General features: G+C 41.6%; 6 protein-coding genes and 1 long non-coding RNA gene across 13 annotated transcripts; 4 read left to right on the top strand and 3 right to left on the bottom strand.

Annotated features, from left to right (window-relative positions):
• Positions 1-6400: 6400 nt before the first annotated feature.
• On the bottom strand, positions 6401-9537 carry LOC115672910 (uncharacterized). Of its 3 annotated transcripts, none has more exons than XM_030594909.2 (8): positions 9440-9537; positions 9220-9320; positions 8557-8636; positions 8208-8349; positions 7979-8128; positions 7333-7534; positions 6778-6882; positions 6401-6683 (listed from the first exon to the last, which is right to left on the bottom strand). In XM_030594909.2, the coding sequence occupies exons 1-7, from the start codon at positions 9498-9500 to the stop codon at positions 6779-6781; spliced, it is 840 nt and encodes a 279-aa protein (XP_030450769.1). In that variant the 5' UTR covers positions 9501-9537; the 3' UTR covers positions 6401-6683; position 6778. The 3 variants fall into 3 exon arrangements, with proteins under 3 accessions (XP_030450769.1, XP_056159846.1, XP_056159849.1); XM_056303871.1 differs by having other exon boundaries at positions 6401-6672; XM_056303874.1 differs by lacking the exon at positions 6778-6882 and having other exon boundaries at positions 6401-6672.
• Positions 8565-8826, top strand: LOC130135246 (uncharacterized). The gene is made up of 2 exons (XR_008814706.1): positions 8565-8709; positions 8762-8826. It is a non-coding gene; the product is annotated as an uncharacterized LOC130135246 (long non-coding RNA).
• Positions 9538-19709: 10172 nt separating the features above from the next.
• Positions 19710-23950, top strand: LOC115665891 (uncharacterized). 5 transcript variants are annotated; one of them, XM_056308606.1, is made up of 7 exons: positions 19710-19946; positions 20155-20252; positions 20938-21218; positions 21384-21488; positions 21867-22576; positions 22957-23525; positions 23634-23950. In XM_056308606.1, the coding sequence occupies exons 4-7, from the start codon at positions 21479-21481 to the stop codon at positions 23740-23742; spliced, it is 1398 nt and encodes a 465-aa protein (XP_056164581.1). In that variant the 5' UTR covers positions 19710-19946; positions 20155-20252; positions 20938-21218; positions 21384-21478; the 3' UTR covers positions 23743-23950. The 5 variants fall into 5 exon arrangements, with proteins under 5 accessions (XP_056164581.1, XP_056164580.1, XP_030443597.1 ...); XM_056308605.1 differs by having other exon boundaries at positions 19710-20045; XM_030587737.2 differs by lacking the exon at positions 20938-21218.
• Positions 23951-25498: 1548 nt separating this feature from the next.
• LOC115666052 (uncharacterized) lies at positions 25499-28724 on the top strand. The gene is made up of 6 exons (XM_030587871.2): positions 25499-25919; positions 26008-26123; positions 26359-26456; positions 26881-27086; positions 28272-28321; positions 28432-28724. Exons 1-6 carry the CDS (start codon positions 25538-25540, stop codon positions 28468-28470), a joined length of 891 nt encoding a protein of 296 aa, XP_030443731.1. The 5' UTR covers positions 25499-25537; the 3' UTR covers positions 28471-28724.
• Positions 28725-42360: 13636 nt separating this feature from the next.
• Positions 42361-45587, top strand: LOC115665573 (phosphatidylinositol 4-kinase gamma 7-like). The gene is made up of 2 exons (XM_056308604.1): positions 42361-42475; positions 42964-45587. The coding sequence occupies exon 2, from the start codon at positions 43263-43265 to the stop codon at positions 45285-45287; it is 2025 nt and encodes a 674-aa protein (XP_056164579.1). The 5' UTR covers positions 42361-42475; positions 42964-43262; the 3' UTR covers positions 45288-45587.
• Positions 45588-53279: 7692 nt separating this feature from the next.
• On the bottom strand, positions 53280-55146 carry LOC115665734 (UDP-glycosyltransferase 89A2). The gene has a single exon (XM_056308784.1). It carries the CDS (start codon positions 54952-54954, stop codon positions 53530-53532), a length of 1425 nt encoding a protein of 474 aa, XP_056164759.1. The 5' UTR covers positions 54955-55146; the 3' UTR covers positions 53280-53529.
• Positions 55147-59732: 4586 nt separating this feature from the next.
• LOC115674446 (protein CROWDED NUCLEI 2-like) lies at positions 59733-60808 on the bottom strand. Its single transcript, XM_030596867.2, has 3 exons — positions 60460-60808; positions 60073-60343; positions 59733-59967 (listed from the first exon to the last, which is right to left on the bottom strand). The coding sequence occupies exons 1-3, from the start codon at positions 60717-60719 to the stop codon at positions 59875-59877; spliced, it is 624 nt and encodes a 207-aa protein (XP_030452727.2). The 5' UTR covers positions 60720-60808; the 3' UTR covers positions 59733-59874.
• Positions 60809-62228: the final 1420 nt, after the last annotated feature.

The following is a 62228-nucleotide window of genomic DNA, read 5'->3' as shown; positions in this document are numbered from 1 at the left end:
GGAGGTCACTGAAACGAGTAAACCCTTGGCATTATTTTGCTTTAAAATAAATAAACGAACGTGAATTATAATGAGAATAACAAGAAACCAACCATGTTTGGAACCTTGGCTGGGGACAGATTCTTCAACAGGATACTTCTACAGTTTTAAGTACGAAACAATCGTAATCTTTTGAGTTAATACCACGAAAAATCCCGAAGATTATGAAGTGGTGAACCTGTGCTTGCTAATGAAGTGGTAAAGGTAAAGGAACAACTAATACTCGCGTTAATTGGAGTAGTGCGACTTAGAGTTACATAGTCAGTTATAAGACTGGTGGTGATGTCTGTTGTAATTGTGGCAAGAAGGGGCATCTTAAAAAGGATTGCCTAGAACTGAAGAATGAGAAGGGTAAGAGAAATATAGTTGAGTCTACATATGATATTGCAGTTATAGCTGATAGTAATTCGTTTAGTACTGATTATGTTTTTTTTTATCACTAAAGATTTGTCATTTGACGGATGGGTTATGGATTCTGATTGTTCGTTTCATGCTGCACCAAACATGAACTTGTATATTCCTTATCAGTGCAGCGATGTGATAAAAGTGTAGTTGGGGAACAATGCTGGGTGAAATATTGTAGGTATTGGTGAGGTTGGAATGATAATACATGATAGTATCATGAGGGCATTGAATGGTGTGAGGCATATTCCAGAATTAAAGAAGAACCTAATTTCCTTAAGTATCCTCGATTCAAACAGATGATTCCAACATCTCTGTGTCGAAATGAAAGGAATCTATTGTGTGGTTATGTTTTAAGGAACTAAATGTATATAGGTGATGTGGTTTAGGCAACAGCCGAAAGTGCAATTCAGTAAAACTATCGGAGAAAACACATAGATTACATAATTAATTCACTTGGGTATTTAGCGACAATTAGAAAGCCGAATGCAACTGCTGCTTGATTCTTCATGTGTGAAAATCTGTGTTCATTACATTTGGATTCGTTGCATATTCTAGCTATGACTGTTTGATCTGGATTGTTTGTTCCTGAAGCTTGTCCTTGGCTTGTACAACTATCAGATGTTGCTCATATAGCTCATGATGGATACTACGTAAGTGCTTATAGTGGGTATTGGTCTTCCCACATTTAAAATTTTTTTTTTTTGTGAATGGCTAATAAATTTACTCATGACAAATTCCTTCTCAATTTCCCTCTCAATCAGCACAAGTTTTGAGAGTTCGCATCGACAGCACTTTTGCTCCATGACAGTATGATTCTTCTGAACTTGTGATCGCACGTTAGAGTTGTATATAGGTGTCTCTCGATCAATTGAAGACAAAAGTGGTTGTTAAACATTAATACGAAACATTTTCTGCGGAAGACTGTATTTCGCAATGAGTCATCATGACCTTAATTTCCGAGCCATGTGATACTTTTAAAGGTAAATCTGTTTCCTTAAATCTTGTATTAGGCAATTGGCAAAGAGTCGAAAGATCCAACGCCTTTCGCGTACTTCTCGTGGCTATTTTACATTGAGACCGAGATCATCTTACTCTCTCCATATTGCTATATAAGCACAACATATTGAGATAATGATTTTGGCATGTGCTGAGATATTTTGTTCTTTGTTTTATGTCAGAACGAATTGATTTGAAAATAATTCTCGATTATAATGACTAGAGTTGAATATCCAAACTTCTTGGACATTCAGTCGTTTAAAGATCGTTTATTTTAATTCGTCCCTCAAATTTTTCAAGACACGGACCATGGATTGGAGATTGGAATTTGGTGCGGAGAGACTTTGCGGTTGGCAGCACGCCGGGTTCGGTCGCGACGACGGGTTTGCCAACCTCGGACTCTCGAGTCCCGGGCGGGTGATGCGGAGCAGTTATGGTTCGAGCGTACATTTGACGGCGGGTATAAGGTTGTCATGGCAACGTCCGAAGGAGGTCACTGAAACGAGTAAACCCTTGGCATTATTTTGCTTTAAAATAAATAAACGAACGTGAATTATAATGAGAAAAACAAGAAAACAACCACGTTTGGAACCTTGGCTCGGGACAGATTCTTCAACAGGATACTTCTACAGCTTTAAGTACGAAAACATAGTCATTTTTTGGGTAAATACAACGAAACTCTCAAAATCTGTACACTCGTGATAAATTCACTTTCTGTTAGTTTCCGTTAAATTTTACCATTAAATTTTTTAGTTGGATGATGCGTAGCAATTGACGGATATATTAGTTTTGTGGTTTTACCCTCCTCCGTCTATTACACATTTTTGTGATTTTTTGTGATATTAATCTAATTAAATAGAGGGTAAATTTATCACAAATGTATCAGTTTTGGGTTTTTTGTGGTCAAAAAATTAGTTTAGGATAAATTTGTGACAAGTGTACCGGTTTTAGGTTTTTTATGGTAAAAAAATTAGTTTTTGGTAAATTTGTCATAGGTATACCAGTCTGAGGTTTTTCTTGATATTAACCCTAATCTTTTTTAGTGCTCAATTCAAAATGAGCAATCTTTTCTCCGCGCTCTTGCTGAGTCCGACTCCCCAATGACTAGACCGTTTAAAAAATTGCACCTTTTGCCCAAGGCAACGATCGGCTTTGCGAGACCAGGTTCAGGACGGAACCTTGGAATCGAATTGGTTCAATAGCTGATTTTCGAAACGACATTCGACCTTTGTGGATGATCATAGACATGGACAGAGTTTTTCTTTGCGGTGCCATCCAAGCCCGTGCAAACTTTTCTCTTGATTGTGACGAACAAAGAAAACGACGCCCAAATCTTCGGATTTCTCATACAAAAACAAAAATAAAACAGAGGGAAAAAAAAAAATGCCCCCGATTATTTTTAGCATCGACAGGGACGGCTCTCTGCTCCAAAAGTCGGGAACCGATCCTAACAGGGTAGGTTCCAGATTTCAAGTGGTAGATTCCGGATTCTAGGTTCGGAACCTACCCACCCTAGAACCGATCGCCCTTGTTCAATACTTATTTTATTTAGAAATTGTATTGCTTTTGAAATACCAAACGAATTCATTCAGCGGGAGCTAATACATGCCCACTGGGACTCTTGCACGGGCCCTTCTATTGGTAGAATGATACCAAGTCAATTAATTACCTTGTTGTTATAGACTTTTAACAGTTGAGTAGCGCAAGCTTAATTGCTAAACGTAGTTCTACGCACTGCTCTAAGTCCGTCTCGAACGTCAATACCTGAATGACGGGAGAATTATCGAAAAAGTCATAAATTTATTGCGATTATGCCAATTCAATAGTAAATCTTTTATTTGTGCAATTAAATCATAAACCTTCGGACGTTTTGCCAAATTGAGCCCATTAGACCAATTTTGGCAGAAAATCGCTGACGCGGATGCCCATGTCGTGACCGTAGAATAATAAAAAAATTCAAAAAATATCTTTAAAATGGTTCATTTCAGCGCCGGCCGTCCTACCCCCGGCCGTGTCACGTAGGACGCGCTCAGAGTCCAAATCAGCGATTTTCGTCCAAATTTGGCTAAATGTACTCGATTGGCAAAATATGAAAAATGTTTAGGACTGAATTGGAATAATTAGAAAGTCCACGACTGAATTGGCACGAGCCTAATAGCTTTAGCGTTTTTTTCTTGGCCGATTTTCCCCGCCGAATGATTAATGTAGCAGCGCAGTGATGGGCGCTCTCCCCTGTTCTCAGCTACGACCGCCAAACCCTACGTCGGCGGAGGTGCGTAGCTGGTGGGACAAAGGACAGAAACTGGCGCCGACGTCTCTTCACGACGGCGAAAGGCCAAGATTTTCCAACTCAGAACACGCACGTGCTTCCACCGCTAAAAACTACTCCATCTTTCCAGGCTGGCGTGGCGGCCACCACCACCAGCCCATCTCTTGGAACCGAAGCCATCGACTTTTCGTCGGCCATACGTCCAATGAAATCTCACCGGCTTATCTAAATCTTACTCGCGATCTCTGGACTTCCTACGGGGAGTTTGGATTTGCGCGCGCTCTCTCTCTCTCTCTCCTCGCCTCGGTCGCTGTCCCCGTGCCTTCTCCATTGCCTCCGTCAGTAGAGGTGTCAAAATGGGTCTTAAACCCATATATGACCCATTTTAAAATGGTCACTTTAATTTTAAAGAGCCAACCTTAAATGGGTTTTAAATTTTAAAGATTAAAGATAAATGGGTCTAAATGGGTTGAGTTTGGAACCCATGTCCAACCCACCTGCTAGACCCATCCACACACTCTCTCCCTCTTTACAAAAATGTTTTAAAAAAATCGAAATTTAATTATTTTTATTTTTTCTCTTTTTCTTTTATTTTTTCTTTTCTCTTCTTTCTTTTTCTTTTTTTTTTATTCCGGCCGGTGGTCGGCCACGGCGACTGGCCACCGGGGCGGGACGACCTCGCCACAGGTCGACGAGGCTCGAGCCTCGCCGATCTGGCGAGCCTCGAGCTCGCCCGATTCCGGCGACCTCGAGGCTCGCCCGATCCCGGCGAGGCTCCAGCCTCGTCGACCTGTGGCGAGGCTGGAGCCTCGCTAGATCGGCGAGAACGAGCTTTGCCGGCCTCCGGCGAGCTCGTCCTCGCCTGTGGTCGGTCGCCGGCCACGGCGGCCGACGATCGGCCAAAAATAAAGGAAAAAGAAAAAAATTAAAAATTCGATTTAAAAAATAAAAATATATTAATTTTTTTATTTTCTTGGATAATGACTTTATGGAAAATATTTTTTAGAAATGTTGCATTTTTCGTAAAAAAAAACATAACCTCAATTTTTAAAAAAAATTATAAAATTTTTTCATTAGCTTTGTATTGCATAAAATATTTTAGTAGTATAATTTAAAAAAAATCATAAGAAACAAGTATTCCTAGATTAGGTTAAATATAAAAGTGTTTTAGTAATATGGGTCGGGTATGGGTCAAGATATTTACACTATGAATAAATGGATCATAAACGGGTTAATGGGTCAATTTGGGTCGGACCATTTATGACCAGACCCAAACCCGACCCGACCCACCCGTTTAACAGGTCTTGAGCCATCGACCGCTGGGGACCGGGACGGAGGGGGGGCTCGCGCGAGATGTCAAATGGGTAGGGTTATGAATAGTAGAGTGAAGTACCGGACATTAGGACGGCCGCACCGGTCACGGAAACGTGAATGTTGCGGGGGGGACGATGTGACGAGCAGCGCATCTATTGCGTCGGGTGACCACCAAGAACATGATGGCCAAATCGAAACGGTACAAATGCATATGCCAGCTTCCCAATAGATTGCCTAACAACCCATTCTTCGTACCTTCATCGTCCTTAACTAAAATAATACACGCAACTTGATTTCACCTAACTGCCGTCTAATTAAAAAGCACATCATTGGCATTTTCCTTGTTCTTGATCATCCGTGCCTAAAGCCACCGCATCTAGTCGTTAACCAGAAGCGTTAGGTTCCGAATCATGCATTCGTGAGATTCTCTCTCCGAGGAGAAATTGTCCCGTCCTAAGGATTAGTTTACGCGACAAACACGACATGTATGATCAAATTCCTAAGTAGCGGCAGATCGGTTTCTGCGAATAGCGAGGGATAACGGGCACGTAATGACCGACAACGCGGGTCAAGAGCGATGTCACGTACGGGGAGGTGTGGTGGGCAATAACGACTAGACTTCTTACCAAAACGAACGTCTCATCCTCTGCCTTTTGCAACCAAATTTCCGTACGTTAAAAGGAAACAGCTCACTATGTTTGTGTACGATTGGGAAGGATAGATCGATCGATGGTGTCCATTAAGCGCCGTCCGGAAACGTATACGGTGTCCTACGGCCCATATTGCAAGCTGTTCTTTTTCCTCTCTTTGTTTTGGACAGATGTACAGAGATGGGCCCCGCATCAATCGGTTTTGGCCCACAAGCTAGCTAGGAGGTTGATGGTGACAGCTTAACTAGAATTGAATCCCACGTGCGTGCACCTTTGATGCTTCAAAAGAAAAGAAAAGAAAGCAAAATCCTGAGCCTGAAATGAAGGGAACAAACATTCGGAGTGTTCACGAGCTAGTGCAGCAGATGCTCGCATAGTTGTTCATTAGTAATGATCTGCCAGTGGTCTCGTTTCGTCGCGGATGGCATCGAACACCTCGTTTAGCTAGAGCCGTGCCCGCGGCTTTCGTGTCTTCGGATCGAGTGCAGTGGGAGCGAAAGAGAAATCAGACAGTTGATGGCAAGAACAATCGTGATGGCCCAAAGTGAATCATAAACGCTCTCTCCCAAGGACTGGTTCGGCTCTATATTGAGAGAGCCGAGTGGGGCTTTCTGCACTGGGCTGATACTCGAAAGCTCAGATGAAGCTGGGCCTTTTTGCAATAAATCGACCTAACGTACGTTCTTTGATGATACAAACTACAAAGGTGAGAGAAAACCAACAAAAGTTTCGAAAGGAGGGGGGCAAGAGTCCTTTTATGTTGTCAAGAAAGCTCGTGCAACTTTAAAATCAAACCATCCCATGTCAAAATCTCCTTTGACCCATAACCTCAGTTACAGTATACAGTTCACCATTTGCCACGAGTAAAAACAGGATCCAGACAGGAGGCTTTTGACGGGATACATGGCAGAGCTCCTTTCACTTGAGTTGTTGTTGCAGAAGCTTCCTGTTTTTCGGGCACCGAGACCTTTGCCTAGAAGCAACTCGAAACGTCTCGGCCTCAGAACCGCCTGCAAGACACAAGTATTTCTTGTTATTTTTCCGATAAAACACTGAAAAAAAAATGACCATGATGTAAGGACTTGGGAGGTGAAGAGAGTGTACTTTATAGATCAATTCCCTCGCCAAGCCCCATCAAAGAGTAACTTGGGTCATCAGATCCGAGCAGCGGGATATATTCTGATCCTCTCACGTGGACACTAAAGCAAGCTAAAACGAGGAAGAACCTGTCAGAGCTTGGGGGGAATTCAATTCTGATGCATGAAGAGGAAGTGTGTTCCCAAGCAACCGAGCACAAATAAGATCTTACATTCACTTTGATATTTTGAAGTACATAACGGCTAGTCCCTTTCAGTCTCAGCACAACTCTAACGAGGTTAGAATTAGAAAAGAAAAGGAAGTACCTTTTAAATGCAGAAGGAAATTCACAAAACTCAAACTAGCAAAGGTTCAAGTATAAATCATTTGAAAAGAGCTACTTGCTTAGAACTTTCCATAACTGAACTAAAGTTCATGACTAACTCAGTGAATTGACGATTTAATGCCTCAGACTCAGCTAAGCGATCTCTACGTGTAATGCCATCAAACAAGAAGACCTGAAATGATCATCGAGCAATAGTAGATACACAGATATTAGCCATGAAAGTGGCAGCATAGTACCATTCTCAATTTTTATCACACTTTGAAGCATTGTCTCCATCTTCGTCTTCATATCAAGAGGTTCGTCCATGTGTGGCACTAAAAGGGTCAGCTCACGGTGTATTTCACGCACAAATGTACATATCTCTTTAGCATATTCAAGTTCACCATCTGAAATTCGACCAATAGCCAACCTCATAAGCTCTCCTGTCAAATCTGCAAGCTTCATATGAACAAATACCAGCTTTAAGTTTCTGATAAGACATAGCAGCTCAAGTAAGTTAGCTTGCATGCATTTCAAGTGTTTGCTGGTACATGCACGACCTTTGCTTATTCAAGCACACATTCGAGTCCGGTAGATGACCAGAATCAACTAACTCGATGTTTTAAATAGACCGAACTAGTTCAAAAGATCAATTGACAGAGCAAAAAAAAGGTATTTCAATGCTTCATCCTGATTGGTTTTCGTATGCCAATGCTGTGACGCTATTACATGTTTTCGTATGCTCTCCGACTAAACACCTTATGGTGGAGTGCACCTACATACATATTTTGCATGCACTTCGCCATCCATCTCAAACTTCAATAACATAAAGGGCGAAGAATGACGTGCTCTAGTGGGTAAAGTAGTCAGGAGTGCCCATACTATGAAATTTTAGGTCATTACCCCGAGAATGTAATCGAGGATATTAATCTGCAAAGGTTCATGAGATGGGTTGCTCAGCGATGATAAAGAAGCATTCATCTCCTCGAGATTTAAAAGGGTCCCAGATTTACAAAATCTACAGAGAGTAGCAGCCTCAACATACTCCTGTATCTGCAAATCAAAGGGTCAAATTAGGCAATTGCAGTAATCTATTTAGGCCTTTGAAGCAGACAGAGAAACTATCACAAACCCCTGGAGAGTATGCCCGTCGTAGTTTCCAAAAGTCACTGCCTCGCAATTCTTTTACAAGTCTAGCAATGTACTGATCCATAACAGCTGCTAAATCCTTGTGTGCCTTCTCCAAGACTTCCTCTCTGTTGTTTTTACTGATTCTACGATAAGCACGACATGGAACATGGTTCATTCCAAGAAGACTGGGAAGGTAAATTTTAAAAATTGATCATGCAAAACTAGTTTGGCGATGCCTCCTACTTGCAATTTTATCAGTTACAGCAAGAATCAAAGAATTAGATCATTTGACCCTTTTGAAAGCGCATGGCACCAAAGAGATAAAAAAAAATATACCAATAAATGTATACCTGTGCACCTGAAAAATAACCTTCTTGCTGTTCATGGTTATGTCTCGACTCGCTTTTACTACCCTTTCGCGTTTCTCATTCTACAGATGCAAATCGGGGTCGTGTCAGACAAACGTTTGAACAGAAATGAGAGAACCCAATAGTTAGGGAAAGGTCATGTGCCAACAAAAGGCCAAGGTATATGTAAGCATGACTCCGAGAAAAGGCCGCGATCACAGAGCCAAATGACTTCCATATATACGCGATTCGAAGGAGCACGTATCATGCCCATTGCCCAAATCATACAGCTTTATCTAATTTTTAACCTCAGAGAAGATAAGCAATCAGGATGCTCGTAGTTAAGCTATCAGCAAAAGGGTGGTCAAATAATCAAATACCCTAAACCTCTACGCTTCAGCGCAGCTTAGTTCTTATGCAAAAAGTGAATGCTTAGTGCCAGCCAACTCATTTCTCACCGCACTGCGCACCAACGAAAACAACCCTTTAATGCAAAACACTACGCACAGCTTCAAACACCAGCCCCCTTGGGTGAAAAGGGGCGATCCTAGAAGCTCACTACACAGGATCTCTCGCCTTCCAATTTCTCCACACACCCACTGCCATCTATGCCCACATCTCGATAACAACAAACCCATGAAAAGAAAGAGAGGGAGAGAACATTACGAGATTGTTGAGGTAATCGGCGTAGGCGGAGAAGTCGTCCTTGAGAGAAGGTTGAGACGTCATCGTCCTGGCCTTCTTAGCTGAGCTCTGGAAATCTGCCCCTACACGCGGCACAGAGAGAGAGATAGATAGAGAGAGAGTAAATTTCTAGGGTTGTGCAGGAAAGGGTGAGAGTCGCCAAGAAAGGAAGCAGGAAGAAGAAGAAGAAGAAGAAGAAGACATTGACGGAGGCGCTGGGGCTTGGAGGCCATCACAAGTATCCTCTGGATCGCAGCAGACATCTGCCCCCTTCTTGCCCCCACACGTCAGTTAATTTTCACTTTATTTCATTTTTCAGTGAACTTTCTTGCGAAAAAATAGATAATTTACATACAAAAAAATCCTAAAATTAACCGCTTATACCGCTATAAATAATTATTTAATAAAAAAAATTCATTATTAACAATCATTTGTATTTCGATATTTTAATAGACGATAAAAAATACTTTTCGTTTGTTCATTTTTTTTAGCAATAAAATGATTATTTTTAAGAAAATATTTTTTAAATTATTCATTTTTCATGAAATAAATATAGTCCAATAATCAATATGATCAATTTCTGAATTTTTTTTTCTCAATTCAATTTAATTTCGGAACTTCTTTCATCAATTCACGTTACATATATATTTTTCTAACATGGACCGTCACGTCAGCATTTATTAAACCGAGATTATGAGTAAAACTCGCTGAATTGTGCGCTAATTTTCTTAGTTGGATATTATCGTGCTTTGGAAAACACGAAAAAGTCTCTCTCGGCGACGAGTATTTTCAAGATCTGGGCCAGCCCATTCCGGGTCACCAAAAATTTATGGGCCGATAAACGGGCCAATGGGCTTAGCAAGGCCCATACCCAAAATGAAGCGAAGAATCTGGGAAGTGCCTCTTTTTCTTTCTTTCTTTTGTTTTTTTGTCCCGTTAATTTATTTTCGGCCAGGTTTTTTTCCTCTGTCAGTTGGAATTGCCTCTTCTTCTTTTCTTTTTTTTTGCAAGTGCCTCTTCGCAATATATATTTTTTAAATATTTTTAATGATAAAAAGGACCCAACAAGATATTAGGTGCTTATGTCGGTGGTGAGATGCGAATTAGGTGGAAAAAATGCTAGATCAAATAGCTGCAAACGAAATGAAAAAGGAACGATCGCTATACCTAATCGGTTCATAATTCCAGTCGCTCGAACAAGTGAATTGATCAGGCGTATTGATGTTCTTTTTTAATCTTTTTATGGATTATCACGACGTCCCGATAGATGAGTCACGTCTTTTTGTTTTGACCGATCTATCACTAAAAGTCTCGAGAGGTTATATATAGTCTTCAAAACGAACGAAGTAATACAATATTCTCCAGGATTTTTTTTTTTCAATTTTTTCTGTCCACTCGTGCGTGCGTGCTTGACAAGATTGAAAGTTGGAGTTGACGTAGATGATTGAAGCCCTTGACCTGGAGATTCAACTGCTAAATTTCACGTCCTCCGTAAATTATCTACATTATCTTTCACCGCATCGCGCTAGTCAAAAGAAACGTCACGAAGAACGTGGACATTTTGCACGGAAATCCCCTGGAACCATCAACGAAGATGTCCATGGCTTTCTATAGAACAAACAAAAGAAAGAAAATTCTAATAAACAAAAAATTAAAAAATCTCAGTAACGGGTCGTTCCGAAAGATTTCTTAGCAAATGCCTAGAAAAATGGCGCGACGACTACGGATGTCGATATCTTCGGACCCGATCAATTGTTTGGCCGGCACGGGACCGCGAGAATTTTTCCTGATTTTTTGTTTTTTTTTTTCCGCGAGAGTTAAATTAATTGAAGCGACGAGGAGAGGAACCTTCTTCGTTTTGCCCAATTGATTAACGAGGGAGTTTCTAATTTCCTCCATTTTTATTTTGCTCAATTCTGTTTTTTGGCTATTTATATCCAATGCGGTGTGTGCAAGGGATTCAAAAGGAGGTTTCTTTTTCCAAGAAATTTCTCTGTTCTTATCTTTAAATGGACGGACACTTCTGCTGCGTTTTTCTCTGTACGAGGACACCAATTTTTAACGTTAGGAATGTAAGCACGGCGTAGCATCTGTCATCAAAAGCGGGACCCATCGCTGTAATAACTCGAGAGCGACGCTGCCGGCACCTTGCACGTTAAGGTTTTTTTGCCCAATCGCGTATGTTAGAAATGCGAGAAAATGACACGAATGATCCCGATCTATAAACTTGTAATTTATTCGGTGCGATCCCTGAATTTTAATTCGATGTGTAATATAGTCATTCGATTTTTTATTTATTCAATAAAATCCATGAACTTTTTATATATGTTCATTTTAGTCCCGAAATTTTCGGTGTTCTCCCTGGTATTAAATTAATTGAACGACTACATTGAACATTTTCACGCAAGGATTACGTCGAGCATGTACCAAGAGTCTAATGATCATATTAAATAAATTAAAAGTTCAGAAACCATATTTGAACAAATTAAAAATCCAGCGACCACATTGCACATCGGGCCAAAGTTCATGGACCGTTTGTGTCGTTATCTCCAGAAATATAGTCTATGTCATTTGACATGCTCCAACGCACACTTGTTCTCCATTTGCTTGATAACTTAAAATTTTAGATTGGACTTTTCGAAAAAAATGAGTAATTATTGATTTCGTATGAAGTGTCGGTAAGTTATCAATAAATTTTTTCCTATTAAAAAGATTTGAAAATTCGGAAAATTGGTGATCTTTTTTTTTTCTATGCAAAAAATAAGTCGATAATCTTTTCAAACCGTCGGTAAAATTTCAAACAAGCTGTCAAGACAAGACTGGGGAATCGTCAGCTTCTTTCACCATCACTTTTTCGACACAAACCAACTTTTCAGAAATGTACAGGAGTTGTCCATAAAGCAGAATATTCTATCGCCGAGTCTTCCAAGTACAAAATAAAAATAAAAATGGGGTGAATATTCCAAGTCCAAACGCCTAAAAATATTCAAAATCCTCTTCAAGCAATGCGATTTTTCTTTCTTTAAAAGCTCCATTTATTTTGCTAAAAATAAATAATTTATAATGCATTTACCTAAGAGCGATTTTTTGTATTGCTTGAAATGATTAGTCAATGAAAAAAATTTCTCATTATCGACGATAATTTATATCTAAAAATTTTCATAGACGGTAAAAATATCTTTCGTTCGTCCAAACGATACAAATGACGGTTTTTAAAAAATATATCTTTTGAAATTATTTATTTTTTACTAAGCAAATCAACCACCTTATATTCCAAGCCACTTCCCGGGCTCTTCTAAATTCAATTCTAATCGGTGCGCGAAAAGTATAAAATAGAAGTAAATCACTGTGGACGGCAACTTAAAAAATGCAAAGTCGTGTGTATGCTGTCCAAAGTGAGAAATTGCTGCGTCAAGTCTTCCGTGGATATTTTACCATGGTTATTTAGACATCGTTTATTTCGCGAAAGATAAATCATTTAAAAATAACTTTTTTGAAAATAATTGCTAATATTATTTGCAAAATTAAAAGAGCAAAATATATTTTTATTGTCCACGAAAATATTTAGATATAAATTGTTATCAATAAAGAAAATATTTTTTACTAACTAAATTATACAAGCGATTATTTTTAGGAAAATATTTTCAAATCATGCATTTGTCACGAAACAAATTGAGCCTGTTAATGAGTCTTTTTTTCGGCAAATATTATTTAATGAACCTTTCGTGATAATTATATGATAAAATTTTGAAAAAATAAGATTGTAGCCGGCCAATCAAGAAGTCTACTGAGCCATTTAGGAGATCGCCGACCATTTGGGACGAGGGTCGTGTGAATTGGGATTTCGAAAGATGAGGCGCCCATCAAGTCGGCATTAATGGATTAGAAATCGACGAATTTTACGTAAATAATCGCCTTAAAAATAGATTGAAAAATTAACTAATTACACGTGTCAATAGTAAAACGATGAGGGGTTTTTTTTCGGTGCGACTTATTATGATTTCTTTTGAATTATTCATATTCCTTATCTCGGATTAAAGTGAAAGTCTTCTCCATCGATGTAATCAGGATACGCTAAGCCATTAGGAAAACCGCTGCCGTGTGAACTTGGATATGGAAAGACGAGGCCCCGTCAAGTCGGTATCAATTAGATAAAAAATTGACGGATTTCGCGTAAAATAACCGCGTTAAAAATAGACCAAAAATTGAAGTAGACACGTGCATCGATAGTAAAATGTGGGCAACGAAGAAGACTTCAATGTAGTCCGGTCCCAATTTGATTTTCAATATTTTAAAAATATTTCCTCGGATTTCTTATTTCGAATTTAAGTAAATGTCTTCACTACACATCTTGCTGTACGATCCGATGCAGGGAGGTTCAGTTTGGTCACGACCTCGTACAAACAGAGCCAGGCAACCCTACCTATAAAATCCAAGTCCTGTCCATTATGACACAAATCTTAGTACCAAAAATTAAAGAATATCGATGCAAACATTTATTGCATTTTTCAGCGTATTCTACCGAACAACCCAACTTTTATCAACTCGCATTTATTAATGTGGCTATAAATAATTCTCGATTTTGGTTCTCTTTTTTAATGCTTCAAATCGAACATCCCGCGACCATATAATCTCGATTCGGGCAAGTGTGCCTTCAACAATCAAAAATTTAATTGACCCGAATCAATCTTTCAATCGGGTCGCATTTCGCATTCTTGACGTTCACCAACTACATGAATCTTAAAAAAGAGAGGCTAATGCCAAAAAAAAAAAAACATCGATTTTATCTCCATTTTATTTTGAGTGACAATTTTGACTCGAACTTTTTTTTTGATCTCAATAAAAAAAAAGGGTTAATATCACGAAAAACCTTAAACTAGCACATCTAAGATAAATTTACCCCAAATTAATTTTTTGACCACAAAAATCCTAAATCGGTACATCCGCAATAAATTTACTCAAAACTAATTTTTTGATCACAAAAAACCTCAAATCACTACATTTGTGACAAATTTACCCTCTGTTAATTTCCGTTAAATTTATTTAATACTATAAAAAATCATAAACTGATGCACTTGTGATAAAACGGAGGGTAAAACTCAAAATCGGTACACATGTCAATTGCAACTTGTCATCAAATTCAGTAATCTGGTGATAAAATTTAACAGAAAGTAACGGATGATAAACTTATCACAAGCGTACAAGTTCGGGGTTTTTCGCAAAAATGAGATTCCCACGTGCAACTTGGATCTAATAAGTACTTGTAAAATGAAAAAAACCAAAAAAAACGAAGTAACCAAGTAGTGCTTTTATTTTGTCGGATACATGACCAAGTAGTTTTTTTTTACCAAGTAGTTAGGTTAGGCCATATGCCAAATCTGTTCTCCCGGCGCACGTGTTAGCAAGTGACAGGGTCGCGGGGGCACACCGCACGTGTACGTTATCATGTGGGAGTAATCAATACCGACCGCCACTTGCACCGAACGTCGTTTCGATGCAATCGAGACGTTTCGATCCCTGACTAGTTCGTCGTCGTTTAGTTATGCCCAAGTTTTAGCCCGATTTTCCGAAAATTTCGGGTGTATTTATTTGAGCGAATTGATTTTTTTGGACTTTCACGCCTTTTGGTTCGCAGCAGATGATCGGCCAACGGAAAACCGTTTACGATCTAAAAAAATATGTATGCTCAAAGTTGAGAAAATGAACTTCCTATCTTTAAAAAGGAAAACATTTTCCTGAAAAGCAATTTTCTTTTTTATCGCGAAGTTTTCACCGGATGAGTTTGTTTTGCTTAAATTTTCATAATAAATGAAAATATTTGGGATGATTACACAAATAGTCCGTGAGTTTCGGCCCAGTGTGGAATATCATCACTGAACTTTCTATTTTTTTCAATATGGTGAACTTTTGATAAATATTCACTCTAGTCCCTGAATTATATAAAAATTTTCAATATTGTCATTGAACTCAAATTAAATATTTTTATATTGTTCATAGAGTAGATTAAATACATACCAAAAGTTCACAAACCACATTAAACGATCTAAAAGTTCAGGGATGACATTTCATATCGGGCGAAAGTTCACGGAATATCTATGTCATTTTTCCATAATATTTACCACGAATATCATTTTCAAGGAAAATTGTTAATTTTCTTTTGTTTGGTGGTTGAGATCAAGTGATTTCCTTCTTATTAGAGGAAGTCGTTTTCTCCTAATTTAAGTTCGTTATTTTCGATCAATGGAAAGTATTTTTTGTGGATTGATTAATTTTCCGTTATCAAAATATCAGAAAATTGAAAAATAATTTCTCGAAAATACTTTTCCTTCGTACCAAGGGACCCTTTGTTCTAGAAGCATTTTACTCTCATGCGGTCAAATTGTTAATAGCGCTAGCAATCCGTGGACGCTGCCGTAGCAGATTTATGCAAGTTAGGAAATCTCAGTTGAATTTGACTTTGTAAATATCAAATGGAATTGGTCTGATCATCGTAGATAAATCATCCATCCAAAATAACAAGGCCGAAAATAAGATAAAAGGGTTAATACCACAAAAAATTACAAATTAATAAATCTGTGACAAACAAATGGGTAAAATCCTAAACTAGCACAACTGTTGATTATCACGTGTCATCTAACTTAGAAATTTGACGGTAAAATATAACGGAAACTAACGGAGAGTAAATTTGTTCTTGATTGCGAATGGTTTTATAACATAACCATCTTTATGTTTTAATAGATTGCGAATGTTTTCATCAAGCAAAAGGTGAGTCGCAAAAGAAAATTGGCATAGACAGCATAAGTTATCACGTCATTAGAAGACTCGAGGGCGCGTCTGGTGGCTCGATTAAAATTCTAGATAGGACGAAAGTTATCTCGTTTAGCATTTGGTAATACGCATTGAACGGGACAAACTTGGATGTATCTGGACAAAAGTTTGGACGAGCTGTCCCAACCTTAGGAACGGAATCAATCTTATTCAATCGTGTTGAATATAAAAGCAAACCGAACGAAACAGAGATTGTTTACGTTTCCCCAACTAGTTGTGGCATCCTTGTGTGTCGCTATCACCCGCTTTACCCGGTCTTTTGGTGACCACTGCCGAGAGCCTTTCACTTCCGATCCGTGCACGGTCAGATCTGGGCAGATCTGGCCGCCGTGGGCCACCGCGTTCGGGATCTCACCCTATGGGCAGTGGCAATCGCACGTCGTCGTCGCTTGCGGAATTGATGGAAACGGCAATCGCCACAATGCGCTGTTCATCCTACATGTACAGTAGAGTAGGCTTTTTCATCTACGAGTCATCTAATTCTTTATCATTTACTTAATCTTTAAGGTTAATATCACGAAAAACCCTAAAACTGCTACGCCCGTGATAAATTTACCCAAAATTAATTTTCGGATCATGAAAAACCCCAAACCAGTACACCTGCGACAAATTTAATCCAAACTAATTTTTTGATCTCTGTACACTTATGACAAATTTACCTTTCGTTAAATTGAATTGATATCACGAAAAATCACAAAATTGATAAATCCGTGACAAACGGAAGGGGTAAAACTCACAACTGATACATCTGCCAATTATCATGTATCATCTAACTTAACAATTTAATAGTAAAATTTAACGGAAACTAATTAAGGGTAAAATTGTTATGGATGCACCAGTTTGGGATTTAATATTAATTCGGGATAAATTTATTATACATGTATTAATTTGAAATTTTTCGTAATATTAATCCTGATCTTTAATTTCGGATGTTATCACGTCACGTACCAAGCACAGACAAAAACATAAGGCTCGGCGAATCTCCCGCATCTGTTGTCACGTCGTTTTTCGCCGTAATCCCAATCCTCGTCTCGGTAACCAAACGTGGTCCAGCGTAAAGGGAAATTAAAAAACAGGAAAAAGAAAAAGAGCAAGAAACTCATAGGTAAGCCAGATAAAAAAAGAAGGGCGTGAATGGTTCGGGATCGGCGCTGCAGAGGAAATAACCATTTTTAAATTCTTAGGTTCCTCCTCTAATATTAATTACTTTTTTTTTCTGTAGACGATGATTAGAGCTGCCTATAGGGAAGAGGGATTAAGTAGGGTTTAGTTTATCCCGCTTTTTGCAAAGCGTTTCGCTAAAGACGAGGTTGTACTGACTAAATTAAGTTAAAGGTTAATATCACGAAAAATCTTAAATCGATATATTTATGATAAATTTACTTTAAATTAATTTTTTGATTACAAAAAATTTTTTAAATCGGTATATTTATGACAGATTTACCCTCCGTAAGTTTCCGTTAAATTGGATTAATACCCCGAAGAAATCACAAACTGATGCACATTTGACAAACGAAGGGTAAAACTCCAAACCGGCACACCCGTCAACTACCGCGTGTCGTCCAGCTCAGCAATTCGACGGAAAAATTTAACGGAAACTCACAAAGGACAAAATTTGTCATAGTACCGGTTTGGGATTTTTCGTGGTATTAACTCTTAAGTTAATCAATATGTTTTCTTTTTCCGGTAATAAATTTTCTACTTCACATCATGACAATTTTTAAGCTGTGACTTTCCGGGGGGGCGCCCCCGGTTCCTTAGGCCACGAGTGGATTTTCTCGGGAAAATTTGTTGCCGTTTCTGCGGAGGGAAAATCGGGCGTGCCCATGGCAAGAAAACGGAAGGCGACGAGAGAGAAAGAAAGAGAGGAAATGGTGGTGAACAGCTCATGCGATGAAAGCGAAGAGCTTTTTACACACACGAAAGGAGGAAAAAAAGGCGAGAGGTTTGGCGCATTTAAGGCGGGGCAATGGAAAGAGGGAAAAAAAAAGGCCTTTTTGCTTTTTTGGCCTCTCGTTAGTTGGGATCGGGACGGAGACATCAATTGCTAAACGCTTTGTTTCAATTGATCTTTGAACGGTTCTTCTTCTTTTTTTTTTTTTTTTTTTTGGGGTCGAAATATTTCGAGCTTTTAGTTGATGACGAACGATGTCGGAGAAAAATGACATTTTTCCGTAAATATAAGACTTCAAAATGCGAAGGTGTTAGGTGGTATTCAAGGGTGCGTGTTTGATATTTTCAATTGTAAGCGGTCATCAAGCGAAATGTGATATCTATGTGTTTCCCTTATATTTCGCCGGTGGGAATTTAATTTAAAGTCCGCTTTTGGTCCAAGAAATTCATTTGGCAAGAGCACCGCCGAGAGGTTGTTTGGTACGATTTTCTCGCGAAAACTCCAACGGTAAAAAGGGACGCCGCGCCTTTTTCCAAGACATGTGGTGTGGATATTTTAAAGGCGTGTTTGACAAAATCTCATGATTGCAATGCCCCCAAATTATAGCACTTTAGAACATAACGTATATTATCAGGCGTACAAGTCGCGTCGCTTCACGGCACAGTCATAGACTAACAAGGTTAAAATTCAGACACGATTATACCTAAAAAAACACTTAAATTTTACTACTAGGCATGAAGATAAAATTGATTGCGATGCACTTTATATGAAATGACCCGTGTTTAAGAAAAAAAGAGTTCGAGTCATAAAAATACATATCTTACAAACTGGTAAAAATATTTGAATAACGAGTGTTTCGGAAAGACTTGTTTTGGTAATAAGATCAAATAAGATTGGTTCCTAATTTATGAATTTCTGTTAAGTCTCAAGCAAAGTCAGCTACAAAATATTCCGTTTCCGAGTTCATTTAAGAAGCCTTGTTATGACATTTACTACTTATCCAGTGATTCTGATAAGTGATTTCGAGACACTTAGGACATAATAATAATAATAATAAAATTATTCACTATGTTATTTAAAAAAAAACGAATAATTGAAATTTAAACTTTCTATCTTTTCTACCCACAAAAAAACTTTCTTTCTTAAAATACACGCCTGAGTATTGATAAAATCCTCCGGACACTAATTAACGTAATGGTTGATACCACTAAAAACCCTAAATTAATACACTTATGATAAATTTATCAAAAACTAATTTTTTGACCACTAAAAATCCAAACTGGTACACCTATAATAAATTTACATAAAATTAATTTTTTTGCCACTAAAAATCCCAAACTGCTTGTGACAAATTTACCCTTTGTTAGATTCGTTAAATCGGATTAATATAAAAAAAAATTTACAAACCGGTACACTTATGACAAATGAACCGTAAAACCCCAAACCAAAACAATCATTAACTGTCACGTGTCATCCAACTCAGCAATTTGATGGTAAAACTAATCGAAACTAACGGATAGTAAATTTGTCACGGGCGTATCAGTTTGAGATTTTTTATGATAAAAAAATTAATTTGAGGTAAATTTATCACAAGTGTACCCAATTTGAGCTTTTTTTTTTTTTAGTATTAACTCTTGACATAAAACACTTAACATTTGTTTATTATCCTCTTTAATAAAAACCTAGTAGTTGACCTTTTTATTGGGAAGAGTTTGATAAAATGGATACAACTCACCCGTCTCTCTCTCCCTCTATCTCTCTCTCTAGCCACCTACTTCATCTGGCATTACCTCCTCCTGCCGCTGCTCTGTCTTTCCTCTTCCTTTACATCGCCCCGCTCCCTCCGTCACTTTCTCTGCTTCAACGAACTCCCTCCTCTCCTTTCCTGTCCTCTGCAGCCGTGCTCGCGTTGCTGCCGTGACCACGATCTTTCTCCCTCTTTCCCATCGAGTTCAATCCGAACCCATCTGCCGTTTCGAACGCGCAGGTGCGCCTCCCTCTGTCTCTGTCTCTCTCCCTCCCTCCATCTTCGCTCTTTGCCGTGTCTGGAATCTCCACTTCTTGATCTGCGAAACGAGTTGCCCAAGTAGTTGGGTACTTTCCTTTGTTTTCTCTTTCTCGTCATCTTTGTCCCAGGTTTTGCCGTTTTCTTGATGTTTTGCTCCTTTTTTTTTTCTTGTCCCTTCTTTTTGCAGTGGGGTGACTCGAGAGAATGGCCCCCCCGCCTCTTCTGAAACAGAGCGAGGGATGGAAGAATTGATGGTTGTCCTGTTGTAGCTGATCAGGGCAAAAGGTACCCGGGTTTCGTGTTCAGTTTTTGGATCCTTGTATTTGGTTGGGTTCTGAGGTTGTTTTCTTGTCGGATCTGATTCTGGTCTACTGGATTCCCTTCGCCTTTTTGGATTTTTCCCATCTCTCTCGGTAATTTTGGCCAACACCCATTTGGGTTCTCTCTCTCCTTTTTCCCTATCGTGCTAATTTCTGTTTGTGTTCTGGGTTTTGTGCTTGAATTTGAGCTTTTGAACTGATCGAAGCTTCCCGGTAGGACAAAGGCGGTGAACTGAGAAACGCTCCAATAGAAGGGTCAGCTGAGGTTTTTTAACCTTTTTGAAAGTATAAAAGAATCTGGGGTATCATTAGGGGGTTGAAAGTTTTGGAAGCTTTTGAAAAGTCGAAAACTTTTGTTTCCCTTGTCCTTTTGTACATTAGCCACTTTACTGTTTCTCTCTTCTCTTTTTTCCTCCCCTTTGGGATGAGTGCAAATGTATTGCCCACTATCTCTGGTCTTCGCAGCCAATTCACACATCGGCTCTTGCTTTTTCGGCCGGGGACCAATCCGGGTATAATACTCATTAGAAAAATTCTACTAGATTTCCGTAGGACAGTGCTTTTCAGATTGTTAGGGCATTTTTTTTTTTTTTATATTGGCAAACTGAGTGCGCATTATCTGAAGACAATATCGGCTTCCTTTTTGATAGGCTTAACAGGGCCATCTCAACTCACTCACTGTGTCCCCGGTTTACCAGTCATGGTTTTGGCCTTTTTCTCCAGTTTTGCATTTGATGCTTCATCTCTGTCGAAATATCAAATGGTGCCCGGATCAAGATTGGGAACGACCTGTCTATATAAGCTGATGCCCATTCTAGAGCCATTCGTCTCCGTGGGCTATCACGAACTGTTTTGGAAAAAAAAAAAAAGACTTTGAAATGGTCCAGGACTTTCAACGGTCCTTTTGCCTTTTTGCGTTCTTGTTCCAATGGTAATGACTAACTTTGATGAACCAATGATGCTCTTGGACTGTGCTGGTGTTGCTGGATGCTTGAAAAGAATCTGCTGGTCATATAGTTTTCCTGTTATGTGAGGTCCCGTGAAGGCCCATATGTACACAATAGTTGCTTACTGACATGACTCTGTTCGATATCAGGATCTCCTTGTTGCAGAGAACTCCAGCGTGACAAATGACATAAATAGCTTGCAGTTCAGGAAGAGTTCTTCTGAGATTTGGCTACATGTTCAACTATGAAGATCGGTACTGAATCTTTTTCTGTTATATGCCCTGCATGTTATCCTAGCGGAAAATGTTCAGAATTCGTATCGATGCGTTTTTACACACATTAAAAGAATACTTGCAGCCTTTGACTGTCTCATCCCAGAGCAAAGGCTGGAAAATTTCTTTTCCTAAAAGATGATATCTCCATCGATGGGCTCCAAGCACTTGCCAACCATCTCTCTAATCTAGATTTTATACAGAAGTTTCATCTGTCTGGTTGACTTGCTTAAAACTTAAAAGTCATAACGAGTTTCTGGAATTTTTGCTTCAAGTGGGAAGTTGCAGTTACCACTCTAAATCATCCTTAATTCCTTAGTTACATTTTTCCTTACGCGTTAGTGGTGTGTTGCGTTGCAGATGGTGAGACGGTGGTGCAACATCAGGTCCATAATCATACTGCAAAGTCCTTTCAGCACAATGATGACCCCATGACAACTGTTGAACAAAAGTCGGACAAGGACACCATGAAGGGAAACCTAGATGATATGAAGTACAATGAGAATGTTGCTGCTCCAGTGCCGATTGATGTCGATTCTGGGGTTGGATTTTGGCCAGTGCCAGGATTGAACAATCCGGAGCCTGATGAGGATCTCGCTGGGAGCGACAAATTGACCGGAAAAAGTTCGTTCGCTTCATATACTGATTCTACTGGAGAAACAGAACTGGTTAAGGAGGACTTGGACCTTTTCACTGATAAATCTGTCACGGAATGCGAGATTGATAAGTCGATACCTAGTCACAAAGAAAACCCTTTCTGTGAAGTCAAAGACATCTGCGTAGACGAAGGCGTCCCCTCTCACAAGGCTACCTTGTCAGAAACTGATGGAAATAAGGGCCTGCATGCCTATTTGCCTTTAGAGAAGGATGCAAATAGTGACTTAGATGCACTGGAACGTTCCAAAAATTGTTCTGAGGATTTGGTGCGGGCAGACACAACAGCAGACAAATTTGTGGATGAGTTATCCAAAGAGAAAGTGGTTCCTTCAGTCCAAGAGTTGGCTTCACAAAATCCCGACCGAGAGTCTTCTGATGATATTGTTGATGGAATGAAGCCACCCTCTCCTATGGTATGTATTTCCTCATTTTGGAATATTAAACAAAGTCTGTCAGGTTTCAGGTTTAGCTTTGTATGTGTAGATCATGTGTGCTACTTTTAAAAGATGATATGAATGCACAGGTGGCAACTCTTGTGCATGTGTTTCAACATTGGAATTCTTCAGAACTGAGAAAAGAAGTGACAATCTTGTTACTAGCCATAATGTCTCATTGTTAAGTTTCAAGTGAGATCTCCATGACCACTGAGGCTTTAACCTTTTGTTCTTTCTTCTGTTTTGGTTCTGGAGTCGAGTTTGAGATACTTTGTTGTTGTCAGCTGGAATTCATATAAATACGATGCATAGAGTTGGCTCTGTAGGCTAAGCGTTTATTTTTTTTATCCTGAATACAGGTCTCAAACGACGAATCCGTGATGGCATGCTCGAATTTGTCCTTGGTTAAAACCCAAGAATCAGTCAAAGGGAGTGAGGAGGATGCTCCCCCATCCCCCTCTTCTATCATCAAAGAATCGAATGATACCACCCTCGTCCATGACTCACGAGACAACAGCGAGATGGATAACAGAAGCCCTGAGAACCGTGTCGCAACTGACCCATCTCCATCCGAAAGGTTGGAGTGTGGGGATCTTGTCAACGAGTTATCTTACTGCAGCAAAGTGGAGAGCGGAAGTATTACCTTCAGTTTCAATGCTTCAGCACCTGAATCGAGCGATAGAGGGGAGAGTTCAAGTAATGGGAATAAAGAAGAGCGAGAGGGCCAGAACGTGCAAAGAGCGGATGGAGCTTCTGATAGGCGAACTGATTCTTCCCTAGGACGGCATGATTTCGGAGAGTCGAGTTTCTCTGTGGCAGGCCCTGTGTCCGGCTCTATAACTTACTCGGGACCGATAGCTTATTCAGGAAGCCTCTCTCTCAGATCAGATAGCAGCACGACCAGCGCTAGATCCTTTGCCTTTCCAGTGTAATTATCGTGTTATAGTGTTCCAGCTCAAAGAGTGTTTTGGCTACGTATTCTGTTTTATTGGAAGTAAGTTCCCTTTGTGGGTTTTCCTTTTCCTTCGGTGTGCAGATTGCAGTCCGAGTGGAATAGCAGCCCAGTGAGGATGGCGAAATCGGATCGGCGACGGCTCAGGAAGCACAAGGGTTGGAGGGAACGACTTCTATGCTGTAAATTCTGAACTGCATCTCCTCCCTAGAAATTTATCTAGGTCATTCTAGTTGTTAGATAGATGTATACACCTGCCCTTTTTCTCTATATTTTTGCCCTCTTTTGTTGCCCTTGTAGGATTTGAGGGGGTGATAGATGAGAGTTCTTTGGTTGGAATTTGTGGTTTCATGCATGTCTAAAGTTATGCAGTGATATATGTTCTATTCCTTACCACCCCCCCTCCGCATTCCATGAAATCTCTCTCTCTCTGTTCTCTTTCTCTGATTGAGTTCTGTGCTAACATAACATGATCCTTGGATCATCATCATATAGGAAGCAGTGGGGATTGTCCCTTTAGAGATTGGTAATACTATAAACACAGAATGGATCGGATCTCGGTCATTCAATAAAGACTTTTAAGCATATCTGTATGTGATGACACATTCGTTGAGAAATTTAAAATGAAATGCACTTCGATACAACGTGTTTCGATGTGGACATAGGAAATTCCCTGGAAGCACCGCGATATCGAATTCGATGATGTTGGGTGCTTTTATTTTGTTAAAAAGAAATGATACCGTAAAAATTGCATAAAAGGTCTACAAGGTTACGCCCTCGTATCTTATTCGTGTCACGTCGAAATTGCAATTAAAAATGTCAATTCACGTGAAAATAACGCGTGGCTAAAAGGAGAATCATCGCGAACTTTTCAGCTCCTGAGATCTCTTTTTTCAGTGTCATCGTCCAACTTATAAAATTTGGTTCAACGGGGTCACTTACCAATCAAGATAATCAACAGGATCCTGACGTGATCAAAATATTTCACTAATGTCCATTAAACTTTCATTCGTATATTCATGCACGTCTATTCATTTATGTCCATCCCCGACCGCCACCTCCCCCTATCGTGCCCACCACGAGGCACCAGTAGACCTCACTCCAGCACGGTGAAGAGTCGTCGGGACCCCAGCCGACGGTTGCACGACAACAACAAGCAACGACTCTTCTCTTTTTCTTTCCTTTCCTTTAATTGCTCGACCGGGCCCCAACTCTCTCCTTCTCTTTCCTTTCCTTCAATCGATCGAAGAGGCCCCATAACGACATTAAAAATGGCGAAATCAAACGTTGGAATACGTTCTATGGTACGCCAAATTTTTTCTTTCACTATACTTTCGGGGTTCGAACAAGATGTTTATCGTTCCACGAGACGCGCGCTAGCAAAAGACGAAACAAGTGCGGTGTATAAGGGGTCAATAAACCTCTTCCAAAGCTATCCCCACCGCTGCCCCGAACGACGCCGCTTCCCGGGGGCGGAGATCCAGAATGGGATAATGACACAAACGGTCCCTGAACTTTTAATTTGTTCAATATAGTCGTTGAATTTTAGCTTAATGTTCAATTTAGTCCTTGAATTTTTAATCTGTTCAATGTGATCCCTGAATTTTTTGTATATGTTCAATTTAGTTCATGAATTATATGAAAATATTCAATATAGTCCCTAAACTTGAATTAATGGAAGGACTATATTGAACATTTTCATATAGTTCAGGGACTAAATTGAACATGTATTAAAAGTCCAGAGACCACATTGAACAAATTAAAAGTTTAGGGATCAAATTGAACATTCAGCTAAAATTCAGGGACTACATTGAATAAATTAAAAATTCAGGGATCAAATTGCACATTGAGCCAAAGTTCAGAACTATTCGTGTCATTTTTCCATCCAGAATTGGAGCTCCCTTCGATCCCGAGGCGAAAGAAATCTCGCTCTCGTTCTCGTTCGAAGCGGAGCAGCTGCAGGAGGAGCAGGAGCAGCAGCAGCGGCGATGGAGGATTGGTGGAAGAGAGCGAAGACCTTCGCCGAGGAAGCGGCGAAGAAGTCCCAGACCCTCGCCACCTCCGCCGCCACCTCCGTCAAGATCTCCGATCTCATCTCCGAGACCGCCAAGAAGTCTCGGGAGCTCGCCCTCGAGGCCTCCAAGAAGGCCGACGAGCTCAAGGCCGCCGCCCTCAAGCAGGCCGACCAGATCAAGTCCATCGCCGACTCCATCTCCCCGCTCGACGCCGGCCCCTCAGCCAATGCCGCCGCCCCTACCCCTCCCCCGGCGGCCGAGGAGGAGGACCTCGAGAAGCTCGGCGTCACCGGCGACCTGCGGGAGTTCGTCAAGGGGTTCACGCCCGCGACGTTCCAGAACTTCCCGATTCGAGGTTCATTTCTTTGATCTCCTCGAGGCTCCTGTGAGGTCGTAGGGATTGATTTTGGCGTGGTCGTTTGATGGTTTGGTTGTGATGGTAGATGACGAGGAGGTGGAGGAGGAGGAGTGCGGTGCTGCCGCGGCTGGTTCGAACGTGAGGCGGGATCTGACGGAGTGGCAAGCGAAGCACGCGACTCTCGTCCTCACGACCGTGAAGGTACGACGCCGAGTCCTTGTGGCTTGGTAAGAAATGTGCTTGCGAGTGTTTCAGATCGGCGCGATTGAGTTTTGTTTGGACAAGGAGTTATCGTTCTGCTCAATGTCGTTTAGGTTTGAAAGAGCTCCCTATGCTGCCTCTGGTCTAAATGTTTGCCTTTGGTGATCTCTGTACGTGTTTTGCTGCGAGAAGCCATGATAGCTTCTCTTTGTTTCACGATGGTCTCGTTATGCAGGAGATTTCGCGGCTACGGTATCAATTGTGCCCTCGGGTTATGAAAGAAAGGAGATTTTGGAGGATCTATTTTACTCTCGTGAGCACTCATGTGGCCCCGTAAGTCAATTTGCTTCGTGGGTTGGGATGAAATCGAGTGATTTTCCTAGTTCAAGGGAGAATGTCTCCTCTGCTTTACTTGATACGCCCTCCAAGCTACCGTCTGCCATACACTAAGCTTTGTGCAATGTTGCTGGGCTTATTCTTCCTTCGTAAAATGGTGTGGTTAAGGACCTGCTAAATGGCTTTTTTCTCTGGGTCATATGAAAAAAAGAATTGTGTTTGGTAATTGATGAGAAGATTCATTTTGGTTGTTCATTGCGTTCCCTTGAAAGCCTTTTGTGTCTTGAATTCAGACATCTAGTCTCCGTTCATTACTAAAGTTAGGTGTCTGCATTTTAAGGTCTAAGAAGTTAAACATATTGTTTGTTTTTTGGGACATAATTGGTCTCAAACAGCAGCATATTTCTCTCTTCTTTTCTAGGTATGAGAAAAGGTACTTGGAGGACGCCAAGCTCAAGGCTGCGGAGCAAGCTAAAGCTGAGAAGATGATGCAGGACCCCGATGCAGAGACCCAAAATCCTAAAGTGGTGGAGAAGAGCATGAAAAGCAGTACATCGAGTTTGTCTGCTCAGCAAGACTTGGATACTTTTCTTCTTGGAGATCTTGAGGACAGTGATGGAGGCCCAGGTACGTTCTTTTGATTCTTTAGTGTAGTTCATAGAAATTTGTGATCACGACACAAATTTTATGACCCTACATTTAGGTGTCTTCTCTTGATTGTTACAGCTGGACCGATGCTTAGTTCAACTATTGTCGAAAAAGTTGCAAAAAATAACTGTTGCCATGCTGTCCTCACCTCTTATACCCCAATGGCTTCCTCCTAAGAAAGTCATTAAGTTTGGCTGCGCCTGCAGACTGGCTGCATTTCCGACTGACATTTTGTCTGGAGCCAATGAGTGGGAACTGTGTGATCAGTAATTCATAAGAATTGTCTGTCTGCTGAATTCGAGTGTTATCCTTTAGGAAGTCGAATACAGAATGAACTTGATAAATGACCTATCAAACAAATTTATTGCAAGGAGACGATAGTTTTAGTGTGCTCGTATCCCTTTAAGTAAATCACTTCATAACCGGGACAAAGCATTAACTGCTTGAGTAACGTCGATCTGTCCAACCAGTTCAGCTGCCTGATCAGTTTTATAATTAGTAAAAATTCGCAAACATGAGAAAACTAAGTGCTGTGGCTCAAATAGTCAGCCTATGGCAAATGTTGCCTGTAATGCTGACATACAATGTTGACGACAAACCTGCACTGCAGCGCCTTGATGTTCTTTTTTATCTGAAAGCACCGATTTAGTGTTAAACCTGCACAAACTTGGCTGAGTCCACCAATATAGAGCTCATTCAGATTGATTGGGTCCCACTTCAGTCAGGATTCTATATGAGTTTTATCGAACAGTCCATCTGGACTTGGCTGATTGAGCTAGCCGATCGGTTTTGTGTTTTGCAGTATTTATTTTATAATGTTCGGGTTTGTAGCTTGTTCACATGAGCTGTTTAATGACGCTTAGTAAATGTTGATACAGAATGAAGCTACACATCATAGGAATGCCCACTTGTGGGATCAATATTGTGCGTTGCTGTACTATTGCTTTTTATGTATGGTTAAGAGAGAGAGAGAGAGAGAGAGAGAGCTACGAGGCCCCACCCCCACCATGCTGACATATGCATATGTTTATATGTTCATATTTTTATCTAAGCTGGCCTGTCCATCCAGGGGGAGTGCAGATGTGTTGGTAAATTTGTTTTGCCAGTCTTCTAATAGATCCATATGCAATCATTCAGTTGTTAACCTTTGTTCTCGTCTTCTAGATGATGGTGAAGGGAGCTTTGGTGATGATTTTGATAAGATCGAAAATCTGGTAAGTCTATCCTGGTATCTCAACCTTCTTTCCTGTTGAATTGTGGTCCATAGGTTGATGATCTTTCCCCAGAATCGATTCTTGATGGACTAATTAATGGAAATCTGCAGGATGATGAGGATGAGGAGCATCAGCAGAAACCAACATGATCAAGGACTTGGAGGAACATTCCATCGTGGTTGTTTGCTAGAGGCTGGATCGATTATATTTGTAAATATGTGTGTTATCCCACTCCTGTTGCCGCTTTTCAATTGCTGATCTATGGTATCTGGAGTGAACTTACTCTGTCCCTGTTGCTATTTTAGACCACTCCCCTAATTTATTCGCTCGGAACTTGCAGGCCTGCATAAGAAATGGTAAGTGAACATGAATATGAAAATTTTACATGGTTGATTTCTTCTGATCTTTATTTCCACCCGAGATGTTCGCATCAGATTTAAGCAGTTCAAAACATTGGAGTTTGATTTGCCAGACATTGACCATTTGACTTTGAATAATAACGAGGAAGATCGAAAGGCAAGTCTCATCAAGCACTTAGTGTCCTCAGTTGAACAAATTTACCAGATTCAAGTGAATTGCTTCGAGATTAGTAAAACTCATGCTGGCGCCTTTAAAAAAGATCTGCTTTTTGAACATTTACTACAACGTGAGTAGCTTTATAGAGCCCATACAATTGTATTTCTCTTTGTCGAAAGTATAACTGTGATCATAAAGTAGAAGGGGTTGGTGGGGAGTCGGGCATTCATTTAAGATTTGATCTCGGAAATTTAAGCAGTGGAAGTCTCATACGTCTTCCAGAGAGAGAGAGAGAGAGAGAGAGAGAGAGAGAGAGAGAGAGAGAGAGAGAGAGAGCATTGAGTAATGAATTACTCCAAGTCCAAACTCCAAAGCCATCAAAGCTTCCTATAAAATCACCCAAAAACTCTCCTCTCACCCAAAGCAAACAAGTCACGTAGAACGCTAGAGAGACCTCATAGCCATATCATATCCGAAGGCATACTGACATTGATCAGAATTGATATGGGAGGGAGCGAGAGCAAAAGCAGAGACGAAAATGGTGAGGCCGAGGAGTTGAGTGGCGCTGCCATGGCCGCGGGAGCCATCGCCGGCTTGGCAATCTTGGCCGTGGGGGTGGCGAGTCTGATGGGCGACTCGTCCAAGTCTGGCGGAAGGAGGACCATGAAAGCTCCCGGGAGGGACATGCGCATCTTCCGGGACGACTTCGAGAACGACTCAGCGTCATACTTCCGCAACCTGCGCAAGAAGTAGTCACTATAGCTACTAAGTAAAACGAGGAATTTGTGTCGTTGCATGTGTGCTCTAATGTCTCTATTTTGGTTTTGCTTAGTGTCTTCAGGTACTATCTTTTAATGCGGTCTATTTATGTGGTATATTTTGCACTCCATTCTCGTGGTTAATGCTAGTATGTGTTTTCAGTTCAATCAAAATTGTGTGCCTCGAATCATCTTTGGTATCCGAAGCAAGTGGTGATCAACTTCGCCGAAGAGATGTCATTTTTTCTTTCTGGCTTCAGTAGTTCTTCGATTAGATTTTTTTTTTCTCGTGAATTGGAGTTTCTATTGTATCCCTAAACCACGAGTATATGACCAATCAATTATCACATCTATTCCTTTTTTTTTTCACACCTTGAAGTGTGAAAAAACACGAACAAATACCTAATTTAGAGGGGCATAACAATCCGCCACCAATCTTGCTATCAAATACCTTGCATGCGATTAGGGTATTCTATTTCGTCATTTCTAATAACCAAGAGTCCAAGTCTTTCCCAAATTTCATTTCCATCCTCCCTTTATACTTCAATTATAGTCCCATTAATTTGAGAAAAATTATAATTCGTGCCACGCGTCATGGTATACGGATTCAAATTCAGTGTCATGGGTTTTTGTAACAACCTAGCCCGTTCCATGTGTATTCAGCCCCAAATGAAGAACTCAAAATAACCACATAAGGTGTTGACCATTTGAGAGTGGGTGCTAACTTATATATTACTCAATACAACCTCTCCCATTTTGTGTATACTAGAGATTTGGATCGTATGTTTCATTGACCTAATGTTCCATAGTAGGAGGTGTTACGATATGGGGGAAATTCAACTCAGCATTCCAAAGAGGCGGAGGCAAAACACGAACCATTAAAAAGAGTGAAAGAAAGAAAAGACCATGCAATTTTCCAAATCTTCGTTAATAATTATTAAAGCAAAGACACAAGATCCGATATAAACAATCCAAGAACTTATCTCTCGATAAAAGCATCGAGCATACTGGGGAACTTTTCATCTCCCCACCTTTGCTCTTGTTCCAAAGATTACTGGGTTATCAAAAATTAGGGTTAATCTTCACCCGAACCGGTTGATGGTCACCAAACTTATTACTCGAGTTAGAATTCAAAGAGACGTTTTAGGTAATTAATGTCAACGTTTCTTGTTTCTCAGCAATTTGAGCGAGGTCATCTTTTTCGAAGTTTCCATTGAAGGTGTTATAATAAACCATCTTTTGTTTGGAATGTATCGATATACTAAACCCCAAATTAAATTTCGGGGGGTCTTTGCATGCATGCATGGGGAGATCGACCACCCAAGAAAAGCAAATAAATGTTGCTCTCGGAAGACCCAAAAAGACCCCTTAAAACCACCTATAAGTAGATGAACGAGACGGCCCGATTGGTAGGGACGGGGCAGCAGATCGGCTCGTCGGCGGTCGGCTCCCGGGAGATGGCAGGCGTCAAGTGGCGGCGAGGATGGAGGTGTAGTCTGAGGCAGAAGGCGGAGTGCTATCGGGAGTTTCTTTTTTCTAGTTAGTATAGATCGTCACGTAGCACAAATCCAATGATTGTAAAATGGAGACGGGAGATGTGGCGTATGCATGGATACACTTTACCTTGGCCCATTGATTAAAAAGCTTTTCAGGCAATTAAAGCACTGACGTCCCCATAATTTGATCGAACCATATCAACATGCAAAGGCGTGCGGTCTAGAACCTAACCAAAATCAAGCAATCACTGTCCTCAACCTTCGCTCACCCACCACAAAGTGTCCTTTTACGTATACTGGACCATTTCCTCTTGCCATGCTCAGGAACATAACAACAAGCATTACCTGCTAATCAGAATCAGTCAAAGATTTTCATCTGGTAGAGCATAACTAGTAGTACGAAATGGGCATCTGTTTTGTCCGAAAATCTAATCGTTTCATAAATAGGTTTCGACTACACACACGATCAGATTCAAACACTTTACGTCAGAAGGATTTTCTCGGACGATCTTAATGAAAACCCTCGCAAAGTTGACGCTTTCTTTATTTCTGCAAATTTATCTAGTCCGACTATGCTCCGCAAAATAGGTGGTGGGAACCGTACAAGCACTCCCCACGCATATCATCATCATCGTCTCTATGCCCTAGAATTGGGTTATCAGAATCTTCTTGTCTCTTGGTTGCAGATAATATGGACAGTTCCTACTTTCTCGAAAATTCTTCTGGGAAAAAAAAAATCACACCCTTAATCCAACCATGTACGCTTTATCGGTTTTACGAGTCAAAACGAAAGAACTCCATCCTTGTGTCTGTGCTAAAGACAGTGCTTCCCTTCTCTTCAAGACTGATAAAGCTCTGCGTTATCCTTGTGTTTTCTTGGAACGTTAGTCCAGCCACCAGTTCTGTTTGCTCTCGTTTTTACCTTGCTTTTTCATCCTCTTGATCTCGACACTCCTTTGCGCTCTACTTTTCATTTACATCTCGTGTTAGATTGCGGTTATGATTCTCATTCGAGCTCTCGAAATGGTGGTCCGGAAGATTCGTAAGAATCGAGACGAGTGAGCATGTAGGAGTTTGATCCTAGAATGGTTCGATGTCGGCATCTATCGGAGGATGAAGGCGGTGAATTTTAACAAATATTGTTCCGTGTAAAAAAAAAAAATATTTTTTCCGTGTCGGTAAATATCACTAAATATTGATAAGTGCAAAAACACTGTTGATAAAAAAAACTGGAATTATTGGTTTACTTTATCTATTTACCTATTTGTTTTTATAGTTTACAAATGACGATTTTTTAATAACTTGCCGATTTTTGTTTGTATAATTCACTGATGTTTCGAACTTGCTAACCTTTATATGAAATTTTCAACCTACATTAGAATACTTATCAATTTTTATCAAATTAACTAGTTTTAGATTGCCAACTCTTTGGACCAAAAAAAAAAAGAATACCAACTATCATTTGAATTAGGTACTAACATTAATTATATTTTTACTTTACCACTTTTTCTATCAAGTAACCAACTTAGTTTTTGCCTTGGATGGCAACCCCCTAAATTTACTAATCCCTTTCTGGAGATTACCAACCCAAATTAACGCGACTCACCAACTTTTCTTCAAAATGGAACAGTAGAAGCATTCGTCCAAGATATATATAGAATTGTCTCGTCTCTGGAGTGCAAGAAAGATCACATTGAAAATTGACTCCACTCTTAATCTTGCAGGTACTTTAGAAGTCGTGATTTCAAACTACTCTCTTTTCTTCGTTTTCGATTACTTTCACAGGCTAAGCTGAGAAAAGATCACATATTAATTATTCCATGATAAACAATGTACACGGCAAGCTATGAGTACTGGAAAGTTATGGGGTTACATTTGCGGTGAAGTGTTCTAAATTGACAGGAATCACTATTGTCAAGTTTCAGTATATAAGGGTTAGAGAAGAATGTACGCAGGCTTATTGTGTTTTGGAATGCACTTTGTATACTTTTATTTGAGTCTAATGTTATTGTTGATTTGCTGATGTTGGTATTCCTATCATTTTGGCAAAGTAAAGAAAAAGGAGAGATATGTCAAAGTCCACAAGATCGACAAAGAAACTGGGGTTGTATTTTTCACATACTGCTATTTAATTCACTTTGTATATATCGCATAATTCAGAAAGATTCTTTTTCCCCTTCAACAAGCCTCTATAATGTGAAATGTATCAACTTATGCAAAGCTTGTTCATTATCTATGAGCTTAACAGAGTAACCTAGCACAATGAAATTAGAGCTCTTTTACACGTAATTAACTAGAAATTCAACAAGGTTTGATCTAGGGCAAGCCCTTTCAGGGATGGTTCCATCAGATCCACACGGCAACAAGGTTCTATTGTGCATTTCATTCTTGTGAATCAAGAAGACTGTCGGTTACATGAAAGGCTCTCTTAAGGTAGATTCATCGCATAAGGGTTGGGAACGAAACAGCATAAATAATCTTCTTTTCGATTACAATTGAGTACCAGATCGTTCTAGATGTTATGTCAACTGGTCAACTCTTTGATGTAATCTTACGCTTGCAACTGAGCGAAGAAAGTGCCGGGTCGTTCACGCTCTAGCTTTTGTATCATTTCTGATTGCAAGTCATCGTAGAACATCATGAGTTTGTTTACTGACCCGTCACATTGCCCTCGGTTTTTCATCCCGAATCTGCGAAACACCCCATTTGGCTCATGCCGACCAGCACGAATTTCCGCTCCTAATTCATACAAATTGTCTGCAACATCAGACATGGCAATCCTATTCTTCACAATATGACATTCCCAAACCAAACAATCAATGATTAAGATGAATTTGCGTATTCAGGAGAAGAAACTTAGAGATTTGATAAGATTCTTCATCAAGATCCTATGACTTACTTAAAAGGGCGACAATTTACTTACGTGCACGTTTCATTGAAGCCTGTCTATGGGCGGCTGAGTGAAGGCAACGGGAGCGAAGGCTTTTCTTATGTTGGGACTGAGAAAATAGCTCATGGTATTGTCATTCCCTGACATAGATATGAAAGAATGAACTGGGCCAGGTGCTTCGTTAGGTCTTTTTTGTTCTCGATTCGTTTCGGCAAACCGATCTTTACGATGTCTCTGAACAGATTTACTTGGCTGGCTAGCGACAAGCATTTCCCCTAAAATTCATCGCAAGGGTGTAAGAAGATAGTGGGCAATAAACTTTAGTGTCGCCGAAAAAATCCCAGTTTCAGGAAGAATTCCATTGCAGCCAGAGGCTTAGTTCACTGGTTGTGGTCTTGCTTATCTGGACGTCATCGGTGAAACTCAAGTTTGGAGTTGGCAACGATGAGCCAAGAAGTTCAGCTGCAAAATTAACCAGATCAAATACTTATCGTTCTGGAAAAAAAAAATTAATAATGCTCGATTCTCATGCCGTCGAGGAATCACACAATTTTCCTAGATGTGGAAATTATCTCAATAACCATGTATTCGTACACTCGGACAACAATTAAGTCGGGTTTTAAGGTGTGGTGCACCATTTTCTTAGGTATTTTGGTTAGACACAAGTGATTTTACTATGCTGCAAATGCTTTGTGTCTACATTTGCATGCTGAAAGTTGGATCGATGTCGAGCAACTCTTGGAACCGGTAAAGTCGGCGGACGTCTTGCCGTAGGTGAAGTGGCCTTTTATCATGCCACTGAAGTCGACGCTGCATGAAGAAAGTTGTTGCTGCCAGCATCTACCATGGAGTCGCGGAAAACCTAGAGCGCCGCAGCCAGATTCTCAAATGCCACGGCAGCGAGCTAAGCAACGTGAAAAGGAAAAACAGCAACAGCAACAGCAAACATGCTCACGGTCGCGGCGAAGATGATAATGAATGTCAGGTCGAGTCGTGGCCTGAATTAACAGTTGCTTTTGCAAGAACCGTGGTGTCAATTTGTTTCTTTAAGTTCTCGTCGTCTGCACATACTAATGTCACAGCAAAGAAACACAACGCACGAGGCACAGATCTATTCAACTTCGTCCTGCTACATGCTAATCCAACAACTTTGCTCATGTCTGGATGCTTGTTTCTACATTTGGGGGCAGCTACTACAAGGATGTGTTTTTTTATGAGGTTGATAATGGCATTTATTCAATGGCGAATCTGCGTGCGCCTGCATCGCCCACGGAAAAAAGTTTTGCAGGCGAATCATCAGAAACCGGACAACCTGAACCGTGGTATGAGCGAGTGGGAGGTTGAGATGAGATGATTGGCCGCCATTGGTGGGGGCCGAGCCTCGGAGTCTTCGCCCTTTTTGTCTGTTCGACCATTGATGACGAAGCATTTGGCTCTGAAGTTGTTTTCCGCTTCGTGTTCGATGCACCGGCCACAACAAACAAGACACAGATCTTGAAAAAATTCTTTCAGCGAATTACGGTTCTCGCAGCTTGTCAACTAGTTGGTTAAGAAAACCAGATATTAGAGGCACAGGGACAAGTACGGATTTAGTCGAGTCGAGCCGAATAGAGCCATCTAATCGATAGTGTCAAGTTTGATGCATGCTCGATCGAGCATTCGATTTCCTGCACGAGCTTGACTTCAATAGAAAATCCAAATTTACGATTTGACTCGATTACAATCGAGTTATAGATAAACTCGACCCCCAACTTGAGTTGAATAAGCTCGAGTTCAGCCTAAATAAACTGAAATGTCTTCTTGTGCGTACATATATTTATATATACTGTTGTTATTTTAAGAATTTCCAAGTCTATTTCTGTAATTAATAGGTATTCATGAAATAATAATAGAAGCTGTTGACACCAAAAAATGACCAAACTTTTGATTATAATCGACAAGTGACAGACTTAGTCATAGTGGCAGAGTAACAAAATTTGGTAAACAATAGAAATCATCGATGACAAAAATAGTTGACAACTTGAAGAGCACCGCAACTAGCCAAGGAAGTTATTGATATCAAATCTTGGTAATTGGGGATGAAGTCATTGACATTGACGTGTAACTGTTGAGTAGCTATAGTGTTGGATTTGTAACTTTTTGTATATAAGTTTTGTAACTTTTTGTAACTGCAAATAGGATTGTGAAGTTATTTGTTTTGGCCTAGGATTAGAAAGTTATATTTTTAATTCAAAAACCGCTTGCAACGTCGATTGTAGGCTCTTTCAAAACCCAATCATACTCTTTAATTGCAAAGCCCTAATTAATCACAAAACTCTACGCTCTTTATCTTTACATTACTTTTCTGCAATTTAAATGGCTGCCACGATTCAATTCCGGTGAAAAATCTTTTTGGCAAGCCTGGTGAGACGCATTTTGTTGATTCAAGGAGACTACAATGGCAAGAACCATAAATCAATAATAGTCCAATAATGCTGCTGGCAACAACAATCCTGTGTCACAAATTGGTGACGAAGTTGCTTCTCACTCCAAATTTTCAGCCATTAATCGACTGCTAGAAGAAGGCCAATGTGAGGCGGCAAACCTTTCCCGACGCCTCATTGAAGAGCGGTTGAGAGAGGTTGCACCAAATTCTCATGTGTTGGCAACCATGAAGAGGCAATTCGATAATGAAAATTAAAATTTGCCGATGACAAGGGGTGCGATGACTCTTGATTATCTTATTCTAAGGATTGAATGATTAGTGAATCATTATAGGGGGCATATGTTAACCCCAAAAAAATTGATCAAATTTTGATTATAATCGACAAGTGATAGATTTAGTCGATGTTAGCAGAGTTTGATGAATAACAGATATTATCGATAAAAAAAAATCGATAGACAACTTGAAGTGCATTGACAACTCACCAACGAAGTTATCAACATCAAACGCAGTTACCAGGAATGAAGTCATCGACATTGACGTTTAACTGCTAAGTAGTGATAATTTTGAATTGGTAACTTCTTGTTGATAATTGTTGTTTTAACTTTTTGTAACCGCAGATAGGCTTAGGAAGTTATTAGTTTTGAAAATAGGATTATGAAATTATCTTTTTAATTCAAAATTTGTTTGTAATCATTGATTGTAGGCTTTAAATAGTAACATTGTATTATCTGTAAAACCTCAATCAACTACAAAACTCAAGGTTCTCAATCTTTGCTTTTTGCCAATTTAAATCGCTAGCCGTGATTCCTTTCGGTTTTCGTACCTTTAAATTTCTTCTTGTTTACTTTCCTGTTCAAAATTAACAAAGGACCCTTTATTTCTTTTGTCGATTCACACATCAATCCATATCTATTGTTTTTTTTATGTCAATCGATCCATATATATTCGAAAGGTATTTTATTATCGATTCAGTTTCGATGAAATAGAAGCTCAACTGGGTTTGGGAACCTGTCGAGATGTGTACAGACGAGACCAACTCGATAAGATACTGAAGTTACTCACTTGATTCGAAATCAGGCCACCCGAACTTAAGTGACCATCGAACTAAGCTTGAGCTAGACTCGCGAATAGCTCGACTTAATTTCACTCTCCCGAGAGGTGAGATCCTCCTTGGCCACCGGAGAGGTTGGCAATTTGTGTCGTGGCAGCATATTCGTGCAAGTCATTACAAATTTGTTTTAATGTGATTAGAGGGACTCTTATTAAAACAGGGCAAAAATTTGTCAACTCATATCCGTTTCGAGTTAAGCAGGATCACATCCTTTTGAGTTCATAAATTTTTTCGGTCTTCTCATTTTGTGTTCTCGTTTCGTGTAAGGAATTGCCATGGCAATCAAGGAGGCGTTACATATCTCATTCATCAATCATTGTTTTTATAAAGATTTTGGCCTACCTTAGTTGAGGTTCGGTACCCCTGTGCCAAGCCTGCCTTGCTCCCGTGCTCATTCAAAAAGCTTTTTTGTCTTTGGTGCTTGGGGATGTGGTTGCATGAAGGCGGTCTCCACTCATCTTTCTTGTCGTTTTTTGTCTTTGCGCGGCACAGGCCACGAAAGTTCCCATATCCACCCACTGCATTTCCCCGCCTCTCTCTCTCTTCCGTCATTTTCGAACATTTTCTTGACACGAATTCTTCGTTCTCTCTCTCTCTCTCTCTCTCTTTTTCTCTGCCAGAAATTTCTTGAAAAGCATTCAAGCAAATGGAAAACGGGCCACCGAAACATGGCCGGCGGAGGGGCGGCGCCATCCTGACGCTGATGATGATGGCCGCTCCACGTAGCCGCCGGCGAGGGTCGCTAGACCCTCGCCAATGTCGAGGTTGTTCGCGGTAGGATGAGAAAGATTTTGAGAGTGAGGAAGGGAAGCTGCCCGACGAAGGCAAACTAAATTTTCGCTTGTGTTAGGATTCGACGCATAATCACGAGGAAATAGGCAGTAAAAGCGAGGAAAAGAGATCGAGACACAAAATTTTTATCATGATTGACCCTTAAACTAGGGCTACATCCATTAGAGGATTCCATTATAATTAACACATCGAACCTCTGTATTACATCACTTTCGATTTCAAGAGAAAAAAGAATATATATAGGCATTCAGTAGCTATTTATGGGCTCGAGCCCAAACTATCAATATAAATATGGGCTCAAACTATAAAAGCCCTCAAGTGGGACTCTTGTGCCTTCTTGTTGCTGGGGAGTATAAATCACACCCCGACAAATTTGGGTCAGTCAGTTGATAGACGAAGAACATTTGTTCATTTATGAACAAATATGCAATTGTAATTCAAAAAATGACAAAAACGAACCCCAATATTATGCAAAACCATAAAGATAAATATAAGAGTAGTATTTAGGGATAATGGCACAAATGGTATCCAAACTTTGGCCCAATATGAAATGTGGTCCATGAACTTTTCATTTATTCAATATGATTTCAGAACTTTAGCCTAATGTTCAATATGATCCTTGAACTTTTAATTTATTCGATGTGATCCCTGGATTTTTGGTACATATTTTGAAAATGTTGTCCTTCCATTAATTCAAAATCAGGGAAAACACTTAGCATTTTCATACAGTCTATGGAATTAATTGAACCAAAAGTTCAGGCACCACATTGAACAAATTAGAAGTTCAGGGACCACATTGCATGCAAAGTTTCATTTGTGTTGTTCACAAAGTTTCAAGGACCATTTGTGTTGTTTGTGTTGTTTTCCTTAATTTATAGTAGCACTGAAATACATATTTTTACAAGTAGAAGTTTAACGCAACAAAATGGTACGAGTAACGGTCATAGCAGTCACATTCACAATTCCCTTACGGGTTTCGATCATGTCTCGAAATCCCCACATGACCACTTCATTATCAGTAATATCTAATAGATCATTCTCAACACATGTCGCTAAGCAATCGTAAATGGGTTTCGCGAACGATTTTTAACAATGTTCATTGCATGAATCCGACTAATCTATCTAAAAAAAATTTCTCATGATTTTTTATTCCCAAAAAATAAAAAAATATAAACCAATAAGCTTTTATCATACGGGTTGGTGTAATGGCTGAACGGAGAAATCCGACCCGCCAAAGTGACGTCTCTTTTTTTGACTTGACGAGGGTGGGCTCGGATAAGGACTCCCAATAAAGAGTGAGAATTGGAGGAGTCAAGGTCAAGCCCACCACCAATCAATGGGATTCATCTCCCCAAGTTGAGCGGGGACGGCTGCCCCCACTCTTCAACACGCAACATCGCCCACCGCGGCGAGGCCGCCATCAATTTGAAGAGAGGTTGCCGCCCTCGCCATCGTGCTTGGCGACGAGGACCGCCAACCCTCCTGTCAGATTGGGTTAGGCCTGCCCCGCCCTCTCCGCCGCAATGGAGAGGTCCGGCGACCTCCACAGGCGAGTGGCGAGGCTGGAGACGGCTTTGTCCTTGCCTTGCCTCGGCTTGGTGGTTGTCGAGACGCTCTCTCTCTCTCTCTCTGCGTCTTTTCTCTTGCTGACGAGGCATCGGCAGTGACCCCTCTCGATTTGCCTGAGCTAGCCGAGGGATGCGGGCCCCTCATCGGTGCCTAGGAAGTGATGCCTCCACCATCGTCGACATTGCTCTAATTCAGGGACATTTCGCACTAAACCCCGTGAGATGACGTGTCATTGTTTAACGTTAATTTAACCTCTGGTTAGCGTTTCCATTTACTCTTTTAACGGAAGGGTTTTTTTTTTTGATCGGCTAACATCGGGATTACACACGAGTAAAATAATCATATAATTTAGGGACTCATTTTTACCAATTTTTTTTAGGGACCCAATCAACGTTTTGTAATTAATGTAAATATTTCAATGTCTTTATCCCTGTTTTGATTGAAGTACTTATTAAATAGTAGTTAACCTTCTCTTAAACTCATGGACAGTCGATTTGTGAGGAATTGACGCAATGAAGAGACTTCGAAAATCAGAAAAACGCAAATTCGGGCAAAAACGGAAAGTCATATATTTTTAAATAAAAAAGATATTTACACTTTACTGTTATATTTTGGCAAAACTTAATGATTGTCCAATGACGCACTTTATAGTTTTTTTTTCCTTAAAAAAAAAAAAGGATGTTGGATAACGACAGAAACACGTGGCAGGATAATACCGACAGGTCGCGTATGAGTCGCCCAACACCTGCGGTCTTTTGTTTGAATTTACCTTTTTGTTTCTAGGTCGGGGTTGTTATGATTTTCGTTGACTGCAGATTTTACCATTTCTTCTTTTTTTTTATTTTTTTTTTAATTTCTCGTGAGTGCTTAAAAATATCGCAGCGTTAGAAAAACCCCGACCGCCCTGCACGTTGGCACATGCCGGCACATCTCTGCCGCCTCGCACGTACCCACTCCATTAAATCTTTTTTTTAATATTTTTTGGTCAGAAAATCATTTTTATTTTACTGATTAAGAAATTGCCAGGCGAAATACGAATGAGCATTCTCATTCGGTATGCTGTTGAATGTGAACCCGGAAATGGATTATTTGCGTGCATCGGATCGTCCGCGCTCAAGCATCACTCATCAGTTAATAGGGTCGCCTGATTGATACTTAGGCACGTCATTTATTCAAGCTTACTCGAAAAGTGATTTGATGACAACATTATACATAAGTCGAAATATATATACAAACATACTCCATTAGTAATCAAGTATTAGTACCCGGAACCGTGCCAAAGTAGTTTAATGATCTTAGAGTTTCAAATTAAACTCTTCATACCTTGTATTCGACATCAACTGGTTCAACTGGTGGAGACCATCGACACGCCCAGATTTGGTGGCCGTTGCTTGCCACTTTTGAAAAACCGGGCCAACTTGTCCTCCATAGTGGCGAGTAAAAGTAAGCAAAGAGTCTTCATTCATCGGCAACGACTCTTCTCTCAAAATCGCATGGATCCATTTAATTTTACATAAATAATCATTAACTTTTCATGTACAGAGGAGCCTCGATTGGAACTTTTAAGTCTAGCCTTCATCAGGTCTGATCGTTCGTGTCAGCTTACATGCTTAATCGACTGAATAACGACATAACGGCTCGTCAGTATAACAGAGAAAGTTAAAAAGAAGTCGATTGAAAAAAAAGAAGAAGAAGAAAAAAACTCGAGAACTGTTTCTTTTTATTGGTTAAGAAGAACGCGTTAAAAATCAGTAGTACCTTATGCGAATAAAAATTATTGCGAGATTTATTTCCTCAAGAATTTGTGCTTATAACAACGTGTCGTTATTCTCACGGTGATATAAAGATAGTCGCGATAGTATAAGAGTTTTATTTTTCGTTTGTTTTTGGGACAAGACATATGAGTTAAACAAAACCAAGAAATGTACTTTTAACGCATCATTTATTTACCGCGGCAATTGCGCAAATTGTAGCTACATATTCCCACGGGCCGAGTAATCGGGGGGCCAAAAAAGACCGGGACCCCAAAAAGAAGAAAGGGAAAAAAAGAAAAAAAAAAAAAGAAACTGGAATTCCAACGTCCCAGATTCTCTTACGGCTGCCTCCCATCCAGCGGCTCCGCTCACGCGTTCTAGACCCTTCGAATCTCGCGCGAGCGAGCGAGCGAACGAGGGAGGAAATGGTGCGATCGGCTAACCGGGGTCGGGTTAAATCGTAACCAGATGGGTCCGATCCGCGTTAAGTTAACGTTCTCCCCTGCTCCCACAGGGCGAGCGAGATAGAGAGAGAGAGAGAGAGAGCGCAAAAGGCTGAAGAAGGAAGGAGGCAAGGAAGGAAGCAAGGACGGAAGGCAGAGCGCGAAGAGGAAAAGAGGGTTTTGTCCTGCTTCTGGTGCGCTTCGTTGGGACAAAGCATCGCATCCGCCGCCGGTTCCGGCTCCGGCTCCGGCGTCGTTCGTCCTCTCCCTCCTCCTCTTCCCGCTCCCCGCCGGCCGCCGCCGCCGCCTGCTGGTGGCCCGGGCCGATCCCATTTCGCCGCCGGGAGCCCTCCCGAGCTCCCTCCCCGCAGCTGGTTCCGATTGGGATCTTCATGATCTGGTGAGTGTCGCCCGCCGACCTCGATTCGATGCATCCGTTTGTTGTTCTTGTCCGGTGCGAGCTCGCGCTCTCGGAATCTGCCCGGTCGAATGTTGGTGCGGGGTGCCGGTAGCGTGAGGCGATCGGCATCTTGAATCCGCGCTTCGGCCTGCCGTGTTCCGGACCGCTTGCTTTGTCTGCTTTGGTGCGTTTCTTTTTTGCCGTGCAAGTGTTTCTATCGCGCCTTGCCGCATTGACGAACCGGCGAGGCGGGAATGCTGCGGTTACTGCTTTTTCCTGAAGTGTGAACTGGTGTGTAACCGATGCGGTGGAAATGTTACCTGCTCGCTGTTCACGCGCTCTGCTGTGTTCTCTGAAACCCGTGCGTCCAGATCATGCATTTTTAGCCGCTTGGTGGGCGAGACTCTCGGCCGCGGATTCGCTTAGGAGCGGGTCGAGATGCTTCGTGTTCCATCTGAATGACCGTTCGTTCGTCTCGTGTCGTGCAGATTTCCTTCCCTTTCTATTGGGGGCTTTTGCGAGATGGCGCGCCGTATGTAGCAGCGATTCGCGTCGGGCTGGCAGCCTCCGTTATCTCCCCCGCTGCCATAACCTTGCCGCGATCGTGGTTTCCGTAGATTGTTGATGGGATCTGATTTTGGATTCGCCGATTGATGATACTCGCGTCGCCTTTAGTGTATCCGCTCGTCGCCGGTGTTGCAGTTCGGCGCAATCTTGGGGGGGAATTGCTCTTCAGCTGCCGCCCCCGTTGCTGGCTGCGAAAGCTCGAGCTCTCCCTCTCCATTTCATGTCTCCTGAGTTAGACAGCCCTGTCCAGACTCAGATGGCCTTGTCTATTTTCAAGAGCCCTCTTAGCAGGGAGTACCACGGGACTAACAGAAATGAGGGGAAGCAACCTACTGCGAGGAGACTTCCTATTTTCAAGAGCCCTCTTAGCAGGGAGTACCTCGGGACTAACGGAAATGAGGGGAAGCAACTTACTGCGAGGAGACGCGTTTTCGTGCAGACTGAAAAGGGCTGCGTGTTGGGTATGGAGCTAGATCGCAGTGACAACGCCCACACTGTGAAAAGGCGGTTGCAGCTCGCTCTTAATTTGCCGATAGAACAGAGCTCTTTGACTTTTGGGGACAAGGTACTGAAAAATGATCTCAGTGATGTCCTAAACGATTCCCCACTTCTCCTTACACGGAATTTTCTTCAAAGGAGCTCTTCGACACCTTGTCTTTCGCCAACCGGGAGGGACAGCCAGCAAAGAGATAAGAGTGGCCCGATAGAAATACTTGGCCGGTCAGATCCATGTGAGAGAATCAAGCAATTGGTGAAGGAAGTTGTGAAGGCGATCAAGAATGGAGTTGATCCAATTCCTGTTCGCAGTGGTCTTGGGGGTGCATACTATTTCCGAAACAGTAGAGGTGATTGTGTTGCTATTATAAAGCCGACTGATGAAGAACCATTTGCCCCCAATAATCCTAAAGGCTTTGTCGGCAAAGCTCTAGGACAACCGGGCTTGAAGAGATCTGTGCGAGTTGGAGAAACAGGGATCAGAGAGGTTGCAGCTTATCTTCTGGACTCTGAACATTTTGCTAATGTGCCTCCAACTGCTCTGGTGAAGATCACTCACTCTATGTTCAATATTAACGATGGAGTGAATCCCGACAAGCCAAATAAAAAGAAGCCGGTCAGCAAGATAGCATCTTTTCAGCAGTTCATGCCTCATGATTTTGATGCCAGTGATCATGGGACCTCAAGCTTCCCTGTTTCTGCTGTGCATCAAATTGGAATATTGGACATTAGAATTTTCAACACGGACAGGCATGCTGGGAACCTCTTGGTAAGGAAACTTGACAGCATGGGAAGTTTTGGTCAGGTGGAACTGATTCCTATCGATCATGGCCTATGCCTGCCAGAAACTCTGGAGGACCCATACTTTGAGTGGATTCATTGGCCTCAGGCTTCAATTCCTTTTTCCGAGGTTGAATTGAAGTATATAGAAAAGCTGGACTATAAAGAGGATTGGAAAATGCTGCGCGAGGTGCTTCCCGTGATCCGAGAAGCTTGTCTCCGTGTGCTGACCCTCTGCACCATTTTCCTGAAGAGAGCCGCCGCATATGGCCTCTGTCTTGCTGAAATTGGTGAAATGATGAGCAGAGAATTTCGCAGTGGTGAGGAAGAACCAAGTGAACTGGAGGTCGTGTGCATTGAGGCGAGAAGGTCTATAGCTGATAGGGATGTTTTGTCCCCCAAGGCAGACCTGGGAGACGATGAGTTTCAATTTGATATTGACTGTGAGGATGCCGAGTCGGGCTTCATGCCAAAGATGACCATGGATGATTTAATGTATAGAGCACCTTTCTCTAGACTGGATGATTTCGGAATAGGTAGTAGTGGCCGGAATCCTCTCTCTAGACTGGAGGAGGGAAGTGAGGAGGAAGAAGAGAGTGAAGATGAAGAAGAGAAGAAGGGAGAGGATGTTGCTGGGGGCCAGGCATTTGAGAGGATTCCCTCGGTGTCAAAACTTTCCATGTCCCTTAAAAACACTGTCTTGGGTAAGAAGAGTCCAAAGCAACCCAAATATTCTGGTATGGTGCAGGAAGATGGCCCTGTGGCTCATTCATCATCTGGGCACAGAAGTGCAAATGAGCTGCTTCCTGCAAGTGTGAGCTTTGTGAATCTTGCAGACATGAGTGAGGATGAATGGGTTCTGTTCCTGGAGAAGTTCCAGGAGCTGCTGCGTCCAGCATTCGATAACAGGAAGTCCGCTACCTTAGGCCAGAGGCAGAGGCAGAGGCTTGGGACTTCTTGCCAGTTTTGAGACTTACAAGTTAGTAATATGTACCGATGGAAGAGAATCCTTCCCAGGACGTAGGTTTGTGGAAGTGGAGGGTTGTCAGTAGGATTAGATTGCTTTGTGATCTGCATGAGGGGGTTTAGTTTGAGCATCAGTAGGACGAGGTGCTGTAAATATTCTTGGCATCGGCCAAGTGCAAGCTGGGTACAATTGGTTGTATTTTTTCTCTTTTTTCTGAGTTCGTTTCTTGTTTTTAACTCTCACTCATGGACTTTGTTCGATAAATAATTTGTGGAATGAATATAAGAAAAAGATGTTTAGTAAGTTTTTATCTTGTTTCATTAGAGCTGTTGAGTGTAATAATACACCGAATGTGGCTGATACGTGCTCATCTTTCCATTTTCTTCGAGCTTAAATAAGTTTCTGGTTGATTGGCAAATGTCACACTATACTGGTGGTGTTGTGATTTGTTGCTTTTGCGTTGCATTTCAATTGTCGCGTCGTCGGATTTCCATTGTCGAAATGCTGTCGCAGTGTGAAACATCGGATGGTTTTCCGTAGTTTGTTTCCTATAAGTAGCAAGAGGGTTGATCTGATGGATTTCTTGCTCGTCATTCTTCCAGTTATGTTACGGACAGTTGTGCTGTTGTCAGGCTCCATGGTTACACATACTCACATTTTTTCGAATGTGGAAGAGTTTTGGTACCCGAGCTTTGTTAATCTCGCAGATCAGGCGTCTACCTTATAAGCTCTTATCTTGTTATGGAGCACTGCCCAGGTTCTTTCTTTTCCTCTCCTGGTTTCTGCACGTTTTACTCACCCGTGTCTCAATTTGCATGCATGTTTTTTTTGTTTCTAGGAGTGGTTTCTTCTGAAGAGGCTCCCATCCTGAAATGACTCGAGCCTTACATAAATAACACAAAAAAAAAAACGATGGTGGGCATCTTTGTTCTCTCCGCCTGCAGGATGGTCCGGCGGAAGCCGAAATCGAATCGGCTACTTATAGGTCGTGTTGACGTTTATCTCCTTTCCATTGCATCTTTCATCCGGCTGGACATGCGATTTTATTATGCCATCTCAAAGCGCATTCTCTTATCGCCTCAAATCCACCAGTGATGAAGCGGTTTGTTTTCCAAGTGATACTACCAATGCTGAAAGGGACTCCAGTGTTTGTTTATATGTGCAGGCAAGGCGTCATGGTTGTTCAATTCCACTGTTCAGGAGCGAAGGATTGCCAAGAAAACTCCATCGATGCTGACACAGCAAGGGAAGAAAGATATTACTGAGACTAACCAACCGAGGGATCATCACATGTTGGGGACCCATTAAAGAGTTGTTCTGGTTTTTAAATACGGGATTGGATTGGCTTTTCAACTAGGTGGGGCGGTCAAACATGTCACTCTGTTGAATTCTTGCCCTTTTCTCTTCTTCCCATTTGGAAACTGCCAACAGAAGTGGAATTTCCTGCTTGTTTTATCTCTAGTTAAAGCTTGTGATGGAGTCAGCAATAACATGTCTAACAATCAGAACAAGTATATGTACTTTAAAATATTGATCTTCCAGCCGAGCACGCTAAATAATTTTGGGAAAATAACAAAAATGGTCAATGAACTTTGGTCCGATGTGTAATGTTGTTCCTATACTTATATTTTGTTCAATGCGATCTTCGAATTTTGCTGTAATGTGCAATGTCATAGCTGAACTTTAATTTGTTCAATATAGTCTCTAAACTATTGGTAAATATTTAATTTAATCTCTAGACTATGTGAACATGACACAAATGGAAGGATCACATTGAAAATTTACCAATAGCTCATGGATCACGTTGAGCAGATTGAAAGTCCAAGGACAATATTAGGATTATATTGTATATTAGATCAAAATTCAAGGATTATCCCATTTTATTGGGTGATATTGGGAGGCTTGGAGCTCGGTAATAGCTAGGGGTGAGCAAGATGGACCGCCCAAACCAGGACCGGACCCGACCGGACCGACCGATTTGGTCCGGTTCTCAGGGAATATCGGTCCGGTTCCCAGTTCCTAAAAGTGGAACCGGTTTTCGGGCGGTCCGGTTCCCGATTCTAGGGTGGGAATTGGACCGATAAATATATATTTTTCTAATTTATATATATATGAAAATTATTTAATATTGGTTCCATTGGAACTGATTGTTCAATTTTGTCATATAATATATATTTTCCAATTTTTTCCATGGCTTTATGGGATCAAATCAGAATTACAAAGGAAAGAACGGAACAATCGTTTCCTGGTTCACAAATAATATTTAATATTAATCCTATTAGAATCGAACCGGATCGGACCGATCCACGGTTCCAAAACTAGCCGGTTCGGTCTCCAATCTCTAATCCTAGAAACTGGAAATCGATTCTCCCGATCTGGTTCTCGATTCTTGGGTTGGATCGGACCGGATCGGAAACCGCTCACCCCTAGTAATAGCATCCGAGGAAAGCTCATCGATGTAGTTATGACAGTACGAATGGATCACTCGAGATCCAATGCATCGACCCAATATCGATGTTTCATTATATCGGTAATAATGCTTAGCTTGCATTGATCCCGACGCGCAGGCTGATCTGTTGTCGTCTAGCAGCACCAAAAACCTGGCCAGTTGTAAATTCTAATCCATAGCAGCCGAGATTTATCCCAAGCGTTAAAAGAAGTTGATTGCGCTTTTTCAGGTTTGGTGAAGGTTCTCCACCTAACAGTCAATTTCTCAGCAGACGAGGACTCTGTGTCAAGGTGGTCACAATTTCCTCCAATTTGGGCTAGAAATGGTGAGAAGGAATGATGGAGCAGATGAGGAAAGTGCTGGCTATGGACAGAGAAAAGTGGGTCTGGAAAATGGCAAGTGAACGTGGCAACCTGATCTTTTTTGCTCGGAGTTGCATAAATATTGTTTCCTACCTTCTCTTCTTGACCCTTGTCAGTGTCAAGTGGGTTCGTGGTGGGTACAGCCTTAAATGTCTTGTAATGAAAGCATCGAATGATGCTAACGAGTAGAGAGACCCACATGAGCAAAAAGATTTGAGAGGACAAAATGGGACCAGAACTGGTCTGGTTGTCCCCTTGTGGAACGCCTAATCTGGATTCTGAAGCAAAAGTGATGGCCATGCCCCGGTAAGACCCACTCAAGCCACTCACTGTCACCGTTGGCTCAAGAGTGGGTGTCAAGGATATCTGACTATAATGTATTATCCCCTCTTGGGTTGGCTTTTATAATAATTTTCTTTGAGGAGATTCTGACCCAAGTTTGGCACAATTCGGTCCTTGTTTGAATGCAAGTTAGTGAAGGCACGTGCTGGTGATTTAATTGATTTGAGTTTGAAAGTAACATGGGGTTATATGAGTTTGCAAAGAAGAAAGCGGGACTAACATCATTGTCTATGATTCCTATGTCTACCACATGGGAAGTTCGACGTCCTTTGCTAGTTACATCTTGTGGGACATTCATGTGTCTTGACACCAAAAAATGCCCGAGTCTTCGACCTCGACTCGGACTGGAAGAGACCGAGCAAAATGTGGCAGATAAAAAAAATAGGCTTAGTGTTGAGAGCTCCTAATCGGCAAATTCAGTTAGTCGACAAGGAAACTCGTTTTAGCCGACTGAGGGTATATGTGAAAGTAGCCAAATCAAGGAATAGAATGTCAAGAAGTGGAGGTCAATTCAAGTGACAAAAGGCTACGATTGACGTAATTGTCAATGTAGTAAGGATGAAGAAATTATCCAAGTGTTGGAGTCGATAATTTCGAATACAATTGTCGGAGAGATATTCGTAAAATGGGAAATTCAACGCAATTGTCAAGTAGTGGAACCAAAGATTCCAAAAGCAACTGGAGACCACAATCGCGAAAGAGTGGACAAAAAGCACTTGTCAAGTAGCGGAGTTGGTTATTACCGAGTAATCGTTTGTAAATAGAAATTGCTGAATTGTAGAAGTAATATATGATGTATTTGATTTCTTTGTAACAGTTGTTAAGTGTCAGTAGTAGGTATAAATACCTGAATTGTAGTTTGTAGAAAGGACTGTCAATCAATCAAAAAACAAATGGTGTTCAAATTTACATCCACTACCTTTTACACGACTATACATAATTGTCTCTAGTTTTAGTACTTTTAATTTTCTCGTCATTTACGTTTCTTGTTCGAGAATCAACATAGGACATTTTACAACCTTTGTTGATTCACTCGTCAATTCACGTTTTGAAGGTGTTTCGTTGGTACTTTTTAGAAAACACCTGTCAACGGTCATTATAAGCTGAATGGTTTTCGAGTTAATACCATACCATGTGCAATCATCACAAATATCTTTAACAAAACCTACATAGGTTGTGAATGATCCGGTCCATATTGACTAGCTTCTGGGCAAGTCTCGCCCCAGATACCCTTCACTCAAGCCCATGGTTGTTTCCAGCAAAATCTATGGTCCTGTCAGCTAATCATGTAGAGTTTTCTAGTTTGGGTGATTGGCACCCAACAATTTGTGCTTCGGTCAATCCTTTTGAAGTATGGCACGGCCCACAAGCAAATGAATAATGCTCTGGCAAATCCATAATCCACTTTGTTCTTGGTGTCACGTAGGCCCGTCAAAAGGGTAGATCGGATTGAAGATGGTCCAATCCAAATTGATCCCAATTTATACAAAAGGATCTTGGCGACTCATACGTGACTTGATCCAACCCAGGATTCAATATTAGCAATTTTTCTCCTCAATTATTGCCTTTGAAGAATGGGTCCATCGAGGCAAGACTCAGGTCTATAGAGGTCGAGTTTGAGACTCCGGTGCCCTTGCCTCGGCTCCCCTACGCCTAGGCTTGGGTTCATCGAGGTTGGATTGGGTCCGTAGAGGTTGGGCCTGGGACTCTAATGCTCGTGCTCGGTTTCTTCGCGCCTGGTCTCAGGTCCTTGGTGCTTAGGCCTTGGTTAATTGAGGCAGGGCTTGAGACCTCGGCGCTCATGCCTAGGACCTCGGCACCCGAGCCTAAGTCCATCAAGGCCGAGCCCAGGACCTCGGTACTAGTGATCCGATCCTCGACACTTAGGCTTGGGTCAATCGAGGGGTCCCGAGGCCGACTTCTATGGACCTAGGCTCATTTCCCCAGTTGTCTCTGCCGAAATCACTAGCGCTCGAATAGTACTTGTCTATTTAGGAAAGTGAAAGCGGGTTTCCCTCTTTAAACGACAGAAAATAATTTATAACTCAATTTTAGATTTCGGTCAAACACCGAAAAATATTATCAATGGCTGATTATGTTGTAACCAAAATAGGCTCAACACGAGTCAGATTCCAACCCATTTATACTTAGCCATTTATTTCTTGGACCCATTTAAATCTGTTTATAACATTTTAGCCAACCCCTTTATGACTTGGCCCATAAAAAAATGAGTTAAAAGAATATATTTTGGACTCATTTTGACATCTCTACAACACAAGAAGTTTGGAATGAATCCTGATTAAACCTATTCATGGAATTGACAATTCGTCCGGAGCATATATGGGTAAGTGTTCTGTAGTCAAAGGCCGGCCCAATTCCATAAAAAACCCCAAACTTTAACCTTTGTCCCAATTATATCCCAAACTTTTTTTTGTCTCATAAAAAACCCCAAACTTTTACTTTTGTCCCAAATCTACCCCGTTTACTATTCATCCAATTTTTTAATATTATTTTTTCGAATTTTTTTCTTTTTTCTTTTTTCTTTTCTTTTCTTTTCTTTTTTTTCACCCCTCAACCTCCGGCCGGTCGCGCCGGTCAGCCCCGGCCGAAGGGGCCGGCGAGGTCGGCCCGCCGGCTGTCTGGCGAGGCTCGGCCTCGCCAGATTCTTTGGCGAGGCCGACCTCGCCGTTCTTTGGCGAGCCGACCTCGCCGGCGCCGAGGCCAAGCAGTAGAGCCTCGCCAGATCCGGCGAGGCTCGGCCGCCGGCCGCTTCCCGGCGAGAGTCGGCCTCGCCCCCAGCGGCGAGGTTCGCCTCGCCCGAACTGCGAGGCCGAGCCCGCCGGTCTGGCGAGGCTCGGCCCCGCCGGCACGGCGAGGCTCGGCCTCGCCGGCCGCCGGCGAGGCTCGGCCGTGGATTCGCGAGGCCGACCTGACCCGCCCTACGCTGGTCAGCCGGGCCGGACGACCGCCGGAGGTTGAGGGTGAAAAAGAAAAGAAAAAGAAAAGAAAAAGAAAAAAAATCGAAAAATAATATTAAAAAATTGGATGAATTGTAAACGGGTAGATTTGGGACAAAAGTAAAGTTTGGGGTTTTTTATGAGACAAAAAAAAGTTTGGGATATAATTGGGACAAAGGCTAAAGTTTGGGGTTTTTTTATGGAATTGGGCCGTCAAAGGCCTGAGGTGGCCCGTCATCCACTTGCCTCAGCTCGGAATTTGATATGCATATCTCCTTTAGTAATCTACTATTATTACTTTGTGAATTTTATTTGATATAAGTGAGAATGATGATAGCGTTCCCTTCAAAATAAGGACGAAAATTCATTTAGATACATAAACAAATAAGGCTGGACCGAGCTTAATTTGATCGTAAAACTTGGTACTAAAACACTCCAGTTTTGTGGAAGAAAAGAGTCCATAGTTACTTTTGTAGAAGTACAAACATGTGGATGTAGGCGATTACAATTTCTAATGCAAATTCAACAATGGGGTCACCTTTGTCTTCCTCATTCGTCACGATAAAAAGGTCAATCGTGATCACATTCGTTGCTTTTGTAGTCGGCCCAACTCCTCCACAAACTCGTCCAAGCCTCTCCAGGAGCTCCCACCACCGGGCTCCACCGCCTCGAGCGCCTTCTTCCTCAGCTCCTGCACCCTCGCCTGCTCTGGCAAGTCCTCCCTCATCGACCCCGCGATTGCCCGCCCCAGCTCTTCTGGGTCCAGCACCATATGCGCCCCCTCGCACGCCCTCACGGCAGGTTAAATTTAAGACATGAGTGAAAATTGGTGATTCTTTTAGATAAAAAAAAGTTTGGATCAAGATTGGGATTAGACCTAAAGTTGAAATTTTTTTAGGGAATTGCACCGATTGATCGAGAATGGTATGACCTTATCCAAGTTTAGTATTATATGGGTGTCAATGATATACAACCGTAATGAGTAATCCCTCTTGGGTGGCTATTATAATCTTTACTTTGCGGAAGATTTTGACCCAAGTTTGGCACAAACCGGTGTATATTCGAATGAAACTTGGGCAAGGCACATGCCGGTGATGTTGCAGAATGAATTTGAAACTAAAACAGAGCTTCATGAGTTTACAGAGAAGAAAAACAGACCAGCAACATCACTGTCCATGATTCCCAGGTCTACCGCACGAGAAGGTGAAAGTCTCTTACTAGTTATTTCCTGTGGGGCATTCCCGTCAGGTCAACCTTTACTATGAACCTGAATGGTTCTCGAACCGCACCATACCTTGCGCGATGATAACGAACGAGTATCTTTTACAAGAGCTATAGGATGAAAGGTGATGATTGACTCGGTTCATGTCGAATAGTGTCCCGCAAGACTCGCCCCAAATACCGTCAACTATGTAGAGGTTTTTTAATTTGGGCGATCTGCGTTCCACCTAACCTTTTGTACTTCAGTGATTCCTCTTGAAGTAGAGGGTACGGCCCATGAGCAAATGAATGCTCCTTGGTCCCATACACCAGAAGTTTGTAATGAATTCTCATTAAAACTTGTTCATCGGGACCAGACAACTCGTCCAGAGCATATACATATCGCCAAATGTTCAGTAGTTAAAAGGCTCGAGTTGGTTTGTCATTCGCTTGCCTCAGCTCAAAGATTGATATGCATTACTCCTTTGCTAAAAATAAACGCAAGTCTGGTTATTGAAAGGAGCCATAATCTCACAATATATTAATGACCGTCACTAGATTATTTTTCTTACTTAGAATCAAGCCCGACTTCCAGATCCAGTACGGCCGTGGGCCAACCCTTGTACATGACCTGCTTTAATCTCATCAAGCAAGATTTACACTAATCCATGACAATAACCTTCACTTATAAAAAAGAGGATAAAATTCATTTAGATGAATATGATGAACTGAGTTCAATTTGATTGCATAATTTAATCCTTATCGCTCACTATTTGGGAGAAAAGAGTCCATAGTTACTTTTCCAGAAGCACAAACAAATGTGGACCTACACGATTGTAATCTTCCAAATGCGAATCCTACGGTGCCTTTATTCAACGATTGGGTCCGCCTTTCATCTTTCCACATTCCTCACAATGAAAGGGCCAATCGTATGATCACAATCTTTGCTTTTGCAATTGGCCCAACTCCTTCACGAGTTCGTCCAAGCCTCTCCAAGAGCTCCCACCACCGGGCTCCACCGCCTCCAGAGCCTTCCTCCTCAGCTCCTTCGCCCTCGCCCGCTCCGGCAAGTCCTCCCTCATTGTCCCGGCGATGGCCCGGCTCAGCTGGTCTGCGTCTGGCACCGTGTCTGGCCCCCCGCAGACCCTAACCGCCGCGCCCATGTCCTCCACCAGCAGCCGCGCGTTCACGAACTGGTCCGCCTCCATCGGCCATGCCAGCACCATCTTCCCTGCCACCACCGCCTCCTGGACCGAGTTCCACCCGCAGTGGCTCAGGAACCCGCTCACCGCTCGGTGGCCCAGTATCAGCACCTGCGGGGCCCACCCCCTCACGACCCTCCCCCGGCCGGCCATCCGGGCCTCGAAGCCATCTGGCACCGCCCCGTACCCTTCCTCCGCCTGCTCGGCCGTGCCGGTCTTGACGACCCACACGAACCGGGCCCCGCTTGCCTCGAGACCGGACGCCAGGGCCTCCATCTGCTCCCGGGCCATCATCTTCTGGCTGCCGAAGCACACGTAGAGGACTGACCCGTCAGGGCACCCGTCGAGCCAGCCCAGCACGTCGCTGCCCGCTCCAGCGCCCACGCCCAGGTCTCCCCGACCTGAGAGGTCATCGAGCCCGATCAGATTCAGCGGGCCGACTCCGTAAACACGCCCGTGTCCAATTCTCCGCATCAGGTGCTCCAAATACTGGCCTTCCAAGTGATCGAACGTATTGAAGACGCAACCCCAAGAGGCCATATTCCCCAACATGCCCCTCTTAACAATCTCCCAATCCGGGTCGGACTCCCGGTAGAAGCGGAATATGGACGGCAGGTGCTCCTCCCGGAACGACGGCGCTCCGGGCAGATCTGAAAGCTCCACAGCGTCGGCGCTGGCCTTCTTCACGCTCTCCACGTTCCGCCAGCAGAAGTCGACGACCGACGTCAAGAAGGCGCCGGAGGAGAAGAAAGCGATCCGGGGGATGCCGAGCTCGTCGGCCAAGTCGAGGGTCCAGCCGAGGAAGAAGTCGGAGAGGATGGCCAGTGGAGGATTGGGGTGGGAGGCGAACCACCGGGCGAGGGGGAGGCGGAGGGCGGAGAGGGCGGACATGATGGGGATGTTGCCGAGCTGACCGATGTCGCGGACGTGCTCGACGCCCGGCGGGAGTTTGGGGTGGGGAGGGAAGGGGAGGACGAGGGTCTGGATGGAGGGGTGGGCGGAGAGGAGAGGGTTAAGGAGGGGGAGGTTCTTGGGAGTGACCAGGACGGTGAGGGCGAGTCCGCGGAGGGAGAGCTGGTGGGCGAGGTCCAGGTGCGGAAGCATGTGGCCTTGCGCCGGGTAGGGAAACAGCAGTACGTGCGGAGGTGGAGACTCCATGGAGATGGAGAAGATGAAGCAGTAGTAGTAGAAGAAGAAGAAGAAGAGATGCTTATGCTGACCTTTCTGATGTGGGTTTTGTCGAAGTAAAATATTTACCTATGCAGACAGCATCTATTCTTATAGACTGTGTGTGAGCTGAGGGAAAAAATAAGGTTTCTCTTCCCTTCGGAGGTGGGTAGAGAGATTCTAAGTGGTCGGGGATGGGACAAGTCAAGTCGATTTACTATTGAAAGGAGAAGGAAGTGAGAAAGAAGAGAAGGAGAGCGACGGAGGGACTCGTCGTGGCCCGCCTACTCACGTTTCCACGTTTTCGGCTGTTGTGCGAAGAAGGCGTCTCTCTCGAGACTTGTTTTACTGGAAAGAAAGATCCGGGAATTCCCTCATCCTAAAATAAGCCAAAAAAGAAAAAAGAAAAACAAGAGAACCAATTGGGTTGATTTTATCTTAGGATCCGTTTGTATTGCGAAAAATATTTTTCTCATTTTGCGGTATTTGATTTGCTTAAGAAAACGAGTCAACAGAAAATATTTTCCTACCGAGACTTAAATTTAGGAAAATGATTTTCTATTTAAAAAAATCGTAAAACGTTTTTTGAAATATAACTAGCTATCGGTGCTTGGATCCAAAACTCTATGCTTGGGTACGGAAACCCCAATGTTGATTCCTGGGTCCTAGCAATCAGGACTAGGTCTCCGGCAGCTGAGCTCGAGTCCATTAAGGTCGAGCCCGGGACCTCGGTGTCCCAAGCCCGAGATCCTGGCGCCCACGCCTAGATCCATCGAGGTCGCGTTCGGGACTTGGGTGTCCCGAGCCCAGGCTCCTGGTGCCCACGCCTAGGTCCATCGAGGCCGGCCCTGAACCCCTGGTGCCCATACCCGATGCTCCGGCACCTGAACTCGGGTTTATAAAGACCGTGCTTGGGTCTGCGACGCTCGAGCTCTGGTCCCGACCCTTAGGCCCAGGTCCACAAAGGTCGTGCACGAGTCCTCGGTGCTCAGACTCGGTTCATTGGTTAATGAAACGTTTGTTTTTATAAATTTTTTTTAAAAATTCAAATTTGTAATTATTTTTATAAAAAATCGATTTTTTTTTTATTTTTAAAAAATCGAATTATCTATTATTTTTAATTTTTTCTTTCTTTTTTTTTCCTTCCTCTTTCTTTTTTGCTACTTCCTCGGCTGGTCGTTGGCCATGGCCATGACGACGACCAGTGAGCTTGGGCCTCACCAGTTTGGGTGAGCTCGTGGCCTTTGGCGGCAAGCCTCAAGCTCACTCGAGGCCGGCCATGCTTTACCTAAACACTGGAAAAATGACTTCTTGGAAAGTATTTTTCAAAAATAATATATTTTTCGCGAAACAAACGGACCCTTAATGAGTTTGAGAATCCCTCTATAGTGTTATAACCCACTCTTTGTTAAATTTAACTTTGACAAGAGAAAATAAATGGAATAACGCACTTTATTAAACGAGTGAGTGGATTTTTTTAGATAAGGGAGCGGTACGTGGAATTGCTATAAACTAAGGTCATCTACACAAGCTAAACTAGATAGTTTGTTTAACTTGCATAGTGATAAATTATTTTTTTAAATTTGATTCAAATAAGTAAAAAAAATAATAAAAAGCCTAGAGTGAACTTACCCTAAAAAAATTCTACACATAAGTTTTCAAAAATATATATATAAATATATCTTAGTTAAGAAACTAAATATAATTAGTTAAAAAAAAGTACAAGATAAAAATAAAAAGCAGCCAGCTATTTCCGTGCCCGAAACAATTTCTAAGTATTTGAAGGCGTTTGGTAATTGTCCAACATTTCTATTTTTAGAATAGAAAAAAACAGAAATGCGTTTGGTAACTACACAAAATTTCTTTTTATTAATAATATTTTAATTTTTTATATTTCTTTTTTTCTTTTTTTTTCCTTCCCTTCCTTGGCCATGGCCGGTGCGCCGAGGAGGCGTCGCGGCCCTCGTCACCAAATCCGGGCGAAGTCGAGCCTCATGCCGCGGCCGCAAGCCGTGCTCGCCCGGGTAGCAAGGGCCGCGACGCCGGAGGCCGTGATGCCCTCGCCTGCCCTAGCCTATGTCCGATGGCTGGCGGCAAGCCGGAAAGAAAAAGAACAACAAACCAAGAAAAAAAAAGAAAAAAGAAGAAAACCAAGAAGAATCAGAAATGGAAAAAATTGTTCCAGAATCAAGAAGCTACTTTTTTTTGCTTATTGATTATGTTCCAAAACTGATTCTGAGAATAATTTTTTGCAAAATTGTGCCCGGGCACAAAAAATTTAACAAACGCATTTCTGTTCCTAAACTAATTATGGGAACAAAAGAACAGAAATTTTCACTGTTTGGCAAGTTGCCAAACGGGCCTTAGGCAACCGGATTTATTCTTATGTGCCCTAGAATTATTCAAAATAAAATGAAGCGGTACACTGAAGTTGGGCATTTTATATTAATTTTGTAAATCGTCGTCGAAAAATCTCCAAATCCCACTCCTTCGTTGTTGGCCTATTGGTCACTGTTGAGGCACTCCAATCCAAATGGGAAAAATACAAAAAATGTTCTAAACGTATTACATTGGTGTCGATTTAGTCTTAAATCTTTTAATTGGGTCAATTTAGTCATAAACTTTTTGCATTTGTGCCAATTGAATCTTCCCGGCCAATTTTAGCTAGAAATCACCGATGTGGACGCTAGCTGCCCTACATGGTTGGCATGATTGGCGCTGACGCGGACAAATTTTAATTTTTTTGAATTATTATTTTTCTACATTTTGTTGTTGGCCATTGGGTGAGGGCCACCTCACCTGTGGCCTGTGGGACTGCAAAGGACCTTGCCTAGATTTGGCGAGCGCCGTCACCCTCGCTAGCAGCCAATGAGGGCTTGCTGGCCCTCGCCCAATGGCTGGCGAGAGTTGCCAGACTCGTCGGCCAAAATGAAGGAAAAAAAGAAAGAAAAAAATTAAAAATTAAAAAAATTAAAAATCATCCACATCAGCGCCGATCATGCCACCTAGGATGGTTGGCATCCACATTAGCGTTTTCCGGTCAAAAATGGTTGAATAAACTCAATTGGCACAAATGCAAGAAGTTTAAGACTAAATTGATCAAATTTAAAGGTTTATGACTAAATTGACACAAACATAATAGATTTAGGATTTTTTTGTACTTTTCCCTAGGGGTGAGCGATATCCAGGGTTTCGACAAGTCACCTAAAACACACATCTAATCCACTAATCAAACTTACTAGAAACGAAGTTTCTAGGTTTTTGGAACCCGAAACCTACCCTACATACTCTAGAACCTGGAACCTACCATGTCACATGTTCCAAGGTCTACCCAAGTTCTGCCTATATTATTAATTAAACGATTGCAGTGATTAATCACTTTTAATGACCACCACTTGCTGCTACAATCCACTAACCATAACTTATATTTAGATACACGAAGAGTATGAACTATTAACAAAGTAAAAGTCTCAATCATAAAATGAAAGCTCGAACTAATGATTCCAGATTATACATTCATTATCGGACGTGCGACAATGGTTGGATATACACGGGATCACGTGAAAATATAGGATCACGACAAAATATGAAAAAACATAAAAACTTGCTCTAGGTTCTAGATTCTAGGTTTTACTTACCTAGAATCTGGAATTTACACATCAAAATATGTTCCTCAATTTTAAAACTTGAAACCTATCTTGCGTACTCTAAAACTTAGAATTGGATAGGTTTTCACTTACCCAGTTCTTCGATTCCGGGTATCATGAACTATGCTGACCCCTACTTTTTCCCACTCCAAACTCCCTCCTTAGTCAAACTTGACTCACCAGACCATGAAAAACACGTCTGAGGCAGACTTCGATTAGTTGACTGGCAAGTGCCTCCACAGCAATTTCTAGAGCTTTTGTGGCGATTAGGTAGACAGATGAATTATTGGCGTGGCCTACCAACCACCCACATAGCGTGGGGATTGTTACTTTAGTTCAAAATGTATAATAAATTAAAATTAGGGCCCTTGACAACGTTGGACCCACTTAAGTTCCATCAGATGTAAAACGGTCCAAATCGATTTTAATATATGTATTAGGTTGTGGATGGTTAAAAGCTAGACTAAAATCCTCTAATTCAAAATGAGAAGAAGAAAATGGACGGGCAATTACATGTAAATTACATGTGTGATAAAACTTACCTAAATAAAATCAATCGAACCAACGGTGAATAGAAAACAAAACAGAGAGCACCTACACTAAAGCTCACAAATTACCCCAAAGGACAGAGCGATCAACACACAAGCATGGAAGGAAACCCCTATGCATAAAAATATTCACCGACATGATTCACAAAATAAGTGATTCAATAAAAATTGTTTCTACTTACCAGTACTAGTTCTGCTTTAGCCTGTGTGAGAACTAATATCCAACATTCACAACACCAAGCAACATGGGATTGGATCTAGTCAATTAACTATTGAGTGATTTAGCACGAAATATTAGTTCTTGCAAAGCATTAACAAAAAAAATATACTCATTTAAAAATTGACTGCTACATCAATCCTCAGTGCACAAGAATATGAGTTGCCAAACTATCATTATCTTCCCTTTCCCACGAAGAAAATGCCTTTCGAGCTAATCATATTTGTGTTGAATCATTAGCAGCATTATAAACAAGGACAAGAGGCATGAGGCACGGCAATTTTATATATTAGTTGGACTACACTTGCCAAAATAATAGAGCAATTCTGTCCAAAAAGAACTTATCCAGCATCGACAAGAAAATGAATGAAGTATGAATACCATTCACCTTGACATACAAAATAATGATCACAAAGAAAAATTATCAAATCCAAGTCCATCTTCGAAAACTTTTGAAAATACGTAATACAACAGTAATTTCTAGAGAAAGATTATGCATTCAATTCACACTTTCTCTCAGATTCAGCTTGTTCTCCAATGCAAGTAGCCTTTCCTCTTTTGATCTTATAATGCTTTCTTCTGACTGTACTTCCTGCAGCCATATTGAAAAGTGAACTAAGCAACTACTGGAAAAATATGATGTAGGTTTGTTGCAAAGATCGACAGGGGAACCAGCAGCATTGCACAGTGAACTTACCTTTTCTTTTGCAGCCAAGTCCACTAAACTTTGATTTATATGTTTCTCTTTCTCAGACAACATTGATTTGGATGACTCCATGTTTCTATAAGCTTCTTCGCTATCCCTCTCCTTCTGCCTAAGAAGTTGGTCAATTTCATTGCCCTTTTCCTCCTTCTCGTTAAGGATTCTCCTATCCTCACACAGCTTCTTTTCCCTTTCCTGCAACTTTTTTTCCCACTCTCGTAAATCTTCTCTCTGTTTATAAAATGTGGCCTTGTGTGCTTCTTGCCTGCCAAAAAAGGGCAGATTTGGAACATCACTTGTTAAATATTTCTTTCAACTATAGCAATGTAAACAACACTATCATGCATGATGCATAAAATGCATAGATTGAAAAGAGCATACTCAGTTTTCAAAGACAAGCGCTCCCTTTGAAGTACACTTTCGCGTGCCTCCACCTCTTGCATCTTCAAGCCCAATTGTGAACTTTTTCTGCTGACCTCTGCAAGCTTGGCATCAACCTCATGCAGCTTCTCTTTCACCTCCGAGGATCTATCCTCAATTCCAGTAGTCAAAGCACTCGCTTGAGCCAACTTCTTCTCGGAATCAAGCTTTATTCGGTCCTGCTCATTATGTATTTCATGCAGAGCCTTCTCGAGCTGCATAAACGAAGTTCATCAATGTAACAAAATTATGGAAGACTTCAAACGCTGATCACATTCACTTCCGGTGCTCAAATGAGAGTAGATATATTCAAACAATCAAGTTGAAGAATGGCTCCTCTTATACCTTCCCATTTGCAGTGCGACTATGGCAAAGGCAGAAACAAACATAATGTTTGACTTTTTATACTAAAATAAGAAAATCTGGTCCCACAGCGCCACATATTAAAACCAACGTCGTCAATCTATTATTCACCCTAGACATAAATTTGTCTAGAACATGCATATGCATGTCCTGCTACTCTTATGTGTTCGAAAGTGCAATAAAATACCTTCATGTCTGTGAAGGGTCAGGTTGTAGGAAAAGGGAGGCTAGCAAACAAGATCCATAATAATGGCATAAATCATTAATGCCTGAAAGAAGCATACAAAAGAAATACTTTTTTCCTTTTTACACTTGGCTTTTACAGAGGAGTTAGAGAATTACTTTTAAGAAGATGGTGACTTGTTGGCCCAAAGCTGAAACTTTAATTGAATGAACGGAGAAAGCTCTCACCAAATTATACCATAACCCCACAACAACCAATAAAAGCTAAAACAGCAGCCTCGTTAACCTTTTCGGCACAAGAAGATTCTCATCAATAATTCACGAAGATGTAAAGCACGGACAAAGAGCTTGAACTTTTTCTTGAGAATGGGCAGAGCACTTTCAGATTCATGAACAACCAGATTAACACGACCAACCGGAGTGGATAATCCACCCTCCAATCAAGCAAACACAAACTTTTCATTTATATGCTTGAGTTGGCTACATATAGTCAATAAAATTGTCTGCAATAGAAAATTTGAACATTTTCACACAAGTCCTACTATACTAAGACACAAGAGACCAATTGCAAGAAAAGAAACAAGGAAAAAAAAAAGAAGAAGACACAATCCTACATACGAGAAATGCCTAATTAAGCAGAGCATTGATCATGGACTGCACAGGCAGTTGAATATATTCATGATGAACACACATATTCACACAGGTGATCTAGCACTAATGCAATAATTCATGTTAACTAGCCTAGAGAAAATTCCACACTTGATCTATGCCTACATTTGATTCCTCGTCCGCGATGATGAAAGATTGTAATCTGGCACTCGCCAACAATTTGGACTAACTAGTCCAGAGAAAATTCTGCCCTTGAACTATCCCACTACCTACTTTTGATTCCTTGTGCATGAGAATGGACTGCTATAGAGCAAAAACTCTTAGGCGAGATATTTACAAAACATAAAACAACACAGATGAATACCCAAGGTTTTATGTCTTCCGGTAACGCATAATTTGGCAATCGGAAGCAAACTAAGGGTACGTTTGGTTCAGCATTCCCAAGGGGCTTTAGAGGAATGCAAATATCTTTAACTCAAAGCTTTTTGGGAAAATGCAAATTGCGTTTGGTAAAAAATCTTTTGTGAAGTTATTTTGGCCAAAATAGTGTTTGGCAAATCTCTACGGTTCTCGAA

Source organism: Syzygium oleosum, unplaced genomic scaffold, assembly GCF_021117445.2.
Source record: "Syzygium oleosum isolate NSW1041296 unplaced genomic scaffold, Sole_v2.1 Sole_v2.02, whole genome shotgun sequence".
NCBI classification, from domain to species: domain Eukaryota; kingdom Viridiplantae; phylum Streptophyta; class Magnoliopsida; order Myrtales; family Myrtaceae; genus Syzygium; species Syzygium oleosum.
The sequence above is the reverse complement of the archived record's forward strand: the minus strand, read 5'-3'. Positions and strand labels throughout refer to the sequence as shown.

Bases quoted from the DNA above. Each gene is read 5' to 3' on its own strand.
- LOC115665573 (XM_056308604.1), top strand. From the start codon at position 43,263: ATGTCTCCTGAGTTAGACAGCCCTGTCCAGACTCAGATGGCCTTGTCT.
- LOC115666052 (XM_030587871.2), top strand. From the start codon at position 25,538: ATGGAGGATTGGTGGAAGAGAGCGAAGACCTTCGCCGAGGAAGCGGCG. The intron at 25,920-26,007 runs GTTCATTTCTTT...TTGTGATGGTAG, and splicing joins CCAGAACTTCCCGATTCGAG to ATGACGAGGAGGTGGAGGAG. The intron at 26,457-26,880 runs GTAAGTCAATTT...CTTCTTTTCTAG, and splicing joins GTGAGCACTCATGTGGCCCC to GTATGAGAAAAGGTACTTGG.
- LOC115674446 (XM_030596867.2), bottom strand. From the start codon at position 60,719: ATGCAGCTCGAGAAGGCTCTGCATGAAATACATAATGAGCAGGACCGA. The intron at 60,344-60,459 runs GTATGCTCTTTT...CTTTTTTGGCAG, and splicing joins CGCTTGTCTTTGAAAACTGA to GCAAGAAGCACACAAGGCCA. The intron at 59,968-60,072 runs GTAAGTTCACTG...ATATGGCTGCAG, and splicing joins ACTTGGCTGCAAAAGAAAAG to GAAGTACAGTCAGAAGAAAG.
- LOC115672910 (XM_030594909.2), bottom strand. From the start codon at position 9,500: ATGTCTGCTGCGATCCAGAGGATACTTGTGATGGCCTCCAAGCCCCAG. The intron at 8,129-8,207 runs GTTTGTGATAGT...TTTGATTTGCAG, and splicing joins GACGGGCATACTCTCCAGGG to ATACAGGAGTATGTTGAGGC. The intron at 6,883-7,332 runs GTACTATGCTGC...TCCTCGTTTTAG, and splicing joins TGTGATAAAAATTGAGAATG to CTTGCTTTAGTGTCCACGTG.
- LOC115665891 (XM_056308607.1), top strand. The intron at 22,577-22,956 runs GTATGTATTTCC...TCCTGAATACAG, and splicing joins TGAAGCCACCCTCTCCTATG to GTCTCAAACGACGAATCCGT. The intron at 23,526-23,633 runs GTAATTATCGTG...TTCGGTGTGCAG, and splicing joins AGATCCTTTGCCTTTCCAGT to ATTGCAGTCCGAGTGGAATA.
- LOC115665734 (XM_056308784.1), bottom strand. From the start codon at position 54,954: ATGGAGTCTCCACCTCCGCACGTACTGCTGTTTCCCTACCCGGCGCAA.